At 38.4% G+C, this 66739-nt stretch overlaps 1 protein-coding gene and 1 pseudogene across 1 annotated transcript; both read right to left on the reverse strand.

The window, feature by feature from the left end:
• Positions 1-2959: 2959 nt before the first annotated feature.
• Positions 2960-33749, reverse strand: LOC120110173 (annotated as a pseudogene).
• A 2764-nt stretch (positions 33750-36513) lies between these two features.
• On the reverse strand, positions 36514-41871 carry LOC120110174 (trans-cinnamate 4-monooxygenase-like). Its single transcript, XM_039124365.1, has 3 exons — positions 41017-41871; positions 40553-40686; positions 36514-37306 (listed from the first exon to the last, which is right to left on the reverse strand). Exons 1-3 carry the CDS (start codon positions 41799-41801, stop codon positions 36708-36710), a joined length of 1518 nt encoding a protein of 505 aa, XP_038980293.1. The 5' UTR covers positions 41802-41871; the 3' UTR covers positions 36514-36707.
• Between the last annotated feature and the right edge of the window lie 24868 nt (positions 41872-66739).

Here is a 66739-nt window from a genome sequence, read left to right on the forward strand (position 1 = left end):
CATAAGAGCCACCATAGAGGTAACCTTCAGACTTGCACAGCTCATTTCGGAATCCAAATCCATAGCCTTCTCGGCGGACAAGGATGTCATTAGAGTTTGTTGGTGATGATGGTAGGAGCACCATCCAACCCCTCTTTGCCTCCACCAACCAGATTCGGGTTAGAGGCCTCTCCTCTGTACAGCTCTTTTAAAGTTAATAATTCTTGTTGCATGTTCCTTTTTAGCAAGAAGAGTAGATAACGTTGTAGTGGCTTTAGACTGTCCGATTCATGCTAGGATCGACCGGGTGGAGCTGAACTCTACGCACCATGCCGACGGCTCGACATCTTTAGATGTCCTCCTCCGGCAAAACCAGGATCCAGAGCCCTTTAAGGCAGTCCCTGCTGCTGCTTCACTTCCGATGGAGTCCCGAGATGGTGAGTCGGCCTTGCCTCATGACAGCACTCACAGTCCACAACCTGGTGTCCGCTTGGGGATGGCACCTTTGGCGGCAGTACCTCCAGCTCGGGACACTTCTCATGAGAACAAGTCCATGGAACAGCGAGAAGAAGGTCGGTCGAGGGGCCGTGATAAAAGAACAGTCCTTGAGGAGGAAGGCAGAGCCAAAAAAGAGTGGGTGAAGAGGACACAGGGCTTTATGATGGTGTTCACAATGATTGTCATTTCGACGACATATCAAGCCGGGTTAAATCCACCTGGTGGTTCCTGGCAGAATGATCGAGTAGCCACAACAATTTCTGCTGGTGCAAACACTAGCATCACGTACAACAATAGCAGCAATGCTGCTGCTGCTGCTTCTCTGAAGAACGTCAGCGAACGCCAAGCTGGGTATCCGATACTTGCAGACAAGTATCCGACACGATACAATATATTTTTTATTTCTAATTCTATCACCTTTGCCTACTCTTTAGGTGTTGTTGCCTATCTGCTGTCAGAGACAATCTTCCACACGGAAGGTATGTTGATCGATGCAAGGAAACTGTTGCTCCTAGACATGGTTTTTCTTCTGTTTGCATACTCGGCAGGCAGTGCTCGGGATGCATTTCGATCAACTTTTCCATTAGAATTCCTTGCCTTCTGTGTAATTGTTTTCTACGTCGATCGCTTTAATGCAAAGAGAAAACAAGCGAGGCGTTTGTCGATCGTTGGGGAAGATGTGGAGTCCAAAACCAAACAGCAACAACCTGTCTGATGGACTTTGTGGTCTTCCTCAAGCATTCCTGCCTCATATCATATGCTTCTCTCTCTCTCTCTCTCTCTCTCTTCTCTCTCTCCTCCATTTTGTCACTGTAACATATCCTTGTGTATGTAATCGGGTACTTCTACGAAGTTCTCCTTCGAAAGAAGAGTTGATGATACGATGATCATTGAATGAAGAACCTTCAGAATTTCACCAAATGATCACGGCTCATGACTGAAACCTTTGTATCGTGCGCTATCTAGAATGCGATCTGGACTGGTGTCCCCTGAACTGGGGGCATGGCATGACCTTACTCAATATTTTTACTAAATTAGCGTAGCATGAAGCTAACCTGGACGGGCTCAGGCTGTAAAATATATATCATCCCGAGAAATTTAGTATCTTTGAACTGATATGCTTATTTCATTTTAATAGCAGACAATTCGAATCAGATGAGTAGTAGAAGATGGTACGTAGTTTAATTTTCATTATAATTTCGAAAGCTACAAGTTTATCCAAGTCAAATCCCAGGAAAACAATCAAGATTAGAACCTAGAGCAGCAGATCCTTTGTCCCTTTTGGAGCTGGCTGGAGAACCATCAAGATGATCTACGTGGCATTCGCTGATTGGTGAGCTCTTTTTGCTGTCACATCTGGTTATGAAGTACAGATTGTTCGACTTCATGCGAGTATAAGTTGTTCATTTACTTGAGTTCTGCTTAACGGTTCTTTTGGTGAACTCGTTTTGTTGCGTGCTATAAATATGCACGGGGTACCGCCTTTGTTGCAGTGATGCTGTAGTTGGCTTGCAGACGAATTTTTTTCCCGTCTCCTATCCTGTCCAGGGTTGACGGAGACTGGCAGCGACTATTGCAGCGAGGGCAATGACCTGGTGGAGAGATCATGCTATCATATTTAGGTTGCTGACATCTGATGCCTCGCAGATGCTAACAATGATCTAGAAACTGCACGATTAAATGGTAAACTAGATGACCTGCAGATCGTTATAAAATTACGCATTCAATATGAAAGAGGGAATAACGTTTTGTTTCAGACGGATCATAATTGGAAACATCCTGATAGTCCTGCTGGCTTGTTCCTCTTGATGCTCAGCCGAAGCACGTATGTTCATTTTTTTTTCCACAGCATCAACGCTTGGGTTTGTTTGTTCATGGCGTCGATGCCTTGATTGCGAAGAGAAGCGCCGGGCAAGGCGTTTGTATCAGGCGGCGAGGAGATTATGGATCTGTTAATATATATAATAAATGCCACCTTTCGACTCACATGTTATCAACCAAGATAAATTCGGATCCACGAAAACAGGAGGTGCATCACCAACGCTCGAAATTTTTCTTTGCTTTTGCTTTCTCAGCAATACGGCCCAAGTCAGGCTGCAAGTAACGGTCTCAGTGCACCTTTTAAAAAAAAAGGAATGGTCTCCGTAAATCGTATTAGTCACTCACATATATAATTCTTCTTATACACATAAATATTTTGACTGGAGCTCACTGATATTGAAAGCTGCCAGAAGATGTTAAGAAATGACCTTAAGCAGAAAAGTAGTCATTTATGACACGAGCTCCCCATTGCAAGGAAACCAACATATACTCACTATTCCATGGCAAGATTTGAAATGCTTTGAGAATTCAATTTGAGTAGCCTAGAATACACTGGACTATAATACACAATTATTCAAAAGCAAACATGATAGAAAGCTGCCAAGAGATGTTGAAAACAACCTCAAGCAGAAAAGTACTCATTTAAAACACAAGTTCTCCCTTGAAAGGAAACCGACATATACTTACTATTCCATGGAGGCAAGAGGTCGTACTGAAACGCTTTAAAATTCATTTTAAGAAGCCTAGATTACAGTGGACTACAATACACAATTATTCAAATAAACATTTGAATAATATTACAGAATATTATATAAAAAAGGATAGCCATAAAACAAAAACAAAAAAAATCACCACTCATCAAATAATTTCTTGTCAATTCCATTCTTTTCTTACAATCCAGATGAGGAAGTCCGATCAATTCGCTGAGCCCCAGCTTCGCAGAGGCCGGTTTTGCTCCTCGGCCTCGGCCCAAAGACAAAGGCTTGGCTTTGGTACTTGGAGGAGGGGCAGCAATGGCTGCCCATGGATCACTGTCATCACTGGCCATCGTCGTCTTCAGATTCAGAGATTTTGCAGTTGTTTTGGGTGGTGGTGCAGCAATAGAACCCCAGAGATCGTCATCATCTTGCGATGATGCAGGCTTGACATTTAGAGATCTTGATGCAGTCCTGGGTGCTGGTGCAGCAACTGCACCCCACAAATCATCATCATCTGCTTTTGATGGCTTCAGTGTAGTTTTTGGCCGCATTGAACTTGCAGCTGAAAACAGGGAGAAGAATCATGAAGCAAAATAGAAGGCGGCCTCAAAATAGTCATGTCTTTTACAGCTTAAAAGAGCATATGAGTCAACAATGTGTGCCAATTGCAACAAAAAACATCAACATAGAAGGATGGTTGCTGTCAAACATACATAAATTAATAAATAGAGCTAAGCTGCCCTTTCACAAATTAGCTGGAGAAGGTTATTCGTCTTTAAATTTGGCAGAGACGATAATGCAAGGAATACATTGATATCACCACTTAAAAAACATCAGCCGAAAAGGCACTGGGCAGAATTCATTTTCATCCCATTACATAGAAATAGACAGAAATAGTTGAAGTTAAAACATGCACGCTTACCCGGCTTTGGTTGCACTACAGGCCTTTTCTGAGCAGCTTGTATACTTGCAAGTGGAGGTGGTTTCTGCTCTTCGACTGGATCAACATCATCCCAACCTTCTTTATCACCATCATGATCTTCATGAAGAAGCCCATTCTCAAGTTCACCCCAACCACCATCTGTAGATGTTGGAGATGAAGGCTCAGGTTGATCAGAAGCGTTGGTGCCTGAACCCGCATGAACTGGTACAGCATTCTGGGCATCCATTACTGCAAACAGTGCATGACAATGATATTAAAGATTGATATACTTAATACTTCTTGACAAACTAAAATAGTAAAACTTAGGGACCCCAAACCTTGATATCCAGATGGCAAGAGTATATTGCGCAAAGAAAAAGGTATGTGTAATTCTTAGCTCATAATCATTATATTGAAAGTCTATTTGCACACTCAACCATGCTTTAGTAGTCAATTGGAAATGCACCACTAATGTGAGATGGGTCAAAAAAAAGGAAAAGAAAGAAAAAAATTACCTGAGTTGGCATTTGAGGTTGTTGAAATTTGTGATGCATTCACATTTGCAGAAGCAAGTGGAGCATGTTCAGAAGCTTTTCCCTTCAATGTCAAAGAGCTCATAGCCCATCTGTTTATTTCATTTTCCAGTTTTAGTTTTAGTTTTAGTTTCCATGCAAAAACAAATAAAGTAAATCCCAACTGCAAATTTATATATTCTATATGACAACAAATACATAGCAAAGGAAACTAGACCACAACCAAACCATCAAATAAAAAACAAAAATTGGAACATCTTCAGCCATGTCTATAATAAAAAGAGACATCTGAACCAGAAAATCTAGAATTAGTCTATTTTCAAGGTGCAATTGACATCTGTGGCTAAAAAGTGTCCATGGATTTTAGTCCTCACTATCACCATGTAGAGAAGGAGATCCAAATTCCTGGTGACCAGAATAACCTTAACCAGATTTCTATTATCTGCAGTCCCAAGTACATAGCCTCTACAGAAATAGGAAACAGAATTCGACGTTTTGAGGAGTACCCACGGAAACAATGAGAACCCAACTACCTCATGTCAACAACCCACTTGGTGAAAATGGTCGTGTTGGTTCTTCCTGATTTAATTATTTTTCTATGCTTGACTTTTAGCAATTACTGAATGGTTCAGCTTGTGCTGATTAACAATAAAACAAAGTACGAAAAATTTTAAGATGGAAATATACCATAAAATTAGGGATTATGCAATAGCACTTGCATTAGAATAAATGATAAAACAGAGACCTATGCCTTATTCGTGCTATAATAATTATGACCAAGGTACCAATACGACACAGGGCCCAATATGGTACCATACTGACACATGGTATATTTGTTGTCTCGTCTTCAGCAATGCACCATGTATCGGTATGAGTCCACAGGGTCCTGCTCTGAGACTGAAAAACCTTGATCACGACAACAGACAGCTCTACCATCATATGAAATATAATAAAATTAAAGAACAAATTCATGAACTTAATGGGTTAAGTGTGCCAAAAAAACTCACCCAAGTAAGCTAGCATTTCCAGGTATTAATGGAGTCCCAACACCATCACTCTCGCTGGTATCTCCTGTAATGAGCTACAAGAACCAAAAAATTTGCAACTTATAATTACAGCAGATAAAATATAATAGAAGCGAACAATAATGCCAAAACTGTGTAATGCAGTATCTTAGTCCTCAATGGTATCCTCAAGTAGTACAACGATTTGTTAAATGATACAGATATCATACAAACTTATAACTTTGAAGCTTTCATTTGTATCGCAATAAATGTTACAAACTTGGTAAGTACATAGACAAGAACATATATGCACATAAAAACATACAAGGTATCATACAATAACTCTAACAATCCTGCCATGGTATTGGCTTTATGGATCCTCATGCACCACGCATTCCTCTTTTGGGTTACCTCTATTATTATTTCAAGTAAATAGGGGTTCTCCAGTATACATGAATGTCCAATTACAAGGTAGCATGTGCTAATTTGTTCATAGCAAGTTTTGTGTTTCCATCAAAACCAATCCAATTCATCTGAGACCAAACTGAAATTAGGGGCTGATTTTGGGCTTTGCTTTTTCTGATAGTTTTTGTCAATTTCCACTAAAATTGACCATTGTCAGTCCATTCTGTCAGTCCATTCCATTTTGCTAAACCTGGCCCAGAGCTAACCATGGATGTCTTTTTAAATATTTATTTTCGTGTTTATTGTGATATTGCTTTTATTTCCTTATTTATTTAAGTATACGGGATACATAATTTCAATTTTTGGTAGTTTTCGATTTCTTAAAAGAACAGATAAATGATGAACATAACCAGGAATAGGCCAAGGCCTCAAAATGGCCCTTACTACAGTACTTCATAACTACTAAAGCAAACAACTAACTAGAAGACACCATCATTCATAATATTTTTTTATGATAAAACAAATATAACATTCCAAAACTCTAAGTATTCAATTAACCTTAAAATATATGACAAAAAAATGCTGGAATTCAATAAAATTGTGAACTCTACAAATAAAAAATGATGGTAAAAATATTTGAACGCACAAGGCACTAGGCATTAAAGAGTTTCACAATTGCTAAATATATTGAATTTTGAACAATTGAAGTTCGTAATCATAATCATTTAGTCTTTTCCTAACTATTTGGGATCTGCTTTATGGATTCTTTTTTTTAAAATGTTTTTCTATAGGGCCACCACGGACGTTACTCCCAAGTTTGTCATATCCTTCCTCACAACCTCTATTCATGTCAATTAAGTTTTCTACTTCGTTTCTTACAACCTTCCATACAAACTAAAATACCTCTCCCTACAGGAGCCACCCTAGATCATGTCAATTTAAGTTTTCTACTTCGTTTCTTACAAACCTTCCATACAAACTAAAATACCTCTCCCTACAGGAGCCACCCTAGACCTTCGTTGCACATGTGCATACCACCTCAATCGATTTTCCATCACTTTACCCTTAATTTGTGCAGCTCCTGCAGCTCCTCTAATATATTCATCTTTTAACCCATTCCTTCCTAGTTTTACTACACATCCAACTTAACATTCACATTTCTAGCACACTCAAATTGTTTCATGTACTTTTTTTATTGCCCGGTACTTTGAGCCATATAACATTGCAGGCAATACTGTTATTCTATAAAATTTGGCCTAAAAAAATCTCCAAGGCATGCCCCTATCATTTAATATTCCACATGCAACTCTCTGCATCACCCAACCAGCTCTAATTCTATTACATTATTTTCATCTATTTCCCCCAGATTTTTTACAATAGATCCTAAATAACAAAATCAATCACCTTGTGATATCTGTTACCCATCCGGTGTTAATTAAAATTAGATCTTCATTACCATTATCTTTACATTTTGACCACTGATTTCATGAAGTAAATAATATGGGTTCATAGTAAAAAATACTACTTTTATATTTATATATGTATATTATATATACATATAATTTACTTCAGCCTAAGATAGTCTAATCGATATCCATAAAACATCCTTCTGATTTAATTTCTTAGAAGTTCTACTCTATCACCATTACATTCAAGTGTTTTTTACTCGCCGGCTAAGCTTCAAGCATGAGCTAGAGCTTCACACGATAGTAAAATCAGATCTCTGACGATCCTGGAAACCCAACCAGTTACCGCATTATTTATATGTTTCCAAACATCCATATGATATCAAAATTCAACGGATACCTATTAGTACAACAGGTAAGAAATATCTTCTTGACACTAGCTACTCAAACCACATCAATTAGAATAAGTTGATGCATTTCTTAATTTCCTAAACCAATAACAAGTACATGCAAAAGAACAAACCAAAACACGAAAGAAAATCTATAACAACAAAAGCTCGGACGAAGTTATAAATATGATTTAATGACAAATGACAAGTACTTCATCTCACAATTCTGACTTTGATTGTCAGTAATTTAAAACATGAAATATTTCAAGATGCCTTAGATATTAGGATTTTTGCATGTATACCCTTCTAAAAAATCAAATTTGCGTGAATACTTTCTTAAAAATTTATATTTATTTCTGTACCCTCATAAAACACTGTTTTTGCACAAATGCCCCTAATATAACGGTTCTTCTAACACCGTTAATAAAAACCATATATTATTTTAATTAAAACAAATAAATTTTTGAAATTACTTTTTTGTCCTCCACCGCAATCATCTTTAAAATGGTTTTTTTTTGCAACATCTACCCATTAAAGATTTTAGCCATTTTAATTTGAAAACCGTTTTAATTTTTTAACGGCGTTAGATGGCGTGGGTATACATGCAAAAAACAAGAATAAAAAAAGGTAAAATAGCCAAAAAAAAAGTGTTTTACGAGAGTTATACATACAAATATCAATTTTGGAAGGGTATTCATGCAAAATTTGATATTTAAAAGGGTATTCATGCAAAAAACCCTAGATTTTAATATCTAATTAGCTGACTTGGTTGATTGCCTTAATCAGAAGTAAAAGAAATAAATGCCATACCTTTTCATGATGCTGCTTGGCAGAAGCAAAAATTGATCAACAGCCTGAAACGCCTTTGTTCTTACATCACTGAAGTGAAACAAAAGCATTAAAATGGAAATATTTCATAAGAATCAAGATGAGAAAAAGAATTTTAAAAATTCCATAACAAAAATTATATCAAAACTTTCAGGCTTGAGCCCAATTCATCAAACTAGACCCCCAAAGATCTGGTGAATTCCAAAAAATTCAATCAACATCAACTGAAATGGTCCCCAAAAAAAATGATGAGATCATTTGCAATGAATCATAGTGAAAATAAATGTGGAATGTATTTCAAAATACTAAAATGATTAAAGAGCTACATGTCACATTTAACATGTGCATATAAGATCTTTTATAGCGTGACAATCTTTACATATAACAAGGTTGCAATTTAAACCTCAACTTTCTTGCCAGACATATAGGTAACCGAAGCCTGAACTGTTGGTTTTTGTTTCCAACATATAGAAAAGGTATGTGCATCAAAAGAAGGGTTTATTCTTCACCAACAAAATTAAAAGACAAATTAAATGTCACAGATGAGATCATGACCATTTTCTTGAAAGAAAGAAACCAAAAAACTGATGCAGTGTTTTGCAGGCATGAATTCTAGTGCCCTAACCCTCATTCTTCTCTCCCCCTTCGATCTGCCTTGTTCCCTGTTTCCTTACCCAATACCTTGCCCTGTTTCCTCCTTCCCTACCTTCTCCCTCTTGTTCCTCTCTCTTCTCCTCCTGTCCCCTCTCCTTTCATCTTTCCTCATCTCTGCCTTGAGCCAAGGCCATAAACCTCCATCTGGGGCATGGCACCCGCAGACCAGAATCTGCAGCACACACCCCCCCCCCCCCCTCCTGCCCAAGGCAGCCCAAATTCCACCATAGCTGGGTTCACTGCCTTCTCACATTTCATCACTCCACCAAGCCCTTGATCTGTTGCCACCAGAGCCCACGAGCCTAACCATCCCCCACCACATTACAGCCCACCGTCTATCGTCACCCTGGAATTGTTCCTCACTGTCCATCAACCACAGTCCACAGACCCTCTCCACCACCACTATTTCCTACCGCTTTCTTCTCTACCTTTCCAGTGTCAGGTTCCAGTCATATAGTTGACCGCCCATTGGTTCAAGTAGAGGATTGTGACCTGCTGGCTAACTGGTTCAGGCTCAGGTCAAGCTGGTTGGGAATAGCAGAGGTTAACCAGACCTGACTCCACCTATTTGATGCCCAGAATATAATAAGAATTTTCATACATCATAGCATCACGTTTAACAATTTTAAAGCCTTCATAGTTAAACTTAAAACGCAAAGTATTATAATATTTGTTTAGTGAGAAAATATTTAGCACACAACATGATTTACCCAATGTAGAGTCAATAGAGCATGGGGAAGGTCTGAAGGAAACCAAAAAAAACGAACCATTAAAGTAAGCTCCAGTGTTCAACTCACCCATCTGGATCAATAGTAAGTACAACAATATTAGGTAGAATGCGTGTCGCAATCTCCATCATGTCATAGTATGAACTAGTGGCACTTTAAAGCCATGATTCCTGCCACATTGCAAATTAAAGTATTAGATACCAGTAATATAAACAAGCTAGTGTATTTAGAACCTCAGAAGAAAAAAAAATGATGCCACGTGATCTCATAATGCAGATTAACAAGAAAAACCACCATAACAGAACAAAACATCTCAGTTCAAAATCTGGATCAAAACATAGATGCAGAGACATAGACCTCTGCAAATCACATGCCTGCTGCACGAGCTGGAGCCAAAATTATCCCGCAAAGCACGAACTGTGAATGCATTAATTAAAACTCTCCTCCTAGTCTGTAGAATGAGTACAAATCAATCAGTAAACACTTCACAGAGTAATATCTCAGTCAAATTCTTATATCAGATTTGTAACAGCCCAAGTTCTTACAAATTCATGGTCACATTGTCTTTGTACAACCGATAACATGCTATTACTAATGCTGAAGTCCTTATACAGTCTCCAGAAATAACTTAACCAATCACTATCGCTCAGAAACATTTAAAGAATCAAAAGCAATGTAAAAACAAACAAATAATGACTTAAGGACACACCCCCTCATTAAGATAGCTTGCTATGTTTCCAAGCAAGATGTGTAGTATTTGTCCTGATCGCGGGGCTCTTCACTCAACCTGTATAGACCAAATTATAGATGGTAAATGGACTCTTAAAACTAAAGGGAAACAGCCTCAGTTTGTCTAATTAAGTACAAGGAGTTTGTTAATTGGCATCTATGACATCATTAGCAAACAAGCAAAGGAAATTAATTAGTTATTTTAAAAAAAAATCCAAGAGGAGGAAATCTAGTTTCACATATTTGATAACCAAAGTTCCAAAGATACCTGTAACTTTGAAAGATATTTTAACCAAAGATCCTGGAAATAGTTCGCTGAGACAACTGCAATATAGAAAATTTAAAAGTTTAGGAACGCCAATAGAAGCATTAATCAACTCCAAAACATACATGTGGTATGAAATGTTTGTGCCCCGTGGTTGCCTCATAAAAGCATACCTTCATCAACAGAAATAAGTCATAATAATTTTTCTCCTATCACCACTAAAAGCAAAAGCTCATTTCATCATAAGTTCAGGCTATTCCTTGAAGAAATCACAAGGAGCTATCCATTCTCGGAACATCTTAACCGTAATAATTTGATTGACTAATTGAGAATTGCTCACCAACAATAATATGTCTATCAAAAAAATGAGTTACTTCAGTTAGTCCTCTTATACCCATGGTTAAAACCTAGTATAGAAAGTATCTATGTAACCATGATTATATGACCAATTGTATATTGTATTTTTTATTTAGTCCAATTAATCTCTCTTAGGCCCCCTTTTACAAATTGACATTGATTAAGTCCAAATTCTGGAAAAAATGAATAAACAGACCCATATAAACTATTATGCTCATGAACCAATCTGAAAATAGCTATACTTACTGAAAAATTGCACTTTTTAAAATTTTTGTACCAATTACAGAATAACTTGAATATGGATAGAAAGGTTTGGGATTGGCGTTAAACCGTTTCGATAATATATCAAAATCCATTACACTTTGATCAAAAGAAATTCCTATTGATCCAACAAAAAAAGTGAAATAGTATCAATACAAGCAGAAGAAACAACATTGTCTGATTGATGAGGATACATGGAAGTATATTAATTTCCAAAGCACTAAAGTAGTGTATATTATCATTATCAAAAAATTTATATGTATCTTTTTGAGAAGAAAATTGTAGCTTGTCTATGAATTTCCCAGGAGCCATATTTCTGATAGACTGTCATAATAGATAGTGAAGTATAAAATAGATACACTATTAGTTATTGGCCATGGATAAATGTATCGAATGTACAAACCAAGCATATCATACAAAAAATCAGGGAATCGGTTATAGTACAGGGGCTTGACATGGTACCGCACCACTACATGGTATGGGTGTTCTTTCGATTTAGCAGCCTTACCATGTGTCAGATAGAGGCATATACTATATTGTTCGTGGCCACCTCATACCAATAAAAGCACCCAGTGCAAGACCCAGAACTGAAACGTAAAAACTTATCGATACACATCACTCCCATATGGCATAAAAACTGAAATTTTTTTAACAAAACTCATAATGTTTTCCCAATACCATGTGCGGGTTGGCAATATTGAAGATGACAAATCAAATAATTCAGTAAGAGTTGAAGCTTCGACCCATTCTTGTTAATAATTTCCATAGCCTTTCATAGTAACATTCATCACCATTCCAAGCTGTTCCATATGATTCCACTTTCATTCTCCTCTCATTTTAGTTATGCATAACTGTACCCAGCTAAATCAGTACCTCATCATTCAACTTTCAGTTTGTTCGCCTCTCAAGTTCCTTTTATTGGAATTTGTACCAAGTACCAAACTGTGCCCTCCAAAGTCTTATTATGCTTATAGCTTGGTAATCTTGTACCTCTCGTGCTAACCAACATAATTCATCCCTTTTGACAACAGTTCAACAGACAATTTTCATGTTTATATAATTTCCATAAAATCTTCTATTAGGTCATGCCAGAAAATCCAAGGAACATGACACCTCACCCAAAGCACATCAAAATTCAGGAAGAACGTCTCTACAACATATCTCTCCTCCGCCAACTTACACTAATCTAATTGGATCATCATCATATACCTGTCTATTAATATATAAACTAAATTGTTCATAGTCATGTTAAAGATAATCAAGTTTCAAAAGCTGCAGCATATTTTGGTGCTCTTCTTCAGGTTGTAAAGAATTCTGATCAGTCTCTTGCTCGCTTGCAATAGTTCAGCTACATTTGGACCAAACTTGCAAATTTATACTCTCTTCTTTGGATAAATTGATGATTGTATTATAAAAACTTTCCTCTTCCACAGTTACTTCAGTGTTCAGCTATATACTCATTCAATCAACTCTACATCATCCACAATAAAAAATGAAACGATCAAACATGAACACCACACAGCAGAACCACCTTCCCAACAAGAAAAAGAACTCTTGTGCATGTCTCAACCTTCTTACAAGCCCTTTGCAGTTTGTAACAAGTTTTAAATCCCGTGAGACAGTGGCGTCCCATTTCTCCATGGAACGGGATGCCCCATTATCCCCGCCTTATCCCAGTGGTGCCTTCAAGCATCCTGGTAGGTACCTTCCATCTCTCTCCCCTTCTTTCTTTTATTGTTTTTTGTTTGTTTGTTTGTTTGTTTTTCTTTTTCTTCCTTCCTTCCTTTCTTCCTTTCATTTTCTTCTTCTTTTTTATCTTCTTTGTTCTTTCCTTTCATTCATTCTCTTCTTCACTCTTTATTCCTTTTTTTTCTCCCCTTTCTTTCTATTTCCTTCCTTTCTTTCTTCCTTTTCCTCTTCTTTTCTTCCTTTCTTTCTTTTTCTCTTTCGCTTCTTCACCACGTGGAAGGGATTCGGAGTTCCACCCCCATTCTGGTCCCATTTTCTCATAGAATTGGGCGAGGACAGTCGGGATGCCTCTGACCTAGCTGGGAACATAAAACCTTTGGTTTGTACATTAATCCTCCACAAGACATGTATTAAAACAATTAAGCCAAATTTCTCTTACATTAAAAATACTTCTTAAAATTTCATAAAGAAATCAAGCATGAGAACAAGTACTTGTTATCAATGATTAAAGCAATTCCAATAACCTTCTTAAAAATGAAAAGCCATGCATAGACAAAGACCATGATGGGCATGATTATATACCATATGTAGTATCATGGAAAATAAGCATCACAAGCCATAGCAGTTTTATGAAAAAGAAATTAAACACAAATGTTTCAATAAGTTGGGCCGAAGAAGAATTAAGTTGCATACCTTCGGTGCTAAAACAAGCATGGATTTTAATGTCAGCTCACGAAGAAAAGCAGAAGTATCAGAGAAACCAGTGGCAACATGAGGAAAAACCTATAAAAAAGCATCCAAAAGAAAATTAAGATCTCCAATTAGCTCGTAAAATTCAATGCAAAAAAAACCTTGGAAACTCATGATAAGTAACAGCTCATGAATGGCATGCGGTTATGTTCACACTGAAGCATACTTGCTCGTCAACAATTTGTGCTGATAATGATTCTCCAAACTGATCTATGTACTGAAGCAGCCCAACTCGAATAGCTCGGTCGTTAGAGGCAAAAAGTTTAAACAATAGTTGGCAACACCTGTAAGAAGGACAAGATTAGATGGTTTACCAAGTGATCCCAGATAGCAATAATTAGATTATAAGTTTAGAATACTAAAGGAAAAGAGATAAGCGACCTTCACCACTGAACTCTTCCACTGAAAGCCAGGAACCCATTTTCAACAAGCAGTCAAGGCAGGAGCAGCAGCTGAACCAAATTCCAGGCAGAAGCCAACAACGGAAGCAACTGTAATAGCCAAAGTGCAAACTGTGTTAACTTCAATTGCTTAAAAATGATAGAATGAGTTCTGTGATCTCTGAAAGCACATGTATGACTTATAAACTGCCAGATTTTAGTACCTTCTTCAGCACAATTTGGCGAGAAGCTGTTCAGCTAAGTTTGGAAGCTTGCGGAAAAAGGAATCTTCTCGACACTATCTTTTAAATTTAAAATTTCCATAACTGAATAGTCTCCACCAATTATTATGAAAATATTCTGCCAACATGGAACCTAGGTCAGCATTCGTGGCAAACACCAATTGGAAAAACAATAATAAAACAGTTTGGTCTAACCAGGGAAAACCTTAAAAAATATGTGCAGAAGGAATGATATCTTTTAAAGACATCAGATTTTTTATGACTGCTAATAACCATATATAGAATAAGATGACAAAAAAACAAATATTATATCTTGTAAATATAGAAAAGAAGCCATGTCATCTCCATGCACCCTATTTCAAGAGCTAGAAAGTTGAGAAACCAACTGGAGATTTGACACTTGTATCTATGCATAGTGGTTGAAACCCCTACATACCCAAGTGTTGCATCCAAAGGGGAGTAACATTAGCAAATGAAACAAAATAGTTGGCAATTATCACTTTAAGAAACAAAGGAATTAGATTCGTAAACAGGATCAAGAGCTATTGCACTCCATTTCCCAAAACTACCAGCTCGAATGTAAAGAAATGAATAAGTGGCATGGAAGTCGCATATAGTTGTACCTAAGATCCGTAGTTTCGGTACTAGGTACCATATAGATATATGACCGGCACAGTATGACACTGAAACATACTGTACCGACTATTGACACTCGGTACACAAATGCATTACCAATTCGGTAGCTGCACAACATTTTTTGGCTTTTTTTTAAAATCCTTTTTTTGTTGTCAAGATTATTTTAAGGCTACTCAAACATTTTAAATCTTTTTAAGTTGAAGGTGGATTGTAAAACTAGAGTTTACCATGAGATGAACTAATTCATTATGTATAGTGCATCCACTGATGACATTCTATTGCATAGTAAAATTGGGATCAGGATAATCAGAGGAATGACCTAAGTGGTGAATTGGGATAATGCTTAACGGCAAGTGACCATTAATTAAAGGTAATGAGTTATAGGAGCTTTGATGTAAATGATATGTAGAAGCTAGTAGGGTGTAGTGTTAGTGATCATGGAGGTCAGCATGTGATTCAAGAAGCTATGAAGATGAGTTGCAGAAAATGTAATCAGTAGTTAGTGCACTTGCACGAGACAGGGATAATGATCAAATATATTAGTATAAATACTATCATCTGCAGCTTTTGTGTTGTCCGTTGTCTATTAGGTGAATAAATAAATGCTATTTTCTTTTTGTACATGTATTTAGTAGCTTCAGTGTTTTTTTCTTGGGTGACCTAGATCTTAAGTTTGTTGTGAGATTCTCACTAGTTCCATTCTTTCCTTGAAAGAAAGGTAGAGAAGAAGAAGAAGAAGAAGAAGAAAAAAGAAAGAAAAGTAGGAAGGAGAAGAAAATTAAAGAAGGAAGAAAGGGAAGAAGGAAGAAGAACCCTGTATCGAGCCGAACCTCCAAACTGATCTAAACCAACCCAATACTGCGCCAATTCAGGCCAGTACACCCCAAACCAAACGGTTCAGCGTACCTTGGTTGCCCACTTCCTAATTGCTAGATAGGAACCACGGTGCCGAAGCCTCCCTTACACCATACTGCACTTTTTCATGAAAGTTAATCGAGACCTCCGAAAATTTCCACAAGTTTTACCAGGAACATCAGAAGTCAAGAACCACTGGACCAGTACTGCTTAAACTTCAACCCACAAAAGCTTCAATTCCAAGACACCCCTTTGCATCCAATCGTTCTCAACCAACAGGTGAATATTTTGTTAAACGGACCCCCACAACCACGTAACTACTATTAACCATTAACAATGGTTACTTTATCGACAGCAATTAATCAAATAGGCAATTATACAAGTACCAAATAACCGGACAATAACAGAAACAACAAGCTTTACTTTCTCCAGGAACCTTTCAGTTAACAGAAATATCTATTTTTTTAGACTGTAAATCTCTTTTGCAGAGAAATTTGGTTAAAAATTTGAATTTTTAAAAAGGAACACTATATTATCTAGGAAAACCATAGAAATGAAGATAGTAGCCATTATTTGCGTTAATAACAGACCACTATAAGTGGCCTTGATCATTTACCATGTTATTATTGTAATGACAGAGGCCCAAAACCATTATAACAGCCCTTACAGCATTACAATGGCCATTGTTTTAAACCTTGCTTTCATCTCAAACAATAGATTGGTACACTCCAAGAACAAACAAAAAAGAGATTATCATGTCACTCATACAAATAGCCTTGCAAATTTCAAATAATAATTAATAAGCAGTGAATATACTATCACACTAAACTGATGATGGGGACCAGATGAGCTTAGCACAAAAGGATGATAAGGGATGCACATCCATCCTCTCCCCCAAGTTTTAGATGCCTATTTGAACTATACAAAGTATTTGTAAGTTTCTAAATTCCTAACAATTTCTTGATTCTCAAATTCCTTGTTCTTCAGATAAACCTCCAAACCAATTCCCTTTAAATGTCCAGCCATTCCTTTTTCCCTAACTCTTAAACAAAATAAACTTCCAAATCCAATGCTTGACTAAATTTGGTAGGTTTTGCTCCAATCAACACAAAAGTATCAAACTAAATCAATCCCACAGCATAAGTCAGGACTGTCCCACCAGATTATAGCACAGAAACTCATAGTAAGGTTCCCTCTACACCTTTTTTGACATATTCTTGTCCACAAAGCAGTAAAAAAATGTCTAATGAGCGAAAATTGTTTCAAAGTTGCCATGCTAACTTATTAAATGAAGGAGAGGACAGAGATGAGGATTCCATTCGAATAAAAATTGCAAGGAATTAGCAGCATTAACACATTACCGCAAAAAAGAAAAGCATTACACAAACATTTTGTAAATAAATTGTCGTGCATTTGACATGAATCAGTTGTGATTGCTGTAGTCCTTGCCGTCTCACAGAACATATATATTCATCCATTCAGGTCTTTTATATGTGTTATTGCTTTTTTGTTCTCCCTCCATTCTATTCTCTAACCAATAAAAAGAACTTAAAGGATATTATCACAAACCGTTAAGAAATGATCCAAGGATTTCAGACAAACAGTTCGACAGTATTGGGTAGCCATATCTGGCTAGTCAAGCACTGGTACTTTAATAGAAACATTAATACTTATTTTTAAGTGGCAAATCATGCAAGAGAAACAGTTGCGATGTTTTCCAGAAATTCCGGAATCTAACTATAATTTAAAGTTATGAACAAAAATGAAAAATTGAGCTCTTAAAGATTCTGACAAGAAATGAACTTACCACTATTGTCAATAAGCTTTGACGGATTCATCCTCCGAGATGGAGCAGAACTTAACAACCTCTGATAATCTGGAAGTAGCGACTGGGAGAAAAAAATATTTATATAACTGGATGTTAACACCAATTAATATGATACAATACAACCAATGAGCACCTTATACTAAGGTTTTGAAGTGTGAAGTGGACTATCCCCCTCAAATACTCAGATTTGAAATATGAACAAGATGATTGGATTTTCATTAATTTATAATTTAAAATTGGCATTTACACTATGTGCTAAAAAAAGTCATGCATAAAAATTACTCCCAAACATCTAGAGAGAAAGAAAAGGTACAGAGAAACATGAAAAGAAAACAGGAGGGACACTTCAGTAGTTACAAGCACCAACCTTGGGAATAAAAAGCAGTGTTACGCAGCTCCTCTGTTTTGGCCAACTTCGTACCAGAAAATAGTTCATATATTAAACAGCCTGAGAAAATATTGTATGCATGCTATCATGTAAACCAGTCGAACAGGGAGTCAAAGTCGCATCAGAAAATGATAAGAGCAATAACAAAGAAGCAACTTTATGGGAAATGCTGCATAATATTAAATTCATTCCTATCATCGTTAGCCATCACTCTCTAACACTTCAGTCCTACATTTTCTGACAAACTCCCAACGTTGGCTCAAGCCACCCCTCATGAAGCAAAGCATGCTCTACAAAAAACGAGATGTCCATGTCTTTGGAGTGGTTACCCCATAAGATGGTAGACATACATGCATGAAGCATAATAATATTAGATATTGGCATTACGAAATGAACACATTGAACACAAGAAGTGTAGCTTTTAGGGCCTGTTTGGGTAATCTAGTGAGAACAACAGGAGCCAATCCTACTGGATTCATGGACTAGATAACCATTTGGGCTTCGCCCAAATCAACCCACTCCACCCCCAGAGCATATCCTGCAGGAAAGAAAAAAAAAACTTACGAGGTTTTTTTCTTCTCATGGAAACCGGGACCTATGGATGGTAGACAAACAGACACGAAGAAACACTATTACATGTTGGCATTACAAGCTAAACACGATAAGCGCAAGAAAAGTAGGCCCTTTAGGGCCTGTTGAGTTAATCCAACGAGAACAGCCTGTGACCGATCCTGATGGATTCATATACTGGACGACCATTAGGGCCATGCCCATATCAACCAGCTGCATCCCTAGCCCCTATCCTATAGGAAAGAAAAAAAGACTTTGTGAGGTCCTTTTCCTTCCCATGGCCTCTTGCACTCTCCCTCCCCATCTCATGCTCTCTCCCTTTCACTCTTTCCAGCCCATACCACCAGATCCAGCAAGATTATCCCAACTACGCCCTTAGGAGGAAAATCATACTTCAGATAGAAATGTCAATCCAAATGAAACAGACCAGAAGAACTGACCTTAGGCTTGGTGCCATTTAGTTTAAACATAAAGAACTTTTTCTCAATGGAAAACACCCACATATACCTCTTTTTACCTCTTTCTAAAGGAAAAAGATGACTTGGGAAACAGACAGATAAAGAAATCTTGCATTCTTTGTATAAACGACTATGAAGTCCCAAAGTCTTTAGTATGAATTTTTTGTATCTTCACCACTCACCATGAAACAAACAATGTACAAAAAATAGTGATCCTACTAGCCTACATGGCCCACTTAGGTATGACAGCATAGACACCCTCCTCAATTTGCACCATTCAGGTATGAGGATGGGCAGGTTTTATAAATTAAGGTCTGTTTGGATAATCCTGCCAGATCCATAGGATTGGGAATAGGATTTCCAGCATTAAAGGATAGCAGGCCTAGGGTAGCCCACATTAACTGGATCTCCCCAGCCCATTACTGCTGGGAATAAAAAAAAAGACCTCTGTGGTTCCCTTTTCTTCATGCAATGTTCAATCCTCTTCTCCCCCTTGCCCTTTCTCTCTTTGATTTAATGTTCTCAATCCCACAAATCCTAGTGGATGGCATCAATTAAACAAACAGATCCTTAGTAGTAGATTTTGCCACATTGATACCTTCTTATTTCATCTTATTTGATAAAAGTTATATTCCATCTATGGCATTATATGTCACGCCCCAAACCCACCGTTGCCTGGGCATATGACACAGGCCCTCATTCCCTAGGGCAAGGCCCGAGAGAATATGCAAGACCTATAGATTGAACATAACCTCAACATTACTGGACAATATGATCCTTATTTCAAAACAAGATAAAATAATTCCATTATTAAGAAGTAACAAAATTTGTCCAATTGTAGATTTCGGTTACTTCACTAATATTAGTGACACACTAACTATTCCTCCTCTCACCAGCAATCCCAAACCATAGCCAAGTACTGAGCATGCCCCCACATACAGCTCTAAAAAATGATTGATATGATCTAATGGCTAGGTAAGAACACCCCCACATACATCATGTGTAATTATCATGAAATCATAAACCAACTATCCAACACTTGTAATTACTGCTCAAACAAGCCGATATATAAATATATCATATATCATCAAAAATAATGATTCTATTCAAAATGGATATATCATGTATCATCAAAATAGCTATTCTATTCAATAGAGGTTTCAAATAATTTATCTGCCATTTTCTAATTAGCACAATCCAGATCCAACAATAGTTAGCTTCCTAGCTTTCGACTAACCACGGTCACCTTCCAATCTATAAGGGGTTCACTATAATACCACATTCCTGCCCATGGCAAGGTTATCCATAAAGTCATTCCCCAACCCATTAGTGGCAATCCATAAAACCATGTTTCTGCCCATGGCAAGAATATCCACAATGTCATACTCCAGCCCGTGGCAGACAATAAGGGTGTGCACGGTTCGGGTCAGGTCAGTATGGAGATATACCTAAAACTGAACCGATTAAACATAGTTCCCTAAAATTAAAAAGAAATCAAAAAGAAATCGAACCAATTGTTAACAAAAACCGCTTGACATCGATCCGAGAAATTTGATTCAGTTCGGTTCGGTTCGATTTATCAGTTTGATGTTCAATGGATTGGTCTAAATGAGCTAGGCTAAGTCTAACATAAAAAACTCCATTTTATATGCAAGAGAAAATATAAAAAAATAAAAAATGAATATATATAATATATGGGTTGGGTCGTTTTGGTTTGAATCGGTTTTTTAAGAACTCAAACCGAAACTGAACCACATTTTTTTGGTTCAAGCCCTTCTCAAACCGACACCAAGTTTGATTTCAAAAAAGCCAATGTAAACCAAAACCGAATAGACCAATGAGGTCGGATTGGTGGTCCGACCGGATTTTTTGCACACTCCTAACAAGCAATCCATAGTACTACTTTCCTACCCAAAGCGAGGCTATTTACAATGTCACAATCCAGCGAGTAACTTGCAATCCACATTAACAAGGATAGTCCAAATACCACCAGCTCAACCAACCAATTATACAAAATTCAGTCTTATGCTTTCCAAATAAAAAGCAACGTACCATATTCCATGCAAATCAAAACATCAATAACATGACTCATATGCATAAAGAAGCATATACATAAATATGTATGTATGTATGTATGCGTGTGTATGTTTTTTATGTATATACGTGTCATATATCAATGATTTTGGTTCGCACGGAATATGATACCTGTTTACATTGAACTTTGCAAGGAATATTGTATTAAATTATTTTTTATTTGGCAATATAAGATGGAATTTTGTATAACTGGATAGTTGATTAAGAGGTATTTGGACTAGCCACACTAATATAGATGGCTAATCACAAGCTGGATTATAATATTATATAGAGCCTCACCAGTGGCAGGAACGTGGTACTGAATTGCCGGTCATGAGATGGAGCATGATATTATGGATATTCTTGCTATGGGCAGGAATGTAGTATTATGGATTGTCTTTTTTTTGAGAGAGATAGGAATGATACTATAGATTGTTAGTTACGGGCTAGAGCATTACATTATGGATAGCCTCGCCACAAGCAGTAATATGATATCATGGTTTGCTAGTCACGTGTTGCAGCATGATTGTGATTAATCCAAAGCTAGAAAGTTAATTGTTATCGGATCCAAATCATGTTAATTAGAAAATGGCATATATTTGAAACCACTGTTGAATAAAACATTTATTTTGATGATATATGATATATCCCTCTTGAACATATTGGTTATTTTAATGAATTATGATGTAATTATATATATGTGCTTGTTTCAATAGTAATTACAAATGCTCGATAGTTGGTATATGATTTCATGATGAATTCATTTATTTCGGTCTGATTATCTGCTAAGTTTTATTATTAGATTATTTATGCTAGTGTGTGTGGAGGGTGATTTTTACTAAGTTGTTAGCTCAACACCACTCTATTACTTTCTTTTCAAAGCTACATAATGCTTAGTACTTGGCTATGATTTAGGATTACTAGTAAGAAGAGGAATAGTTAGAGCATCACTAGTCAAATAATTGAAAGTTGTAATTGGACTTGTTAATGATGGAATTATTCCATCCTACTTTGAATTGAGGGTCGCATTGTCCAATAATGAAGAGGTTGTGTTTAATCTTGCATATTTTCTTGAATCTTGCCCTACGGAATGTGGCCCTGTAACATGCTCAGCACGAATAGTAGGTATATGAGAACCCATGCAAACATATGTTTAGTCCCACATCGAATATGTGTGGAGATGATCTTAGATACTTATACAGTGCCAAAGAACCTAAACAATATTTTCTAGCTAGCCTTTTTGGGTACGATCTTGGTTTATTACAAATGGTTGAGTGGAATTAGCTCATAGCTCACGTGGACTAGGAGGCATTGCAGCATAGGCCCATTTAGGACTTACCATGAACCGGCCATGGTACTTGTGATTAAATTTGATTGAATTGGACCATTAACCTGGCTAGGACACCAAGGCTTAAATGGAAGGGGTATATAAGAACCCGTGCAGGCATATGTGCAGTCCCATATTGGCTACTTACACAAAGCCAAAAAACCTAAACAATACTTTCTGGCTAGCCTTTTCAGGTGAGGTCTTGAGTTATTAATTATATCTTTGTAGATTTCTCACAATCTTTACTGACATTTTTAATTCATTTATTTTTGAGGCCACCTTGACCATTGAGTGCACACCTAGCACTAAGGCAATTTTTCAAACCATAGGAAGCAATTTATTAATTTTAAACTTTATATTTTCTTTTTGTTCTTTTACTTCCATTGTAGCTTTTAACTTGTATTTCTTAACATCTTTCGAGTAACTTTGATTGGCAAGTTTATGAGGTCCCATTGTGAGTTAGAAGCCGTCAGTTATCGAGACCATCCACAACCTCCCAAATCCCTCCTACTTCTCCACCCTCTCCCACTTCCACTTTCAACTGATCAAGTACTTCATATTGTTTCTCATCCATTTTAGGATATAACACATGGAAATCCAAATGCCCTTGAAATGTGAATATTGCAATAAGCATCTGATAAAGAGGTTAGTCCGAAGAATACTAGATGTGCCATTAGTGAAGGCATGAGTAGCTCCAGGCTCTAGAACAACATGCAAAAGACCAGCATCACATGCAAGCAAACAGACTGACCAGATATAATAGACAAAAAAGTTGGACTTACCTAATCCCCATGAATCAAGTGCCCATGGAGGTGACTTTCTAATTGCTGCCCAGTCTGACTTTAACAACTCCATAGGTTTGTATTGTGATCCAACCAGCCACTCAAATTGCTGCAATAAGAACATAAAACCAAAATTATCAAATTCAATAGATATTTACCACCCAAGTTTAAAAAAAGACAATATATGATAATATGTCCAGCAAAGAGAAAACAGATACTTATCAACTTTTGAAATTCATCATGTTGCTGCATCTAGTACCAAAAAGAGATAAGTGGCAACTATTCAAAAGATTTCCCCTTAAAAACATTAAGAACTTGGACACCATAACCAGAAGGAACATAAATTGATATGCATATGGAGGTTACCAGTTTTTTGCTAACTGGACCAAGAAATCAAATCATTGACAAAAGGGAAAATTTATCGAATTAGGAGAACCACATACACCAAGTGCCACATAAATACAGATTATAATTACTGAATGACTTCCTTCAACAAATTCCTACACATGAAAAAGAAAACATAGCAGTACGAGCTAAATATAATATACATGTATGATGTATCCATTGGTCATATGCATGATTTTTTTTTCTCTTGCATTCCCATTACCCATATTCAAAGCTTATGAAGATATTTCCTATGATACTATCTTAGCCAAATATGCCAGCCTACAAAACTTGTAATTTGTAAACAATTGAAAAGACAGACATAGAAATTTGCTTAGCATACTTTGAGCTACAACCAAGGGGTTAAAATAATAGTACCACAAACATACAAGATTATTATAAATTTGCATAGAAGCAAACCTTGGCTTCTAGTTAATGATGGGGCTCAAAATTAGAATAATTAGTCTTCCCAAATTGCTCATGTAGGCACTAATGTTTGTGTCATACTGAGCAACGGCATCACTTTAACATCTTCTTTGTTTTTCTAGGATTTGGAATGCTGACATTTCCAAAAACATTGACAACATGACCTGGCACATCACTCCAAAGACACCACAAAAATTTGAGTTTCTAGCTTAACTTAGAAGTGGCAGCACTTGGCACAATTTTTGAAGTTTCTCATCAAAAAGTGCACTTCAGTGGAAGTTTTAAAACATAAACACATAATTGATTCAAGTATTAAACAGCAATAGAAAGTTGGATATCTCCAAAGAGTTGTCAAATTGTCACAAATTTATCTTCTTTTTAATTCGTGTAAAATGATATGAAATGCATGCTTTTTGTCACCATCAAAATGGAGTGCCCTACCTACAGCAGTCAGTAAGTGCCAAAACTTGGCAGCTTTCAAAAATCCTATCAAAAGACACTCTAGTGCAAATTTTGATCTATCATACCTTTTTATTTTCCTTTCCCTAATGCAATATAGATTGAAATGTTATTTTTTTAATAAGTACAATGGACTACTCAACTCAGTCCGGTAGTCATTACTTGTTGACATATCTATATAATATATTTGTGTATGTGTGTGGAAAATGTGTGCACACACACATTTGTATATATAATCATATTTATATTTGTATTCTTATATCTTCTTTAGGAGTGCCTTGTGTCAAGTTTTTTAGGGCCAGGGAGTTGGAATATTTAGAGCACCTGAAAATTTGGCATTATAGAAAGGTGACATCGTTAAGTAATTACATATAACTCCATCTGCAATACAATAACCTTACTTGAGCCACTAGAAAAAAACTGAAAAAGATTCGAGAACATGAGGTAGAAAAGGTTGGTGGCGGAGTGATCATACAACATCCAGAAAATACACCCAGTAAGCAGCTATATGCATATAATTTGAATATTTTGAATTTGTACTTTAATTTTCTGAAACTTTCTGATTTAGCTGCATTATAGAACCAGGTCAATTCCAATTCCCTACATGAATTACATAAACAAATTTAGCTAATGTTCTTATCTAAAGCATTCTGATAATTTGAGCAATCAAAAGTTGTGGAATGGCAGCAAGCAATGATAAAATAAAACAGAACTCACCAGCATAGAGCTGTTAGAAGCTTCACTGTTCCCATCAAACTCTGATAGGACGTCAAAGGCATGCAGCTTCCAGTCCAATGACTGAGTCACAACGACACTAGCCAAACAGACATTACCATGAACCTGAAATGGTAGTACAAAATTCTTTAGATATAGCAATTTTCGTACTAGTACAGTAGAGATAATGGCTCATATTCATATAATCAAACAAAAAGAAAGTGCTAGAAACTTTGAAAATTTTAAGAAAACTGTGATGGTTAGTAACGATGACTTGTGTAAGAGCTACATGTGCCACAACAATGAAGAATACAGTATTCCTCAACCCCTTGTTTTGTTGATAAGGAAACAAAGATCGATAAAACTAAAACGGAAAGCATTAACCTTACCTTAAGCACCTACATATATTACTAAATATATTTCTCAGAGTATTAGGACTTGGGAGATGAGAGCTTCTTATGCATGATCAAACAAAGATACTCGAATGATTTATAGGATAGCGTGGTGGTTGGATTTTCCTGTTAAGAATGGCACTTGCAATTTCCATGGACAGCTCAGAATGGGGGGAAAAGTATACATGCTCATCACCATAATTTTGTAGCAACAAAAATGCACAGGCAATATGTTAATTTCAAACCAAACCAACTCTCCATCCTATCATACATTACATACTAAGGTTCAAGGATCACATGATGGACTAAAGAGAAAAGGATCCTAGGAATAGGAATTACTTTGCCAGGATGTAACACGAGCTAGATGATGACATGCAAACTAGGAACAACATTGCTTGCTAATTAATTGCCTTCATCCAGCTGACTTTTTATCCATGGCACTTCTTAAAATATTTCTCTCATAGGGACAGAAGGAATATCATCCTTTTCCTAAAATATGGCATTTGAGAAACAGCTGTACATGCATCTCCACCAACTTGCCCCCGTGTCATAGTGGATCAAGTTTGATCTTCTCCAGAGAAGTTGGTGAGAAGTCTTTTTACAACAACAAGCACTGCAGTATATCGCCCTTTAGCATATTAAAAACTTGTTATGACACTGCAACAAGCAACATCCCTGGATCCAATCTCTGAATACAGTAATACTAATCTGACACGCAAAGGAGACAGCTCTCTAAGGGGCTCCACGTTCCTTCCATTTCATTACTCATACACAAAAGTGGAAGAGGAAGCAAAGCCTTCCTCTTCTAGAATCTGTTGAAGCATCCAATACATTCAAAATGTCATTTAATTGAAGCAGCAGGCCCATCGCCTCTGAAGATCAGTCATTTGAAAGTCATAGTTTCAAAGAATCAAACCTACAGGACCATTATAATAAGATGATTTATGATCAAAGCTTTTGACTGTGGAAGAGAGAGTTCTGGGCCACTTGGTGACATTACGAGATATGCCGTTTTATACAAGTAACATGTATAGCTACTTTAAGAGTTTATTCTACAAAGTCCCTTTTTGACATTCCAATAGGTTGCTTAATGACAATTCCAGTGTTATAAGATACCATTTTTTTAGTAATTTACAACAGTTCATCATGGAGTTTTAAAAGTGAGAGTTAAAATGCATATCCACATAAAAGGAAATCCTGGCCTCTTGATAAGTTCATATAAGCCCTTTGGACTGGATAACTGTGCCGGGATCTATTACTTGTTACTATGTCTGATTTAAGTGGTAGGCTTGAGATTCTAGGTAATAGGATCTTTTTACTGGATAGATGCATATTGGTTCCTGATGCAGTAGGATTCAGAATAAAATTTTCTTTGTCCTCCCTTCTCTTGTAAAAACTTGGATGCTATTTTTGCTTAACACCATCCTCTTCCTGCATATACTTAAGCTAGAGCTAATCAATCCCTGGGTCAGGCCGGGCTCAGGCCGAGTTCTATAGCAAAAGTTAGGCCCAGGCTTGACCCAACTTTGCAGAGCCAGTCCCAGGCCCACCCGCCAGGCCCGATCGGGCTTAAGCAGATCAAAGCTGCCTCAAAACAGAGAATAAAAAGAGAACGGAAAAGACTGCCACAGAGGTGAGGGAAAAAAAGTGACCAAGAGAAAATGAGAACAAGCTGAAACTGATGTCTCAAAACGGGCCAAGAAGACACTTTTTTCAGAGATCAAACTCTTTTAGGGAAAAATTGAAAGAGAAATAAACCCACATAGTTAGACGGAGCATTTAAGCAGTAGATCGCTCTTTTCTCTCAACCTTCTCTTTGCAGGTCAAATAAACCAAGCGAAATCACATATGATTAAGCCCAAAAAAACAACTTTTTCTACAAATGTATCTAACATCAAATCCCAAATAACCCCCAAAAAAAATCAAAACCAAGAAGCAATAGTCCCTTACCAAGCACAAGAACTCAAAGAGGCATGAGAGAGGCGTGAAATCAGCCAAGGAAGAGAGAGAGATGGCCGCGGAGAGGTGCCAGTGGCTAAACAAGCATGAGAAGCCCTAGAGAGAGTAGAGAGAGGAGGGGCTTCAGCGGCTACCAAGAGGAGAGATCTGATAGAGTTAGAGTTTCTTAATTCTTATATGTATATACAAGCCGGGCCTGGCCGGGTCAAGCTGTCTTTTAAATTTTTTAGGCCCGACCCAATTTTTTGATCAGGACTATTTTTTTGCCCAAGCCTGTCCCACTGGCCTATTTTTAGTGCCCAGGACCACTAACTTTCGGGCTAGGTGGGCCACATAGCATGTGATCAGCTCTAACTTAAGCATAAGCAAACCTTACGTGCTATTCGGCTGTAACCACGTCAAAAGATTTTAAGAAAAAGCAATTTAAAATGAACTCAAGCTACTGGACATTTGCTGACTAATAGAAGGAGAAACGACGGACATGATAAGTCTTACTTAGCAATGGACAATGATATTGACTAAATGCAGAAGGCATTATAAACTTAATATTGGATGACACTGTAACAATTCAACAGTTTCAGAGTTACGTACAAGTTTGCAATCATTATTTAAAAAGCTCACAGCTTTAGATATCTGGTGGAGACCCCATGCAAAATACTCATCCCTGCATGTCAATGACAGATAACAAAACATGAAAACCCATAAAATAAAATGTATACAAAACTAATTCTATATATTAGAACAATGCACAAACTACTGTGCTTCCACATTTTATGTATAAACCCTTACAATTAAATTATAATGCCAAGCTACATGAGGAAATCATCATTAACATAAAATGAAATTCACTTTGATACTGCTAGTGCAAAGAAGTCGCAGCCAAACAAATCAGCAAAAAGATCACTAATGATTCAATCATATGTTACAACAGATTTCATAAGCATCAACAAGACAAAGTCATTCCAGTATTGACAAACTGAGATGGGAACATCCCTTCTACAATTAAGGAAAGGAGCAATGAGAAGTACTCACATCTTTAGTGAAAAAGGTTATAATAAAAGAGGAGAAATTATAGAACTTCAAACAATTTAGGTGTTGAAGGAAAAAAGAAACAACATATGCATGAGAATAGAAACAATTCAAAGTTAATTCATTTTAGCATGCCAAGATATTAATAGATGACAGGATTTTTTTTGCTTAATATGGATTAATGACAACAAAAAAACCTGACTGAAGCAAACAAATGACAGAGATTGTTACTTTAAATACCAAAATGATCCATTAAGTATGGTGTTCGTGTAGTCTGCCTGAATGATACTTCTTACCAAAAATTAGTGCTTAGTTGATTCTGCAAAAGGAGTACAAACATAAGCATAGTTTGCAAAAGGGAGTTCATATACCTTTGGGTACCTTCTAAACCTAATTCTTTTATCTTTTCTGCAAGGGGTGTCACTGGTTCAGTTACAATGTAAATCGTATGTTTCGCAGTAGATCCATCAACAATTTCGGCCTCAGTGCTATGTAGGAAAGACAAGATATTTGGATGCCTGACCTGCAAGGTACCAAATAAAGCTTCTTAGCCAGCCTGTCATAATGAGTTAAGACATCACTGGCATGTGTCCGTTATAAGGAAATATAAAATTAAAATCTCACAACCAATATGCAAGGCAAATTCCAAACTGAAAAGCAAATAATTTGAAACTTAATTACATAACTCTATAGCAAAGACCTTTATTATGGATCCAACACAAATTTACATGAAGGTAGCCTTCCTAACTAGCCAAGTGCAAAAAAAACACTTTGTTATGTAGCTAACAACAGGTTAAAAAAAAAAATTGCAAACATCCCAATAGATAAACTAGACTCTAATGTTATGTAGTCCCAGAAAAAATGAAAATTGTGACTGAATCTGGTTTTGTTAAACTTTGGGTATGGGTTGGTTAAGGTGCTCTCTATTAGAAATGCACCAACGTGGCACTTGCAGTGAACAACGAGCAAGGACACTCACAGCAAACGGGACAAAGTTGGTTCCAACAAAGGAACAGCTGGTTGCCATTTGGGGCGACCCAACACTGAGACATAATGACAAGGTGGTAATATGAGCGACAATAAGGATGTTAACCAAACAAATCCAGTCCACAAACAGGAGGAACACCAAGGTCTACAAGCTTTATTATGTGGAGAAAAATATTAATACAAAACGAACTCAAATAGGGACAATAGTGATGATAGTGACATTGTTAGCATGGATGCACCAGATATGCACTTCAAAGGAAAAAATTGAAAGACTCATAAGTTAGTTAACACAAGGTAAAATAGAGACAGGTTTGTAACTTTCTTTCTATAACGGGAGAGACATATGGGCATTAGCAATTGCATAGTGGGTATGCGAGTATACATGGAGATCAAAAGTTTAGCACTAGGAATTATAAGCAGATGTGCAGATTGAAATAAGTACTAACAAATTTACCAAAAACAAAATTTCTTTTCTTAGGATTAGACCCAACATGACTGGATAATGCTTGTCCTTTAGGTGCATATTGATGTAGTAAAGAATAAAGGCTATAACATATCCCAGAAGAAAGTTGACTGCCCAAAATAATTTAGACTATATCAGTTCGCAGATAAGAAAATTCTAGAATAGCAAAAGTTATGCTTACAGTAATAGTTATGCCACACATTATATTGTTTCTTTGGCTACAATTCTTCAAATAACTTTTGGGTTTCTGTTTTTTCTTGTTTTCCCCAAAAGAAAGTAAAAAGTAGACACAACTGATACCTTTATGCCACGAATAGCTTATAACAACTTCCCGTTGGAATGGTGATGCCTGACATAAACAAGTTTGACCAGCATGACTATTCCTTACTTATGATTGTTTTATACAGTCGGTTGGCAGGCATAGGGCTTATTCCAAGACTTATGCCTGTTTTGTTCCATGACCAAACTCTATCTTACTGATTATGAATTTTTATTACAAAGCTGAAAAATAGAAAATAGCGATAACCAAACAAAAGAAAGACTTCATCTAAAGTCATAGCAAAAAAAAAAAGATGAGAAGCCACAAGATTCTGATCATCCTAACCAAGATTTGCCGTCTCGGTACTAGACTCCGTACCGGTGCCACACTAGCACTAAATTGGTACCGTACAGTACAGAGTCTTTTCGGTGTACTGACACTCGGTATATCGGTATGCCTCTTGTACAAAGTACCGGTACTGAACTGGTACAGTACAATACGCCCTATAACATCTAATTTGAGCCGGTACAGCCAACTATGATCCTAACTCTAGAGTCATTTCTTGACATAGTTTAGGTTCATGCTCAAAAAACATAAACTCGTTCCAATGTATATTTTAACAAGAACCATGTTGAAAGATATACTGAAACAAAAAAAAAATGAAAAAGATATAGAATTGTCATCTGATTGTACTTGAAAGCTCAGAAGCATTCCAATGATCCTCTAGTAGATAAACAAAATGAGACCGATATAAAGCCTGAATTCTAACTTACACACCCAAGCAACAGATACATATGATGCATAACTTACAGTTCTCAGGCGCTTAACACCATTACGACCAGCAGCCAAGTGACCATCTTGACTGTTACTTCCTGAAAGAGAAAAAATGGATACCATCGATCCGTCATCCTGGAAAAACAGACAACAGAATCTGAGGAGCAAGCAAAAAAAAGAACAAAGAGAATAAAACAATATAGTACAATCATGCATTTCTCAAGGCAGTATAGAACATTAAATCTTTCAATATATGCTTAAATACACCTATACAGATATGAAATGGCTGTGAGTGTGAAAGCTTAAAAAGAAGCCAATTACAAACATTAATATGGCATATCCATGACATTAGGGTGACTATCGGTGGCATTCCGTAAGTATAGTCTTTCATCTCTTCATAGTGGTAAGAAAAATAAGTGGCTTCTAATCAAGGGAAACATCTCAAGTTGTTTGTTAATTCCAGCAGTTTGCAGGCATGAGCAAACTTATAGTAGATCCATGCTAAGATAGCAACATAACCATGAGCTCTATGATCCAAAATGAGAGGACAAGTTGAATGATTGGCAAAAAACAGATGCATTGGAGATCATGTGGTGGTAAAAGCAATGATAATGGAGGGTGCATGATATTTCTGAAACTATTAGAAGGTTAGAAACAAAGAAACTATTATAAAGGAGAAGCAAAAGTAAATGAAGATGAAGGCATAATTTTTTGATAGAATTGCAGCTAGTAGCACTAACTACTGGGGATCAAACGCTAGCTTGCTTTAGGATGGGTTGTTCCTGACTTCCTAATAATCCTACATGCAAAAAAAATATTGGCTTTGATCTTCTAGTCCCTCTAATAATCAAGAGACTGCCACGGGCTTCCCTTTATTAAATATTGGCTTTTTATTTAATTAAAAAGAAGAAGGCAATATTATCATCACTTTCCTTTCAAAGAGATATCAATGACAGTTAGATTGCAATTAGGATTTAACCTATTTTATAAGGACTTTAAGTTGTCTCTCTTAAACCTTACTGATAGAACTAAAAAATATTTTTCAATTTAGGATTGGGCTGAGAACTAATCACAAGTATGCAAACAGTGTTGCATCAAGGCAAAAGGAACAGGTATGGACCAAGGCTAGGATGCAGTTTTTGTGAAAAAATATTGTGTTAAAGAGGGTAATATGCAATGTGTCACAACCTAAGGAGCATGCTAAATGAGGAAACTTGGCACGTGAATTGTGGTTGTCAGTTCTTGTCACAAGTATGCAAACAGTAATGCATCTAGGTAAAAGAAACTCAAACAGGTAAAGTCCAAGCCTAGGAAGCAGTTTTTGTGAGAACATCATGTTAAAGAGTCTAATATGCAAAGTGTCATAATTCAGAAGCATGCGAATGAGGAGACTTGGCACATGAATAGTGGTTGCTAGTTCTTGATCGACGATAAAAAAATAGAAAAGCCTGATTATTTAGATTCAAGAACCATGGGTGTCTCATCAGAAGAAGATGTTCATGGCCACGTATCTGGATGAAAACCACAGACTAACACATTCATTCACTCCTCATATGATGTCATTCCAACAAATAACCAAAACAGTCATACAAAACAACCACTAGAACAATGTGTGGCCTGGCAACAGCTAACTTCCTAAGTTGAAAACAAACACGTCTGTCAAACTTCACCAACGCAGTCACACTGAAGCAACAAACTTTTATGAGTGCAAACCAAATTCTTGATTTTTTTCCTCTAGAATTATTATAATAACTCGAGAAAAGATCCTACACATTCAGAAGAACTTCTTTGACAAGTAGTTTGTGAAGCAAAGCAAAATCTTTTTGTGCACTCATTGATCTCATCCTTCCCCATACTCGGATCAGAATCAAGAAACCCTACAATTCTAAAACTCCCTAATAATCCCAAGATCGCATATCTTTCCCGATTTAAAAATCAAAAAAGAGCAGCGAAGAAAAAGACGGAAATCAAGAAATCAAGAAACAACAAAAGGAAAAAAAAAACACTGAAATTCTCAACAAGTAGATTCCAATCGGTAAAAGAAAACAACCTTCCAACCTAATCGATTTCTTAACATGGTGACAAGCCAAATTCAACATTATAGCCCCAATCAAGATGCGATCTTTCCAGACATCATAACAACGATTCAATGAATAAATCAAGATAAAGAGAAGAGAGGGATGGGAAATTGGGGAACCTTGGAGGTGCCGCGGTAGTGAGTCCAGGATCCCCAGGCGGAGGGGTAGGGTTCGCCGACGTTGTACGGGAGATCCCTGATGCCAGCGCCGGATCCGGCCACCACACCCTTGAGAAATCTGAACATTGTTTCCTCGCCTCGGAAAAGCGGAGAGAGGAGAAGAGAAGAAGAGAGAGAGAGAGAGAGAGAGAGAGAGAGAAGTGAGGCGTTTCTCCGATCTGGAACCGGGGAGAATAGAAGGAGAAAGTAAAGAGAGAAAAAAATTGCTCGATGAACGTATCGAGTTACCTGGGTATTTCTGTAAATAAATAAAAGAACTCGGTAGACTGGTCCGGCGGAATATTTAGATTGGGGCTGTGACGGCTCTATGACATGTTATGTATCCGAATCTTGAGGACAGGTTGAGGCGTGTTCGGCGTGATAGCATGTTTAGCGACGTGATCCGCATGTACCATGTATCTTCAGTTGCGAGCTGCGATCGGCCACCGCCAACTAGGGCAAGGAGAGCGGCCGTCCCGTGCTTGCATCCTTGAACCTGGGAAAGGTCTAATACTCGTGTCAAAGCCTGTATTTGGAAGCAGGATAAGCAATTCAGGGATGATTTGTTGTTATCCCTGGATACAGCAGTTTCCAAATAAAGTGAAATAACCAAAGATAATGCAAAATTTGTAGTTGAAACAAGCAATTTTATTTTCTTTTTAATCATTACATAGCATTGGGATACCAATTGTTTTTTTAGATTAAAAAATATATCCTCGCATTTTTTAAAATTATTTTTTTAGAGTGCAATTTGCTTTTTTTTGGTATTTCCACTGATCAAGTGGAGATAAAATGCAGGGATAATGGAATTCTAGGGATGCTAGGAAATCATCAATCTAACAATTTTCTAATTTTGGTCTGGATTGGCATTTATCCCATAGGCATTACAAGATAAATGCCTCAAGCCACCTCTAATCTCATGGAAATCAAGCCATTCAAGTGTTCCGCATATGCCATGCAAGCAAAAGAAAGTATTAAATGTAAGGGTGCAAATGGGTCAGGTCGGGCTCACAGCTAAAATTTTTGACCCAACAGATCATTTGGGTCGGATCCACGTATAATCCGGCCCCAACCCAAAAAAATTAAGCCCGGATCGGCTCTGAATCGAGTATGGGTCAGGCCTGCATCAGGATTGAATCTATATTAATCATTTTTATTCGGCAGTGATATCTCTTGAATTTGTTAAAATGTATCTACCACTATTTTTTATAAACATACTACTGAAAAAAAGTGTGCATAGGCCAAGACAAGGAATATAGTTTTGATAATGATACATGACAAAGTTTAACAACTGCAAAAAGACTCATCATGAATCTATTTTTTTTATATGGCAAAATTATACTCTATTTTGTCTTCCTTAGTCTAAATTTCTTTTTAAGATGAACAATGTTTCTATTTAATGTAACTAACCTAAGCCTTAATGTAAAACTCATGCCATTCGACAGTACACAAAAGACAATCTCTTCCATTTCCTTCGTCCTCAAACATAAGAAGAGATTAAAATAATAGAGAGTTAGAAACCCTTGCGCACTCTTTTGGGTCCTAACGATGTACCGGATTAGGGTTGGGTCGGATTAGAATTTAGTAAACTTAGACTCAACTCAAAAACTAGAATAAGTTTAATTTTAGAACCCGACTCAGCCCCACATATCCTTTAAATTGCGTCGAATTAGGTCTAAGCAGGTTGGGTCATGGGTCAACCCGACCCACTAGCAGCCTTAACTGAAGGGCTATTTTAATGCAAGAGGAACGATTAATAGCTATGACTAGATTTTATATATTAATACAGATTCAATTTGAGCTAGTGTGCTTTTCTTATCACCCTTATTTCTATTTTTTTGAGTGAAAGATAAATTGATAAATCAAGGTAGGATTGGGTTCGCCAAGTCAAATTTGGTCATGGTGTATTAAAGATGTTAGATTGGGTTGAATAAGAACATGAAGATATGCAAAAATTTTGGACATTTTTTATCAAAATAATATATAATGGATTGAGGTCTCAATTATTCATCAAATTGTATGATACATCATGCGCAATTTAACAAGGCCAATATATAATCATATAAATCTATAGGTAATTTATGTGAAACATAATATATATGAATTAAAATGTAAATACTATTTATTCATTTGTTTGTTTATTTGTTTATTTATTTATTTATTTGATTGGTTGGGTTAGGGTTGAGTTTGGTTAGGTCCAGGATAAGGTCAAGTTTGATTTGAGTTGAGGCCAATTCTAAGCAAACCCTTCTTAAGATTGGGTTGGGATCTTTAAACCAAGCCAACCCAAATTAATTTATAACACCTTCACCAACCCCGTTAGATAAATTTTGTATCGAAATCACTCACCTTGAATTGGCATCATGAAATGTGCTGCATAATGAAGCAACATGGATGGTGCAACATAGCTGTGTTACCTTCTCGAGCAATATTTCAGAGTTTCCATGTCTTTGCACATTCGATAATTGGAGCACTTGCACATCTAAATTTGCAGGATTTGTTGCTAGCTTCCATGTTTCAACTGTTGTCTGAGTTGAATAAAAATTGAAAGTGAATAAAACTTTCCATTGAAAGACCAAGTTTACCAAATAAATATAACTTAGATCTTTTATAAACTTTAAATCTTAAAGATGTTGAAGCCAAGCGACGATCAAGACCACGAAAATCCTAACCTTCAAAAGACTATACACAAGAATAAGTGCCAAATTTTCATGAGGCTGGAGATATGTAGAACAACATTATCAACATGCTTTACCTAATCGATCAGCAAAATATTTAACCACTGAATAGAAAAACATGATCAGTTCTGCTGTCCTTGCCGTGCTTACATGTCATCCTACAACGTCCCAAGAGTAGCATTCTCCTCACTAATTAATTCTCATCGCATGAATGTCTTAACATGACCTAGTTTTAATTAACAGCAAAGCAATAATTGCTTACATTATTTTATTGGGTTAACTAAGAATAGTCAATGAATAAAAGAGCTTGAATAAAACAGTAAACCCATGATTTCCTCAAATACATGTTGCAGTACAGAATGAAGAACAGCACAACCATAGATAAGCATACAATCACATCAACAGTCGCATGTTTTCAAATTACTCCCCAACCACTTTAAAATCCAAAGACAAGACAAATACAAGAACAGCACCAGAATAGGGAGCAACACTTCAAAACACTCTAGGCTTGCAGACGATGGTGGAATGCTTCAATATGTGAAGACTGAACTGCCCTCCCTTCTCAGAGGTATCGATCTTGCTCTGGCCCGGAGGCGGCAGTAGCTCAAAGTTCTGGACCAACTGGCCGATGGTGATGTTGAGAATCGGCAATGCGAGTATAATTCCAGGGCAGCTCCGGCGACCGACACCGAAGGGCAAGTATCTGAAGTCATTGCCATTGGCTTCCACCTTGGCTTCCTCCTCTAAGAATCTCTCGGGTCGGAACTCCTCGGGGTTCTTCCAGTTGTCGGGGTTGTTGGCGAGCCACCAGGCATTGACGAGGATCTTGCTCTCGGCGGGGATGTCGCAGCCGGCGAGCTTGGCGTCGTGGAGGTTCATGTGGGGGACGAGGAGGGGGATGGCCATGCGGAGGCGGAGGGTCTCCTTGACGACGGCCTGGAGGTAGGGGAGCTTGGGGATGTCGGGCTCGGTGATCTGGACGCCGGGGCCGAGCACGGTGTCGAGCTCCTGCCGGAGCTTGCGCTGGATCTCCGGGTGGTTCACCAGCTCGGCGATGCCCCACTCAATGGACCACAGGGTCGTCTCAATGGCTGCATGAATGGCGGTGGCAAAACGGACCTCAGGCCTTGGAACCACATAATAATAATATAAGACTGTAGAATAAAATTATAGTGTAGACTTGGTCAAAAGAAAGATAAGGCTGTCTACCGCCATCCACTGATTCGAGATATCCGCAGACTGGTTCAGAAAATGCTAGCTGTCGAGATTGGTCATGTATATCATGAGATGAATAGAGCTGCAGACTGGATAGCCTCATATGTGGCTCGTCATGCTGGGAACGTCATCTGAACGAGTCTAGCTGGTGTTGTTGCTCTGTTTACTTTCTTTTGACTTGGCAGATTGTACTTTATTTTGATTTAGTGGAAATGGATTGCCGTTTTACCAAAAAAAAAAAAAAAAAAAAAGAGAGAGAGAGAGAGAGAGAGAGAGAGAGAGAGAGAGAGAGGAGGAGAAGAAGAAGATAAGGCTGTCCAGCTCATGGACGTGGCTAAAAACTGCCACCTTCTTGATTCAAAGAAAGATGTCGTTGGATTTTTGCTAGTAATCCTATGTGGCAATTGAGGATTGGTGCCAGGGGTAGGTAAGAGATGTGGTGAGCGTATTGCCTGGATATCATAATGTCAGCATCCACTAACCTTGGAAAATGTAATTTAAATTTTTCTTGGTGAAATGTCTAAGATTGAAGCCTCTTTTAAGGAAGATCATGAACATCCATTAATTGCGGTTATTCATATAGAAATATATACAGAGAGTACAGCTCTAATCACGTCCTAAAATCAAGCTAATAGAGTTGTAATCTTATTAAGCTGATTGTTGTTGTGATGAGCTGTATTATTATTATTATTATTATTTTTCTTGCTTGGTTGAGCTGATTCGGGAAGGATTAATATATTGGGGAGTTTGGTTGTAAGAAGCATTGGTCAAAAATTACAGGCCACGGAATTGGATTGCTTCATTTTTCTCTTTTGATCAATCCATTCGAAAGCTCAAAAGAAATAATTTGTAAAAAATGATTTTAATATGCATCGATAATAGAAACTGCAGACCAATTTGTCTTACTCGTCTGATTTTAGTGCATCACGCTACAAAAATGTTGCGTTTTCCTATTAGAAATATTATAAAAATGTTTACGTTTTCAAGTGTTCGTAGTCGTTTTGACATTTCTAGCACCTGACCTAGAATAGAAAATTGTGCCGCCTAAATTTGGTAAAAAAGAAAAGGGGTCCTACACGAAATGTCTCGTAGTTTTAGGTTTTTAGGTTTGCTAGATTCTTAGAATCCTTATCAATAAGTCCGGCTAGTTTTCTTTATCGACAAGTTGACATTTTTTATTTATAGTAATGGTTGGGTCGAATTCTAAACGAGGCTGACATTCGAGTGTCCTCTTTCTTAACCATTATCGGACAACTAGGATCATCTTCCTGGTTCTTATCACTAAGTCAAGTTACATAATGATCAATTAAATACGAATTATCTTCACTCAATAAACCAAACGCGGATGGCCATATCGAACATAATATTCTTTTCATTTAAACAACAGAATAATATTATCTTAAATTTCAAAAAATAGTATAAGATGCTTAACGGACTCATAAAACATTGTTCTAGTCCACATGGTGATGACTTCACCAGGTTGCAAATTGGACCAACCCCTATTGCACTGCGCCAGATTCTTGGAGTTGCCCCAGTCCCCAGATGTCACGCGAGACTAGGAACAATTTTCCCGTGACTGGAGGGAGCTTATAGCATCACTCCCCAAATTTTCTTTGCATGTTCCGTATACTTGTGCCCTTAAATATGGCAGCATATATGGACGTGAACAAGAGCGGTTCGATGCATTGACTTGGGGCCTAAAGCGAATTCAAAAGCTCCAACAGAAATATATTTGAAGGCCTCAGTGCATAAATAAAGAAAGAAATACTAAATTTCTTTAGATAAGAGATACGTCCCAACATAAATACATTTGAAGGCCTCAATACATTTATAGCTATAAAAATATCTACCATTTGAGGTCCCTAAGGCTCCAAATGCATTAGAGACCTCAATGCATTTGGAGGCTTATCTTGAAATTTACGATAATAAATGCATTTGGGGGCTGGAGCTGCCCGCTTAAGGGTTGAGCCGGCCCCGGATATAAAGAATTAAAGATAGAATTGCACCCATATAAATAGATTTTGGCCTTCTTGTACAGAAGATACCGTGGGCTAGTGATATTTACCAATAAATAGGTTGTCTCCCTCTTTTAGTTATAAATCGAGAAGTTATTGGTTGAACTAGGTCTACTAGCTCGGTTGCCAACCATGAAGCAATGCTCACATACATGGATGAAAAAGAAGCGTGTTGCTCTGGGATTGGGGTCCAACCAATAATTTTTATCTAAAAATATGCTCAAATCTAAGAGGTTGGGGAAAGAAGACTTTCCGTGTGCATCATATACGGAAAGACGGGGCTTAGTTTATCATCCACCACGTGACTCAACTACATGCCATGAATTCTATTCACCACAGTGCTCCATCCACCAGTCTATTATCTAGTAGGAGTAAGACCACAACCTCCCATGGCTCCATCCATCCAAAACTGAAGCCCAGTGGAATGCAAGGAGGCTCTTTTCCCAATTGGCTCCAAAAGAAAGCCTTGATCGTATTAGATCATATGAACACTACATCTCTCACAAGCTGGGACAACGCTTTAGAATGGCACCGTCCTTTTTTTTTTTTTGATAAATCAGATAATTTAAGTTAATTGAGTACAAATATATCTATAGAAATCAAAAAATAAAATATGAAAAAAAGTAAGTTCTTTCCCTTTAATAAGAATATAATATGTATTTCTTACAACTTTCTCAAAAAAAAAAGTAAATGCTCGGCTTAATATAAATCACTCTTTCATGTTCAAAGAAATATACCAAAATTATTTTTTAGACATCATATTTTTAAAAAAAAATTTAAAAAAATATTTTAATAATAAAAAATTATTTCCGAAAAAACAAACCGCCCAACTTATCCTTCCTCAACTTTGCCGGCTTTTATGCTAAAAGTCCCTGTAAAGTCGTTGATTCCAAAATTGCTCTCTTTTGTCTCGTATCCCCAGTAAAATGAACAATGGAGCAGACTGAATGGCTCCTTAGGTAGCCAACCAGAACTATTTTATGAAATATCTTGGATTAAGACAAAAATAAACATGGAAGAAAAAAGAAATATGGTAGACGTAAATAAAATAAACATAGAAGAAAAAGAAATACAGCAGGCGCAAAGAAAGAGGAGGTAGAAGAGTACCTGCAACGTTGATGTTCTCTACGATGTAGAGGACGTTGTCCTCATTAATCTCTCCCTTCCTCTCCGCTTCTAGGATGTGATCTATGGCACATTTGAGCTCCATATTGCTCGCCCCCTTGGTACTCGCCAGCTTCCTGTCCCATTTTCACCCACAGATCATATATGTCGTCGATAACAAATACAAACAAGCCAAGCAGTCTTATCAGCTAATAATTAGCATTACTTTCCCCAAGAGGACGTCTTAAATACGACTCTGGATGGTGGCGGCCCACCAACCACCATTCCTGGATAAAAAGCAGCGAGCCCACAGCATGATGCAAAAATTTAAATAAAAGAAAAAGTGAAGGCTGGCAACAGATACCAAACCCACGCAAACACCATGAATATCCCACAAATAACCAAACATCAGTTAAATCTAAAACCTTATAATATGATAGCATATATAATATAATACGAACACTTACTTTCTATCCTTGATGAAGAAGTCCTTGAAGAGCTGCAGCCTGCGGTCTTTGACCTCCTGGCAGATCTTAAGATACCCCCTCAAGAAGGGCCTCAAGATGGGGATGAAGTCCCCATAATTATACTCAAAACTCTGCGCCAACCTGCTCCTCTCTCCATTGAGTGCCTTGAGCTTGTTGAAGAGAGGGTCGTCCTCGCTCTCGAATCGCCGGTCGAACATAATCCGGTACATGTTGTTGTACATCATAAGCTGCAGCCTCCTCCTTAGCACGATCCCCTCGGTGGCGGCGTTGGGGTTGGCCTTGACGTCCTCCACCACCCGGCGGGCCTCCTCCTCCCAGCCGTGGCGGTTCTGCTGCACGACCTTGTTGGTGAAGAAAGGGACGGTCATGATGCGGCGCATCTTGCGCCAGTGCTCGCCGTAGACGGTGAAGACCATGTCCTGGCCTTTGCCGGTGAAGATGTCGAAGACGACGTTGCGGGTGCGGGAGCCGAACTCGACGCCCTGGGTGTGCAGGACATCGCGGGCCATCTCGGGGGACGAGACCACGACGAGGTTCCGCTGGCCCATGCGGAGGAGGAAGATGTCGCCGAAGCGCTTGGCGAGGGCTGTCAGATTTCGATGGTTGAGGTCGTCGCCGACTTGTAGCCAGTTGCCGAAGATGGGGACAGGGAGGGGTCCGGGGGGCAGCCTGAAGCGCTTCCCCCGGAGCTTGGACACGGCGATGGCGAGTGTCACTGCGGCGAAAAGCCCCAACAGGGACTTCTCCAGGAGGACTAGATCCATTACTCTTCACACGAGACCAAAAGCAGAGAGAGAGAGGGGAGCCGGGTGGGTGGCGAGGATTGGGATGGAGTGGATGAGAGGTGGGGTGGGGACTTGGGAGGGTTTTAAAGGGGGTGGGGTTGACGGAGGGCCGTTAGGGATGACGGAGTAGGTGGGAACTGAGGTAAGGTGGGCGCATGGCGTGTGGTGGTTGACATTTATAGTGGGCCTTTTGGTGTGGCCCACATTGGGAATAGCTTGGGTACGTTTCTGATTCGGGATCATGGTCCCTGTTGGTCAACTTAATGTTAAGTTGACTTAATTTGCAGCTTGCACCATAGCATGGGATGCCTACAATGTTACCATAATGTGGGAACTATAGAAAACACACAACTTGTCCAATTCCGGGACCAAGACACGTTTGGAATTGCAAACTACTAAGGGGATAGCATGGTTGTTGACATAGATACTTGAATTAGGTATGCAAATAATATGTTGGTTTCTTGGGATGGCCATTCAGGGCGACAATCATGGACGTCATTTAAATTCAAATGACATAAGCACAAACGTATGGACCACTTCATTCAAGAGCGACAATCATGGCCGCCATTCAAATTCAAATGGCCGCAATGCGTGCCAGCCACATCATCGACCACGCGCATGGATCACTCCATTCAAGAGCGACATTCAAATTCAAATGCTGGCCATGCACACAAGCCACACTCAAATTCAAATTCAAATTCAAGGATGACAATCAATGACGCCCAAATTTGCAGCCTTGATGTGTGCCGAGTGGAGCATTCCAAAGGGGCCAAGTGTCAACTTATGAGGTCTCTTCATGAGAACGTGATTCAAGGCTACATCATTTGAATTTGTCTTTCCGTTTGAATGTTTGAATTTGAAATTTGAATTGTTTTTGTCTTAGGTCTATATAAGGGATAGGTTAGGACTATCCAAGACATCTTGGAGCATTTGTATTTCCACCTTAGAGTGTGTCAGCCTATTGGCTTGGGAGGCCTTGTGTCTATGTATTTCGACTTTAGGATTGTCTAAGGCTTGGGCTAGTGTGGGATAAACTAATCCCCGCTAGATTAGGCTAGTGTGGGATAAACTAATCCCCGCTAGATTGGGCTAGTGTGGGATAAACTAATCCCCCCTAGATTGGGCTAGTGTCGGGATAAATCATTCTCCCACTAAATTGTTCTTGTTTTAATTACAATCGAATCAACAATCTTTCCTCTCATTGTTCTTAGCTTGTATATTGATTCAACTTGTACAATCATCGGGATAAGCTGCAGCCAGTAATTTTGATCATTGGACTTACAACAAATCTATTGACGTTGCTTAAGTTCGATTGAGGCATCATCCAAAACTAAGGAGGACGCCAAAGTCAGCGGCCAAGGTGTAGAAAGGCTTAGTGTGGGCACCGGCCGACCGACGTGCCCTACCACAATAGTCTTCCCTACTCGACAATCAGAAATTCAAAGTTTGAGGTTTGGATGCTTCATCTCCAAATATTTGAGTCTGAGTAATTATGATATCGGCGAGTTTCCAATTCATTCTCTCTCAAATAAAAAAATAATTTATATTTTAGTAATTAAATATCGTTAATGATATACATATATATTATCACCTAGCTAGTACCATATGAAATGATATACTTTTATATCTTAGTAATTTAATGCGGTTATGGATATATTATCACCTAGCTAACATCTTGCGAAATAATATATTCCTCATTTCCATTTTACTGCAACCTCTAACTAGCTCTCTCAAGAGTAAATGGCGGAGCATTTGGGTAACCTTACCAAGACTTTAGTTTGGAGATGCACGTCTACCAAAACCGAATGTTGCGTAAAAATATGCGATGATGTTGCTTTTAAGGATGTTTTAAAAGATATGCTAATATTACTATATTAGAGAGATCTCCAAGTACATCCCCATAGACATGTACGGTGTCGGTGGAATATTATATTATTATCTCCAAGCGAATCCGCCTCGTCCTTCTTTTTTTTTTTTTTTTCCCCTCCCCGGCAAGCAATCTGCCTCTTCCTCTTTTTTTTTTCCCTTGATAAGAGAGAGGTGTCTATTTGGCAGGTGAGATGGCACAAGGCCATTGTGACGTGGTGAACCGGGTCTTGTCCTAGTGGAAATACACCATCCCTTTAAGATCCCGTGGACCTAGGTTTGATTACTGAGCGGTATGTCTTGAAACAATCCGATCCTAGATAATTATAATACGGGTGGATCTCTTTTTCATGAAAAGAAAACATCAAGATGCGTGATGTTAAATCACTTGAGATAATAGTTCGATAATTTTACATTAGCATGAATTAATGGCAACAAATAGGAATATATGATACATGAGTTGGTGCCCAAGTGGGCATTCTACCACTTCAATCAAGCGCAACACTAGATGGCACTCAGCTTGTTTACATTTGTGAATCTCAATTATTCTAAGTGGGTAACTTTTCCAACCGTGGCACGATGATTCCAAAACATTATATGATAATCTATGATTTACATTTTGTATGTCCATTATATTTATTGTTTGATAACTATTCCAATCCAGTATACTATTCCAGGCACATTTCTAGTCAATATTTAAAAAAAAAGAGCTTTCGTACCCTAGTAAAATAAAGAAAGGCATAGGACAAATATAATTATTAAAATTCATCCTACTCCGTTCCTTGAACTTAAAACAAAAATGGTCGGCTGTTCACGAGATTCCCTGGTTGTAACTTTACATCAATGTTTAATAATGCATTACTAATTTAAAATGACATAACCATGGCCCGTTATGAGACACCATACCAACAGCAACTGCTATATTAGGTTTGAATTTGCTAGAGAAAAGTTATTAAGAAAAGCTGCAAGCTAACCATGGAATATTGTACCCCGATAATGATTTACCTTACATCGACTATTGAATCGTTCAATAATTATTTCAAGATTTGGGCAGGTAGATGAAAAAAAAATTTGGAATATAATTTGAGATCTATGCGAGTTGCCATCCAGTAGCTGCATCGAAAAAAAAGATCCATATATCTTGTACACAAATGGTACAATTTGGATCTAGAAACTTCAAACAAGAGAGGGATCCCTCGGTGTTTGATCCAGTCGATCCAATATGGGGAAAGACGAGGGGGATTTTGGACTTAGGTCCAAGTCCTAGCAGTACGATCCAATATATGTGGAGCCCGGGATTTAGACTATGGTGTCCCGGCTTAACGGAGACCGTAACGGGATTGTGGCGGTGGTAAGTAGGTGAGAGCCGTGCTGCCGTCTATTACTTGTTCCCTGATGGAATACTGGTCTCATCTTGGACGCATTCGTCCACAAATGTGGGATGAACTGGTCTTCTTTTTGTCAAAAAAAAAAAAAAAGTTTGGTATGAAATGTTCTTAAAAAAACGCTATCAGTGGGGTTAACTTTAGCCGTCCTTGGGCCAAACTAATGAGTTCCAACGATTTTGACGGCCACCATACGCAAGTTCAAAAGATGGCAACTTAATCCTGGAACGATTTGGTTGCTAATGGTAATGGGGGTCTTAATACATGATATACCGTATGACTCCCTAATGTTTAATTCTAGAATTTTTTTATCGTTGATATTTTTTTTTTCAACAGTGAGATGTCAATATATGGTATGAAATTGTCTGCTCTGAATTAGTTTAGAGAATTTGTCCTATTGATCTTCAAAATCTATGTAATCTTTGGCATGGAATTGTGCAACATGATAGGAGTGGGTTCACATAGTAGAAGCAACTGTATTTAGTGAATTAATTGTGGCCTCAATTACTTTCTATACATACGAAGTTAATTACTATTGTGGTGTCGATAATTGGAGCTCATCAACTCGTTAATTTTGAATAATGCGACCTATTAGGAGCTATGTAATTTATAACTATCAAACTTTAATTCGTGTGGTACGACTTCTTGATCATTGTCGATGAACTTAGTGGACCGTTTCGTAAGCACCGAGCTCAATCTGCTTGTAGATCTAGCTTGAGCTCAAGAATATTTTCAAATAACTTAAATTATATTATGCATACCTACCTTACCAACAACAACAAGAATAACAGAGCATATTTTAACTATATGGTACAATCATATAATACCATTAACAACATGATAAATTCATGACGTTGAGCACAAAATTACACTGGATATATTAATGCCCCATACATGCACAAATTACTAAAGTTCAAACATGCAGCTTTGTCGCAACCTATGTGTGCCTAATGCTAACAATACTAGCAAATACCAAATAGTGACAACCATGGGGACATAACGATTGAATGATTCAAAGTTAGAAACACTTGTTGGAGACCTAAACCTCACATGTACCTCTCATGATGTAGATATATACCATGGGACAGGTCACGTTACATGCTACTTGTTGATGCAAATATAATATGTGCATCTAATTTTTTTATTTTCAACAAAAATAAAATTATATTTTGTAAATCTTGCATCATTACTACCAAAAGAACAGCTACAGCATTTGCCAAATTAACTAATCAACGCCACTTTTCCACGTTAAAAAAAAATATATATATAGCCTGCTGCCGGTAGGTCGATCGCTGCATGATCAAAATACAAAAATCGACGAATCAAGTTGATAAAATAGTCGCATACATGGATGTTATCCCATGATTTCAAATTCTCCAAGAAAAATTTCTGGTTGGTGGCTAAGTCGTTGTCATGAACACCTTGGGACACATTAGTTAAATGCCAGTGTTATACAGTGCATAGATTCAATTTTTCATTAGCAATATGTCCCATTTGGTCTAGTCAAGTTATTAAGGCGGGTTCTCATCATTTTATTCATCCTCGGCTCAGAGCTTGGCATGATGGGAGGGGCTTATGATAGCTGTTTACTTCTACAATCTCAAAAGATTGTTCAAGCGGATTCTGCAACTGTTATTACATAGATCAAATCCAGGAAAAAAGAATCATCCTCTCCTTTATGATAGCCACAGCTGCCTTATCTCAACAGTCCTTTGAGGCTATTCATGTGTTTAGAGATAGTTACATGCCTGCAGATTGTTTGGTTTCAAGAGGATTTAAATTTGATGCAAAATAGATAAAATTACTCAAAATACAAGGTACTCAAAATTTTAATAAAGGTTTGCATAGAAATAAAATACTAAAGTTCTCGTACAAAATTCTAGCCACAGAGTCCATATAAAATTAAAATTTTTTAATTCTTAAGTAAAATAAATTTTTTAATTTTTATATTTATACATCATAGATATTTTTTATTAGACTGCAACTAGTTTTTCCATTTCATTTTACTTATTGAGGTTTTTATCTCCGATATTATCCGAAGAAGAGGAAGAAAAAGAATGAAAGAAGAAAAACACAGCACCATAAAAACTTGGAGCCATAAACCATAGTGGCTCTTGTAGCCGGTGCAATTTCCTGTCTCCACCAAAGAAGGATGCACCGTTGCCACTCGTAATCCAGGGCAATGAGAGTCCTCCACAGATCAAGCACCCTTATGATGGGATAACCCACCAATTTGTGGGACATCATGTCTTGGTAGGAGGTCAGAGTCGCAGGAGTGCATCATCCTTTTAGCTTTAAAAAGTCAGCAATCCGCCTACCAACAAACTTTCAAGTGCCTCTTTCATGTTATTTTATATCTAATCATCTACACTTCTCATGAAGCAAGCATGGAATGTGCATTTGTTCACTATTGCACCCTCCATGTATCCAAATCAAATCATCTCTCATCGATACCAAACAAATATAAGATATATATATATATACATATATATATATATATATATATATATATATATATATATATATATATATATATATATATATATATATATATATATATATATATATATATATATATATATATATATATACTGCTCTAACTATAGCAGCGTAAGTTGGCTTCCAAGATGGGGGACAAGCTTATTTTTTAATAATAAATCAAAATCTCCTACACGATTAGTTACAAAAGTTTTTTTGACAAGCACTTACAGCAATCAGCCATACGAACCAAAAAATAATATTTTAACTAAATTCCATGTAATGATCAATAATTTTTTTTTAATTCTATATCTGAATCCTAGCAACAATATATTCCCAATGTATTCATTGGGTTGGGCTCGAGAACTCGATCCATATATCTAGTAGCTGTTTGCATCTTAATTTTGGTGTTATCATGCAATGGTTGTTTTTGTATATTGGAGACAAGGAGGAATATCTTTATCTTGATATCGTATAACCCGTTGTTTATATATTGCATACGCGAAACATATTCCTCCTGTAGGAATATCTTTATCTTTATCATGATGCAATGGTTCTCGAGTGCAACTTGGCGTAGCAAAAAAATATTGGCCCTTAACTCGGAGTTACTCCGTGAAGGGAGCCTTGGGCTAACAGTGGAGGTCGCCATCTCCGCCTACCACAACGGCTAAGGAAGCGTGGAAGGGCCGCCGAGTGCTCCGAAATCCAAGCCACCAAGGTGGTAGCCTAGTGGTACTGGGCAACAATTCTAACCAAAAGGTCCCAAATTCGAATCGCTGCGGCGACGATTAAATTGTGGACCGGAGCTCACTACTTTGGCCACTGCTTGGACTTGTGGTGTAGGACCGCTCTTGAACCGCTAGTAGCCGGGGTGGTGCCGGATGTGACGTACTCACACGTGGGACTCGAGTCAGAGCTCAAAGGAGTAATTGAGCCGGACCTACGGATGGGGAGGGTATGAGTAAAACCGGTCGGGGTACCCAACACACGGCCATTTCTGCCCGCATCGAACATTCTCCTGGCGGGGCGGGGGCCCAGTGGGGCTGCTACGCTGAGGTGGGCTTGTCCCTTCCTCCCCCCGCCCCTTTTCCTTTAGGAAAAAAAAAAAAAAAAAAAAAAAGTGCTCCGAAATCCAATCCCAAACGCAATGGAACTAACCAAAAGACGACTTGTCGTGTTGACCGTGATTTGTGACATCATTTGTGTGTCATGGGACGTCTCTTCACATCTCGGAATTGGTGAACAAAGAAAATAAAATAGTGCATATTTATATTGCACATTTGCACTCGAACAAAACAAGCCTTTTAAAGTTATGACATCAGTATTCATAATTAAAATTTTAAAAAGATCATGGTTATTGAAGTAAATTATGTGAAAGAATATAATTATATAAAGGCTTTATTTTTGTTATGTCCCAATATTTTAATTTGTTATAACAAATCATATAACACAAATGACAGGCTATTATCTTTCCTCATACTTTTCTGAAAAAATATTATTTATTTCAAATTTCAAAATTTTCTCCCTAAAATTTTCTTCCAGAAGAGATTGTACAGTTAAAGAATATATCATTTTATCTCAAAAATGAATGAAAAATAATATCATTATTTTTTATTTTCTTTTTAATTATTGCCTGTCATAATACCATTTTAATAGCTTTGAAAACTTGCTTTTTGAGACGATGACTATTATAACGGTTTAAGTGGGGAGACGGCATCACACGATAACATTTTATTTAAAACAATGATGACAATGACAAATAAAACCTATATAACAAAAATCATGCAAAACCTACTATCTGCTATTTAGGCTTTAGGCTCTCAGGATTTAGGATTTTTTTTTTTAAGAAATAAAAATACTTATTTATAATATAAAAATTAATCATATTCTTTGTTTAAATGATTTTCTATATAATAAAATATGTTTTGAAACTATTAACAAAATAAATTATAGTTTTAAGGAATTTTGCTTCCATATATCTCTTTAGATTGATATAGAGTTCTGAATTCAGTCTTTTAATATAAAATTAACACTTTCATTTTTTTTTCTTTTATTAAATGATATTTTTATGTTTTTGCTGTATGGTTGGAGCACATACGGTGCCTAAGCCATAAGCCAACATGCTTGATGGAATAAGACATGCCTAGTTAGTAAAATACTTCATGCAAAATTTTATACTCTCATCGTGTTACAAAAATTATTGTTTACTCATTATTTTGTTTTAAGAATAGTTATTTTACATTTCTGGTCGATTACTTTGCAAGGCATCATTATATTCTTACCAACCAGCAGTAATCCTCACCTACTGTAGGACATTTTTCTTTCCTTTCTTTTTCTTTTGGTAAGCTACTGTTTGATATTTTCAGTGCCACCTAATAATAAAACTAGAAAAACCAATAGGAAACAATGTAAAGCATCATCCAAATTTGATAAACAAATTAAGATGACTAACTCCCCACGTATTCGAGATTTGACAGCTACCTCCTTTATAATCTCTCTCAGTGATTCCCAAGACATATTCCAAAGTGAAGTTGGTGATGACCAAGTCCATGCCTCTGGTCATAGAATGAAAGCGGCTTTAATAGCACTTTGATTTTTGAAAGGCCAAGCTCCCTCCAGGACATGGGGTTAGGAAGGCATTTTACAGGATGAACTTGGATTAATCCAGATGTTGTTGGAGTTTTTTTGTTGAAATATTTATATGGTTGTTTAATAGATGTTCGACATGATAGTATTGGAAAGGGTCATAATTTAATCTTAACAAGATAATGCTTACCTTTTTATATATATATAGATGCCTAAGAGATAGGGATACGTAACATAATATATAACATAATGCTTAATGTTATAATGTGCAAGCAAAGTCAACTAAATCACAGTCACCAATAAGGATAGAGGTGACACCTCCGTGGACTTCATTTCTTGGCCAGCATTTTCTGAGGCATATGAGAAAAGAGTCAAAAAAAAAAAAAAAAAGTTTCAGCATTTGTCATTTTGATGCAAACTGGTACATTTAGTGAAGTTTCTACTACCATGACTTGGATTTGAGTCTCATATTATCTCAATAAAAAGGTATTTGCCAAATTGATGCCATGCATAATTCCATCATCGAGGAAGCGAAAATATGACCTGTGGGTAGGCATGCACGTGAGTTAGGCTGTCTATTTATGGTTCGGTACTTCAATTATATCTTTTTACCCTGGTAGTATGTACTTGGTCCAGAACACGCTTCCACCTTCAGAAGTGCAAATGTTTACAGTATAAAAGTTCTGAAATTGCACATAAATCTCTCTCTCCCTCTCTGTCTCTCGGCGTGTGCAGGTTTGTTTGATGGCACGTCAATTACAGCAGGCCCATCTAAGAAAGTATGCACAGATGGCATCAGGTCCAACTTGAGGAAGCCGATTAAATTATACTTCTCTTATCAGACACTAGATTGACTAGAAGCTAGCCATACTAACTGCCATCTGGTTTCCTTATCTCGTCAAGAGTCCAAATGTATTTAAAAGCAATCATGAACGGCATGATCAATCCATGATCGGTTCAAAAGACCCATGCTTCAGTATCTCTTAGCCCACACAAATTATAGGCCGGTTATGTTTGGATACTATTTCATAACGATGTAGGCTCTCATTTAAAAGAGCTAGTTAGAAAGTATTATTTGAGTTTTTTGTTCCTATATAGATATTCACGATTTAACTATTGCATAACCAAAGTGGAACTAAACACATGCCCGTACTCGTTCTCACAACTCCAAATCGAATAGTGTTCTATTTTCAATCTCCAATTGGTCTTACTTCCTACTCAAGGTGGAACTTCCAGCCTCTAAGTTCTGATCCATCCATCTTGATCCAGTCATCAATGTGCAACTCCACTCTCTATTTATTTTATTTGAAGATTATGTGCCAACAGATTGTTTAAAGATTTAGCGCGGTGCTCTTAATATTTGAAGATGACAAAAATTTCATGTTAGCGCTATCCATATCAGTAATAAAAGATAAACAAAATTAAATGAAATGTGCTTATTTTGATAATGATTTAAATAATAATTAAGTATATGCTGCTTGTTTTGATCTCTGTCATGCGGAGTAAATAGAACTTAGTGCTAGCTACAATGATTGTTTTGATCCTAGGTCATTGCCCTAATCTATGTTGGTTGGCCATTGGTGGGCTGCATTAGTCAGGCCCAAAACCCACAAAGCATGCAACCAATGGAATCACATTAGTCCTGGCCAAGAAAGGTTTACGCTCCATATGATTTTTCATCACTTGTTGAGTCCTTCAAGGAAGTTCTCTAAAAAATCTAAGATTCATAAACCTGACAATTATGTATTTCTATTTTTTAGAATTGTTATGTGTGGTTTTAAGTAAATAAGTTCTACCATCATGTTTTTTTTTTTTTTGATTTAAGCCAACACAATAATAACAAACTAAATTTGAATATCAACTAGGATGCTCGATAGGAATGAAAAAAAACTCGTGATTGGTGTGGATGGGAAGAACTGCTTATGCAATTTTTTAAGAAAGAGTCGTCTCATTTCCTTACTTCTTCGTTCTTTTGAATTCATTAATTATCAATATTGATCTTGATTTTTTTTGACATTCGAAGATAACATTGTGAAAGACATGCATGCAGACATATTACTTTATAAATGAGGATATAAATCTCTTTGAAATAAGGTTTTGGACTGACTCTTAAGTCATTCAACAATGGTAGAACATCTATGTCGAGTATTTCTCCCACAAAGTTGGAGCCATTGCCCAATGTTTGTCTGGGTTTGCATTTGTTTACCTCCGTATTGGCTCTTCACTGAAATTTCATTCTTGTATGGTGCACTCATCCTAGCTTTCTCTGCTTTTTTCCTCTCCTTCTTTATTAAATTTTGGCTGCAATTGGTAATTCACCCCATTGCCTCCTTTTCCTCAAAAAAAAAAAAAAGAAGAAGAAAACGTTCTCTAATCGTTCTCATTCAACCCTTTTTTGGGGTTCTTTCTTCTCACGCAATATCTCATGCCTATAAGCACTAACGGGACTTAACGGAAAATAATTTAAAACCATGCTCAAAATCAAGTTTTGCCCACAAAAAATTGTGCAGCTTTTCTCCATAATTTGCCATGATTTTGGAAATTCTGTTCCTTCACTTAATCAACCTAATCCTCCTAGATTCTGAAAACTTGGCTACTTCTCTAAATTTACAAAGTTGCAACTTCCCCATGTTAATAAACCTATATGATACATCTTTTTATCAGTCAATATGTGTCACGCCCCGAACCCAGCATCCGGGTCCGGTACGCGACCGGCCGCATGAGCTCTAGAGCAGTGCCCTAAAGATCATGCAAGGCCTATGATTAACAAAAATTCCATTAAATCCATAAGAAATTGATAATTTAAATAGACAAATCCGACATGTCCAAATAAACAAATTAGTTCAATTATAAGATCTTCTAATGTTCATCAACATCAAAGAAGGATAAACAACAAACTAACTAATGACTCTGGTACTTGCACTCTGCGCCCATCCCATCCATATTTATGCATCCTGCAACTCTGGTAAAGAAAAAGAAGAAGAAGGGGGTGAGCTTTACAGCCCAGTAAGAATCCCTACACATCCATACCAACACAATAATAATATGAGTTTGAAACCACGACAAATCGATGCACATTTAATGAAATCATAAACAGTTTCCAAAAGACTCAAATAATTAATATAATTATGTACATCAAGCATCAATGAAAGTCCATAATTATACATCAAACGTCAATGAAAGTCCAGCCACATAAGAATGATATAGTTGATAATAGCTTATAAATCACTATAACTATTTTTCAATGCTTTTTCTTTCCATTCCATGTTAACTTGATCCGAATCAATTATCTTTCCGACTTTGGGTCAAATCTCAGTCACATTTCTCAGCCTGTGGTGGGGCAACCAAATTATCACATTTTCAGCCTGTGGCAGGGCCTGCATATTATAGTTCCACATTTCTAGCCTGTGATGGGGCCTACCAAAGTATCACATTTTCAGCCTGTGGCGGGGCCTGCACATTATAGTTCCACATTTCTAGCCTGTGAGGGGGCCTACCAAAGTATCACATTTTCAGCCTGTGGCGGGGCCTGCACATTATAGTTCCACATTTCTAGCCTGTGAAGGGGCCTACCAAAGTATCACATTTTCAGCCTGTGGCGGGGCCTGCACATTATAGTTCCACATTTCTAGCCTGTGAGGGGGCCTACCAAAGTACCACATTTTTAGCCTGTGACGGGGCCTGCCATAATAACAAGATAAACCCAAAGTCCCTTTTCATACAATCCAGTTTACATCCACACATCAAATCCTTTTTTATTTATTTCCGGCTTTAAACTAACCACGGTCACGTTTCCAGCCCGTGACGGGGCAACCAATATCACATGGTTAGTTTAGAGCACCACATCCATCAGTCCAATTATGTAGGTGTAGGTTATGCGCATGCATGCATCCATCATGATACCAACCACAAGCCAATACGATCATAGTATCAACCACAAGCCAACACGATCAAAATATAATTTAATATAAAACTATTCTTGATTTATCTGGATTATAGCATATCATACATATCTAAGTATAAAAATATTATATCATGCAGGATTGGCGTACAAGGATCCTTACAGAAATTGTAGACAGACTCAAATACAAATCTGGATCACAACCTACGAGCTGGGGTGCTGAGTCCCCTGATCAAAACCTCCTGGCACCGCTGACTCTTCCCCTACAACATCAATTATAAATCACAAACTAAATTATTTAATATTTAAATATTCTAAACTATAATTCACATCTACTATGGGGTCCATCACCAGGTCCCCAAACATCTCAATCCCTCCAGATCTAGGGCAGTCGGGGTGGCCCGACTCCCACCTTGCACCATCGGCCTATGTCGTCGCCAGCCGTGGCCGCAGCCATGCCGGCGACGATGGCCGGTCCCGATGAAGAGACCAACATAAAGGGATGATTCCTCTCTCTTCATGGTTGGGAATACATCTCTCTCCCTCAAATCTTTTTTTTTTTTTTTTTGATCCAAGGACAACAGCCATGGTGGTTGTGCCCTCTCCTTCCCCAACCCAACAACACCGCTGGCCGAACCATCGCCGGCTGCCACTGTCGCAGTCGCTGGCAATGGTGACCGACCAAGAGAGGGAGAGAAGGAGAAGTTCCTTCTCATTCTTCTTCTTCTTCTTCCCCCCCCAAAACATACACAGGGTCCCCTTTTTCCTCCCTTCCCTCTCCTCCGTCATCAACAGAAGAACCACCAGGATGGTGGCTCGGCCTTCACCCGACGGCGGCCACCTCACCGTCGTCGCCGGCCGGCGGCCAGCCGACGAGAGGAAGGAGAAAAAGAGATGGGATCGCGAGGAAGATAACCTCGGATCCACTACTCCCGATCACCAACTAAGCCCGAAAAACCCTCTTCGACCCCCACACAACCCGGTCCACCCTACTGCCATGAATCCCGGCCAACCCGGCGGCCGGCGGCGGCAAAATCCGGAGGAGAGGAGCCGAAACAGGGGTACCCTATTTCGGATTCTTCTTCGGTGATTCCGTCGGCCATAACCCAGGAAACCCAACCCAAAACCAGGCAAATAAAATGCAAAGGACGAAGCCATGCTTACCTCGGCCCGATGAGGGTGTTCCGGCGACTTTCCGGCGAGGAATCGGAGGAGGGGTCTTGGGTTTTCCCGCACGGATCCGAGACCTCTTCTCCCGATTTGATCTTCACCGAGGGAGGGAAAAGCTTCCGGCTTTCTCCGCGGCCGGCCGGTTCCTCCCTCCGGCGCTCGTCTCTCCGGCGAGTCGCCTCTCCAAGCCGCCGCCGCCGTCCCCCCTCCCTATACCCTCTTCTTCCACGATCGTGCCTAGGGCACGATCGTAAAAAGAGGGATGGGCCCGGTCTTTTCGGGCCGGCCCATCTCTCTTTCCTTTTTTTTTTTCTCTTTTTTTTTATGGGGTATTACATACTCTCCCCCTTAAAAAAAATTTCGTCCTCGAAATTAACTTACTTGGAGCCTCAAACTAATATATATATATATATATATATATATATATATATATATATATATATATATATATATATATATATATATACATCCATCATATCATCCCTGAGATCTCAAATAATCTCCTTCTTGGAGTACATACTCACAAGATTTTGACATACAAAAATTACAGCATCTCAAAACTTGATTCTTTCTATTTGCCACACGTAGTAAGTTCTTTTGATCTCCTTCAAAAGAATTCCAAACTTCCAACCTTGGATTAAAATGCTATAATTATATCCCAAAGAAATTAATTTCTCTTGACTTTACATAGAGATCATAATTGGCTTGACAAAAATAGGAGAAATCTTTAGTATCAAATGCTCTTAATATTCTATAATCATTTTTCTTTTCTTTCTCCCACATCATTCCAACAAATAAGAGATCCATAGAATCAACAACATTCTCCTGAAACTAACTCAAGTATTTCACCATAATGCCTTTTAGATCAAATATTAATGATCTTAACTAGTTTCAAAATAAGTCAAACCACCACACTTCCGCTGCACACTCTGATTTAATTCATTTAATTCTTTAAAGTCACAAAATGATTTCTGACTAAAGTATCACTTTGCATTGAGACTAAGAAACTCCAAATTTCAAATTTCCAAGTAGAACTAGAGCAAAACCTTTAGATCTTTTTGTCCTCAATTTATATAGAGTGTACATACCATAACTAACCCCCGATCCTTTAGTCAAGTTTAAGGTCACTATGTGATCTCCACAACCTTCTTAGAATCCAAAATATCTAGGTTTAATTTAAAATAAGTTAATCATGGATTTCCTCAGCAATTCGATTAAACAATCTACGTTGATCTTCTTTCCAAAAGATTTACTTCAAATTCAATGGTTTAGGAGTCATTGAGCCAATACACTAGAATTTAACTCGATCGATCTCCAGATCTTCCTTCACCAAGATTCTTAACATCCATCAACAATGCTATATATGATAATTCATGTAAGCATCTCATGACCGAAGTCTCTACTCAATATGACATTTATTAGTGGCTTCATCAACAACGACAAAAGATCCCTGCTCAAATCTTAAACCTAGGCTTGAGTTTTAAATTAACACATCAAATAGTCTTCTACAATTATAAGTAAAATCCAGTAGCCCAATCCAAACATGAGAATTCAAATAATTAGAATTCTCCCATCAATATGCATACTCTATGGCCTCAAAATAATCAAATACATCCATAGGAAATAGACCTATTTGCAATATCCAACATGCCAACACCAGATATAATCCACATACATTTTCAACTTCGAAGAACGTTCCTTTCAATATTATGAAATCTCCTTAGCTTACTCCAATACTAAATCAACGTACAAATCCCACTCTAATAATTAGCAGCAAAACCAAAAGTATGATCGCAGCAAAACCAAAAGTATGATCACATCAAAACCCACATCAAATTTGAACTTTCAAATCATTTAAATAATATCTGAACATGGTATACTCGATATGCCATTGTTGACCTACACTTATCTTAAGTCAAACCTCTTTTATCATGATCACAGACAATTTATACTTTCCTTCTACACTCATCGAAAACCAAATCCAATGCATACATTTTATCACAATGCCCAGTGATCTTACACCTTAAGCACTGAATTTAATTGTCATGTTCCAAGTGATCATAACCTTAAGCTATAATATATTTCAGTCACAGTCCCTAGTGATCGTAAACATATGCTCAGATTCTAATTTATCACTATCTCCAATGATCTTAAACCTCAAACTCTAATGCCACTAAGGCCACAATCCCTAGTGGTCTTAAACCTTAAATTACATTATCATTTCTGTTACAATCTCAGGTGATTATAAACTAAGGCTCTGATAGTTTTCCGATCATAATTCTCCACTCACACTCACCTGAATCTAAACCCTAGGATACCTTAACCTTAAACTCTGATACCACTCTGTCACGCCCCAAACCCAGCATCCGGGTCCGGTACGCGACCGGCCGCATGAGCTCTAGAGCAGTGCCCTAAAGATCATGCAAGGCCTATGATTAACAAAAATTCCATTAAATCCATAAGAAATTGATAATTTAAATAGACAAATCCGACATGTCCAAATAAACAAATTAGTTCAATTATAAGATCTTCTAATGTTCATCAACATCAAAGAAGGATAAACAACTAACTAACTAATGACTCTGGTACTTGCACTCTGCGCCCATCCCATCCATATTTATGCATCCTGCAACTCTGGTAAAGAAAAAGAAGAAGAAGGGGGTGAGCTTTACAGCCCAGTAAGAATCCCTACACATCCATACCAACACAATAATAATATGAGTTTGAAACCACGACAAATCGATGCACATTTAATGAAATCATAAACAGTTTCCAAAAGACTCAAATAATTAATATAATTATGTACATCAAGCATCAATGAAAGTCCATAATTATACATCAAACGTCAATGAAAGTCCAGCCACATAAGAATGATATAGTTGATAATAGCTTATAAATCACTATAACTATTTTTCAATGCTTTTTCTTTCCATTCCATGTTAACTTGATCCGAATCAATTATCTTTCCGACTTTGGGTCAAATCTCAGTCACATTTCTCAGCCTGTGGTGGGGCAACCAAATTATCACATTTTCAGCCTGTGGCAGGGCCTGCACATTATAGTTCCACATTTCTAGCCTGTGATGGGGCCTACCAAAGTATCACATTTTCAGCCTGTGGCGGGGCCTGCACATTATAGTTCCACATTTCTAGCCTGTGAGGGGGCCTACCAAAGTATCACATTTTCAGCCTGTGGCGGGGCCTGCACATTATAGTTCCACATTTCTAGCCTGTGAAGGGGCCTACCAAAGTATCACATTTTCAGCCTGTGGCGGGGCCTGCACATTATAGTTCCACATTTCTAGCCTGTGAGGGGGCCTACCAAAGTACCACATTTTTACCCTGTGACGGGGCCTGCCATAATAACAAGATAAACCTAAAGTCCCTTTTCATACAATCCAGTTTACATCCACACATCAAATCCTTTTTTATTTATTTCCGGCTTTAAACTAACCACGGTCACGTTTCCAGCCCGTGACGGGGCAACCAATATCACATGGTTAGTTTAGAGCACCACATCCATCAGTCCAATTATGTAGGTGTAGGTTATGCGCATGCATGCATCCATCATGATACCAACCACAAGCAAATACGATCATAGTATCAACCACAAGCCAACACGATCAAAATATAATTTAATATAAAACTATTCTTGATTTATCTGGATTATAGCATATCATACATATCTAAGTATAAAAATATTATATCATGCAGGATTGGCGTACAAGGATCCTTACAGAAATTGTAGATAGACTCAAATACAAATCTGGATCACAACCTACGAGCTGGGGTGCTGAGTCCCCTGATCAAAACCTCCTGGCACCGCTGACTCTTCCCCTACAACATCAATTATAAATCACAAACTAAATTATTTAATATTTAAATATTCTAAACCATAATTCACATCTACTATGGGGTCCATCACCAGGTCCCCAAACATCTCAATCCCTCCAGATCTAGGGCAGTCGGGGTGGCCCGACTCCCACCTTGCACCATCGGCCTATGTCGTCGCCAGCCGTGGCCGCAGCCATGCCGGCGACGATGGCCGATCCCGATGAAGAGACCAACATAAAGGGATGATTCCTCTCTCTTCATGGTTGGGAATACATCTCTCTCCCTCAAATCTTTTTTTTTTTTTTTGATCCAAGGACAACAGCCATGGTGGTTGTGCCCTCTCCTTCCCCAACCCAACAACACCGCTGGCCGAACCATCGCCGGCTGCCACTGTCGCAGTCGCTGGCAATGGTGACCGACCAAGAGAGGGAGAGAAGGAGAAGTTCCTTCTCATTCTTCTTCTTCTTCTTCCCCCCCCAAAACATACACAGGGTCCCCTTTTTCCTCCCTTCCCTCTCCTCCGTCATCAACAGAAGAACCACCAGGATGGTGGCTCGGCCTTCACCCGACGGCGGCCACCTCAACGTCGTCGCCGGCCGGCGGCCAGCCGACGAGAGGAAGGAGAAAAAGAGATGGGATCGCGAGGAAGATAACCTCGGATCCACTACTCCCGATCACCAACTAAGCCCGAAAAACCCTCTTCGACCCCCACACAACCCGGTCCACCCTACTGCCATGAATCCCGGCCAACCCGGCGGCCGGCGGCGGCAAAATCCGGAGGAGAGGAGCCGAAACAGGGGTACCCTATTTCGGATCCTTCTTCGGTGATTCCGTCGGCCATAACCCAGGAAACCCAACCCAAAACCAGGCAAATAAAATGCAAAGGACGAAGCCATGCTTACCTCGGCCCGATGAGGGTGTTCCGGCGACTTTCCGGCGAGGAATCGGAGGAGGGGTCTTGGGTTTTCCCGCACGGATCCGAGACCTCTTCTCCCGATTTGATCTTCACCGAGGGAGGGAAAAGCTTCCGGCTTTCTCCGCGGCCGGCCGGTTCCTCCCTCCGGCGCTCGTCTCTCCGGCGAGTCGCCTCTCCAAGCCGCCGCCGCCGTCCCCCCTCCCTATACCCTCTTCTTCCACGATCGTGCCTAGGGCACGATCGTAAAAAGAGGGATGGGCCCGGTCTTTTCGGGCCGGCCCATCTCTCTTTCCTTTTTTTTTTTCTCTTTTTTTTTTATGGGGTATTACATACTCTCCCCCTTAAAAAAAATTTCGTCCTCGAAATTAACTTACTTGGAGCCTCAAACTAATATATATATATATATATATATATATATATACATCCATCATATCATCCCTGAGATCTCAAATAATCTCCTTCTTGGAGTACATACTCACAAGATTTTGACATACAAAAATTACAGCATCTCAAAACTTGATTCTTTCTATTTGCCACACGTAGTAAGTTCTTTTGATCTCCTTCAAAAGAATTCCAAACTTCCAACCTTGGATTAAAATGCTATAATTATATCCCAAAGAAATTAATTTCTCTTGACTTTACATAGAGATCATAATTGGCTTGACAAAAATAGGAGAAATCTTTAGTATCAAATGCTCTTAATATTCTATAATCATTTTTCTTTTCTTTCTCCCACATCATTCCAACAAATAAGAGATCCATAGAATCAACAACATTCTCCTGAAACTAACTCAAGTATTTCACCATAATGCCTTTTAGATCAAATATTAATGATCTTAACTAGTTTCAAAATAAGTCAAACCACCACACTTCCGCTGCACACTCTGATTTAATTCATTTAATTCTTTAAAGTCACAAAATGATTTCTGACTAAAGTATCACTTTGCATTGAGACTAAGAAACTCCAAATTTCAAATTTCCAAGTAGAACTAGAGCAAAACCTTTAGATCTTTTTGTCCTCAATTTATATAGAGTGTACATACCATAACTAACCCCCGATCCTTTAGTCAAGTTTAAGGTCACTATGTGATCTCCACAACCTTCTTAGAATCCAATAGGTTTAATTTAAAATAAGTTAATCATGGATTTCCTCAGCAATTCGATTAAACAATCTACGTTGATCTTCTTTCCAAAAGATTTACTTCAAATTCAATGGTTTAGGAGTCATTGAGCCAATACACTAGAATTTAACTCGATCGATCTCCAGATCTTCCTTCACCAAGATTCTTAACATCCATCAACAATGCTATATATGATAATTCATGTAAGCATCTCATGACCGAAGTCTCTACTCAATATGACATTTATTAGTGGCTTCATCAACAACGACAAAAGATCCCTGCTCAAATCTTAAACCTAGGCTTGAGTTTTAAATTAACACATCAAATAGTCTTCTACAATTATAAGTAAAATCCAGTAGCCCAATCCAAACATGAGAATTCAAATAATTAGAATTCTCCCATCAATATGCATACTCTATGGCCTCAAAATAATCAAATACATCCATAGGAAATAGACCTATTTGCAATATCCAACATGCCAACACCAGATATAATCCACATACATTTTCAACTTCGAAGAACGTTCCTTTCAATATTATGAAATCTCCTTAGCTTACTCCAATACTAAATCAACGTACAAGTCCCACTCTAATAATTAGCAGCAAAACCAAAAGTATGATCGCAGCAAAACCAAAAGTATGATCACATCAAAACCCACATCAAATTTGAACTTTCAAATCATTTAAATAATATCTGAACATGGTATACTCGATATGCCATTGTTGACCTACACTTATCTTAAGTCAAACCTCTTTTATCATGATCACAGACAATTTATACTTTCCTTCTACACTCATCGAAAACCAAATCCAATGCATACATTTTATCACAATGCCCAGTGATCTTACACCTTAAGCACTGAATTTAATTGTCATGTTCCAAGTGATCATAACCTTAAGCTATAATATATTTCAGTCACAGTCCCTAGTGATCTTAAACATATGCTCAGATTCTAATTTATCACTATCTCCAATGATCTTAAACCTCAAACTCTAATGCCACTAAGGCCACAATCCCTAGTGGTCTTAAACCTTAAATTACATTATCATTTCTGTTACAATCTCAGGTGATTATAAACTAAGGCTCTGATAGTTTTCCGATCATAATTCTCCACTCACACTCACCTGAATCTAAACCCTAGGATACCTTAACCTTAAGCTCTGATACCACTCTGTCACGCCCCAAACCCAGCATCCGGGTCCGGTACGCGACCGGCCGCATGAGCTCTAGAGCAGTGCCCTAAAGATCATGCAAGGCCTATGATTAACAAAAATTCCATTAAATCCATAAGAAATTGATAATTTAAATAGACAAATCCGACATGTCCAAATAAATAAATTAGTTCAATTATAAGATCTTCTAATGTTCATCAACATCAAAGAAGGATAAACAACTAACTAACTAATGACTCTGGTACTTGCACTCTGCGCCCATCCCATCCATATTTATGCATCCTGCAACTCTGGTAAAGAAAAAGAAGAAGAAGGGGGTGAGCTTTACAGCCCAGTAAGAATCCCTACACATCCATACCAACACAATAATAATATGAGTTTGAAACCACGACAAATCGATGCACATTTAATGAAATCATAAACAGTTTCCAAAAGACTCAAATAATTAATATAATTATGTACATCAAGCATCAATGAAAGTCCATAATTATACATCAAACGTCAATGAAAGTCCAGCCACATAAGAATGATATAGTTGATAATAGCTTATAAATCACTATAACTATTTTTCAATGCTTTTTCTTTCCATTCCATGTTAACTTGATCCGAATCAATTATCTTTCCGACTTTGGGTCAAATCTCAGTCACATTTCTCAGCCTGTGGTGGGGCAACCAAATTATCACATTTTCAACCTGTGGCAGGGCCTGCACATTATAGTTCCACATTTCTAGCCTGTGATGGGGCCTACCAAAGTATCACATTTTCAGCCTGTGGCGGGGCCTGTACATTATAGTTCCACATTTCTAGCCTGTGAGGGGGCCTACCAAAGTATCACATTTTCAGCCTGTGGCGGGGCCTGCACATTATAGTTCCACATTTCTAGCCTGTGAAGGGGCCTACCAAAGTATCACATTTTCAGCCTGTGGCGGGGCCTGCACATTATAGTTCCACATTTCTAGCCTGTGAGGGGGCCTACCAAAGTACCACATTTTTAGCCTGTGACGGGGCCTGCCATAATAACAAGATAAACCCAAAGTCCCTTTTCATACAATCCAGTTTACATCCACACATCAAATCCTTTTTTATTTATTTCCGGCTTTAAACTAACCACGGTCACGTTTCCAGCCCGTGACGGGGCAACCAATATCACATGGTTAGTTTAGAGCACCACATCCATCAGTCCAATTATGTAGGTGTAGGTTATGCGCATGCATGCATCCATCATGATACCAACCACAAGCAAATACGATCATAGTATCAACCACAAGCCAACACGATCAAAATATAATTTAATATAAAACTATTCTTGATTTATCTGGATTATAGCATATCATACATATCTAAGTATAAAAATATTATATCATGCAGGATTGGCGTACAAGGATCCTTACAGAAATTGTAGATAGACTCAAATACAAATCTGGATCACAACCTACGAGCTGGGGTGCTGAGTCCCCTGATCAAAACCTCCTGGCACCGCTGACTCTTCCCCTACAACATCAATTATAAATCACAAACTAAATTATTTAATATTTAAATATTCTAAACCATAATTCACATCTACTATGGGGTCCATCACCAGGTCCCCAAACATCTCAATCCCTCCAGATCTAGGGCAGTCGGGGTGGCCCGACTCCCACCTTGCACCATCAGCCTATGTCGTCGCCAGCCGTGGCCGCAGCCATGCCGGCGACGATGGCCGGTCCCGATGAAGAGACCAACATAAAGGGATGATTCCTCTCTCTTCATGGTTGGGAATACATCTCTCTCCCTCAAATCTTTTTTTTTTTTTTTTGATCCAAGGACAACAGCCATGGTGGTTGTGCCCTCTCCTTCCCCAACCCAACAACACCGCTGGCCGAACCATCGCCGGCTGCCACTGTCGCAGTCGCTGGCAATGGTGACCGACCAAGAGAGGGAGAGAAGGAGAAGTTCCTTCTCATTCTTCTTCTTCTTCTTCCCCCCCCAAAACATACACAGGGTCCCCTTTTTCCTCCCTTCCCTCTCCTCCGTCATCAACAGAAGAACCACCAGGATGGTGGCTCGGCCTTCACCCGACGGCGGCCACCTCACCGTCGTCGCCGGCCGGCGGCCAGCCGACGAGAGGAAGGAGAAAAAGAGATGGGATCGCGAGGAAGATAACCTCGGATCCACTACTCCCGATCACCAAGTAAGCCCGAAAAACCCTCTTCGACCCCCACACAACCCGGTCCACCCTACTGCCATGAATCCCGGCCAACCCGGCGGCCGGCGGCGGCAAAATCCGGAGGAGAGGAGCCGAAACAGGGGTACCCTATTTCGGATCCTTCTTCGGTGATTCCGTCGGCCATAACCCAGGAAACCCAACCCAAAACCAGGCAAATAAAATGCAAAGGACGAAGCCATGCTTACCTCGGCCCGATGAGGGTGTTCCGGCGACTTTCCGGCGAGGAATCGGAGGAGGGGTCTTGGGTTTTCCCGCACGGATCCGAGACCTCTTCTCCCGATTTGATCTTCACCGAGGGAGGGAAAAGCTTCCGGCTTTCTCCGCGGCCGGCCGGTTCCTCCCTCCGGCGCTCGTCTCTCCGGCGAGTCGCCTCTCCAAGCCGCCGCCGCCGTCCCCCCTCCCTATACCCTCTTCTTCCACGATCGTGCCTAGGGCACGATCGTAAAAAGAGGGATGGGCCCGGTCTTTTCGGGCCGGCCCATCTCTCTTTCCTTTTTTTTTATGGGGTATTACAATATGGGACTATCAATATTGGACTCTGATAATCTCTTTCATCCAATTTTATGATGCCCCATTCACGATTGGCTTTTACTTAGACAAGAAAGCCCACCTATGGCCCAAGTGCTCCGGGTTCTTCTTGTTGGACTCGCAGTCCAAAAGCTTAAACCGTCGAAAGGAGGACCGACCCAGGCTAATAAACCCATGCGTCATCATTTTTAATAATCAATATGGTCAGGATGCTAAGCAATTAAAGCTTAAGATTGAAGAAATTATTTCTTACATTGCATGCACCACCGATCACAATCACTCCTCTGTATAACGGTGCATCAAGATAGGCATTTCATGGGGCTCAAGGAAACTAATGGTTATGATTGGTGGCATATATATATATATATATATATATATATATATATGCATGGGCAAGGATGTTGTGCATGCAGAGTAGGGAATAGTTTCTCCGAAGAAGACCGGCAGACTTTCGAGGGTCCACCAAACGCAGCGCCGATTGTCATCCTCTGCGCTGCATCTTCGCTCCAGTTGGTTTGGACAAAGCAAACGACCACGCCAAATACTATTCGCAGTCTTCCATATATTCCAACTTCACTGGAAGCTCCATTGAAGCTTATTCCCAGAGTCACAAGCATGAGACGTTGATGCCTGTCCCACAATCCTAAGAGAGTTCTCTGGATCGCCGAAGGTACGGCTGGAGTTCCCGTCGGAGAAGGGGAAGTGGATGTGGACTGTGGGGCAGGGGGCTCGGAGTCTGGGACCGAAGACTTTGTTTTTCCAGACCTCACCTCTTGCTGAGTCTTGCCGAGGGACGTTGACAGAGAAGCCCAACTTGTGCCCTCCATCTGACAGCCATAATCTGGGCCCTCTGAAGCATTGGAAAAGTCTTCTCATTCTGAATGACAGCGATGCATGGTAATGGCAAATGCTCCCTGCTGTTGTTCTGTAACTCTGTTTCGTCTTAAGGGGACACCAACTTGGGGTGGACATTTCCTGTCCCGCGTCTACAAATGGACTCGGACTTAGTCCATTCCGTGTTGCATGCGTAGGTTTTAATTTCACATGTTAAATATGTGTGGATGCTTATATTTAGTCTCACGTCAACTATGCAATAGATTGATCTTGAATGTTTATACAGAATCAAAGAACCTAAATAATATCTTTTAATTAGCTTTTTTGGATAAGGTTTTGGAGTAGATACAGTCTATGGTCTATATGGACTAGAGGATACCGCAGCATAGATCTATTGGGATCGACCACGAGGGTCAAACGTGATGCTTGTGATTAGAAGAAATTATTGACAAGCCATCTAAAAAGAGAACTGCTTTATTAGAGGGCACTAGCAATCTAGATGGTGGTCCCTGATAGCTGACGAGCCATCTAAAAAGAGAACTGCTTTAGGAACTGCTTTAGAGGGCACCAGCCGTCTTGATGGTGGTCCCTGAATAGATGCATTCTACTACATGCATGTACTCTTTCTTAGCATACTCACTACATGTATGTACTCTTTCTTAGACATTAGTTTATTCCACCACCAAGCCCGACAAGAACAATCTAATTGATCCTCAATTTTACTACTGTTTCTATTTCTAATGGGACTTGACACATCACTTGTGACATAACTTTGTATCCGCAAGATCTCTTATATTGGATAACAAGTGATCGAAATATAAAGCTCTTTGCAATACCATCACATCACTAGAGATTAAGTAGTTTGGCTACATGAGAACAAGATGTTTCTATGCTGGTGGAGAAGAATAAAAGCAAGTAGT

The sequence above is a fragment of the Phoenix dactylifera genome, chromosome 3, assembly GCF_009389715.1.
Source record: "Phoenix dactylifera cultivar Barhee BC4 chromosome 3, palm_55x_up_171113_PBpolish2nd_filt_p, whole genome shotgun sequence".
Classification (NCBI taxonomy): Eukaryota; Viridiplantae; Streptophyta; class Magnoliopsida; order Arecales; family Arecaceae; genus Phoenix; species Phoenix dactylifera.

Coding starts and splice junctions, on each gene's coding strand:
- LOC120110174 (XM_039124365.1), bottom strand. CDS start 41,801: ATGGATCTAGTCCTCCTGGAGAAGTCCCTGTTGGGGCTTTTCGCCGCA. Junction 40,687..41,016: donor TTCTTCATCAAGGATAGAAA/GTAAGTGTTCGT, acceptor AAAATGGGACAG/GAAGCTGGCGAGTACCAAGG. Junction 37,307..40,552: donor AGAGAACATCAACGTTGCAG/GTACTCTTCTAC, acceptor CCATTCATGCAG/CCATTGAGACGACCCTGTGG.